The 71,630-nt window shown below is 47.3% G+C and overlaps 1 protein-coding gene across 4 annotated transcripts; it reads left to right on the top strand.

Annotated features, from left to right (window-relative positions):
• Positions 1–36,793: 36,793 nt before the first annotated feature.
• LOC100279213 (ARM REPEAT PROTEIN INTERACTING WITH ABF2) lies at positions 36,794–57,469 on the top strand. Of its 4 annotated transcripts, NM_001152237.2 has the most exons (20): positions 36,929–37,326; positions 37,418–37,584; positions 38,038–38,210; positions 38,293–38,413; positions 38,521–38,595; positions 47,068–47,162; positions 50,059–50,134; positions 51,830–51,937; positions 53,775–53,793; positions 53,896–53,903; positions 54,075–54,143; positions 54,216–54,275; positions 54,365–54,488; positions 54,581–54,720; positions 55,739–55,802; positions 55,884–55,963; positions 56,254–56,318; positions 56,456–56,573; positions 56,655–56,779; positions 56,865–57,460. In NM_001152237.2, exons 1-20 carry the CDS (start codon positions 36,981–36,983, stop codon positions 56,974–56,976), a joined length of 2,145 nt encoding a protein of 714 aa, NP_001145709.2. In that variant the 5' UTR covers positions 36,929–36,980; the 3' UTR covers positions 56,977–57,460. The 4 variants fall into 4 exon arrangements, with proteins under 4 accessions (XP_008654777.3, XP_008654778.3, XP_008654779.3 ...); XM_008656555.3 differs by having other exon boundaries at positions 36,794–37,326; positions 53,775–53,903; positions 56,865–57,469; XM_008656556.3 differs by having other exon boundaries at positions 36,798–37,326; positions 37,418–37,578; positions 53,775–53,903; positions 56,865–57,469.
• Positions 57,470–71,630: the final 14,161 nt, after the last annotated feature.

Genomic DNA, 71,630 nt, shown 5'->3' with positions numbered 1-71,630 from the left:
CCGTGCTGACTGTAGGACCGCTGACCTAGAGTAGCATTGGTCGTTTTAAGGACTTATTGATTATTACTTCATCTCATCCTTGATTCTGCTTCAAAATATTAGTCACCTCGACTAATTCTATGCTGTGCTCCTATATGCCCCCTTGCCAAAAAGTATTCTATTCTAGTATGGTCTATACTTCTCTCAATCTATTAGATCTGACCTCACTCTTGTGCTTGCGACATCTTTGTAGATGCCCCCTGACCATAGCGTTTAGTCTTTTGGGACTCTTTCCTTGTCCATTATTAAATTGCTACCATTTGACCATATCTATTCATTTTGTTATTGACATGCTCGTATTCTTGCATTTTTAATACCCTTATCCCTTAATCTAAAGTACTTACCATTGTACCTCTATTGCCTATTTAAACAGTTCAGTTTATGTGTCTATGACCTTCTTGTCTTGTGAGATCATTTCTTATTCTGTTGTTAAGTCGCTATCTTTCGGCAATTTCTTGTCTCTCGGTATTGGCATGCTCGTACCCCTAGATTCTTCAATACTCTTGTTTTAAATACCCACATCTGAATTTATCATGCCTACTTAAACACTCCAGTTTATATGTCCATTAACTTCTTGTCTTCTGAGACCCCTTCCTACTCCGTCGTTAAGTCGTTATCCTTTGGCCTTTTCAGTTCCCTTGTCTTGGCATGCTTGTGTCCTTGGAATCTTGCATACTCTCATATTTTTATGTATGCTTATATTCATACCCCAGTGTCTGTTTAATACATTTCAGTTCACATGCCCTTGACCACCCTGGTTTCTTGACGATCCATGAATGATCGTTCTATTTGGCACATCCTTGATGATCTCATTGTTCCCTCATAACATCCTTCGGTAATGAGTTTTTACTTCAACCTTTCTGTTGGGACCTTATCTATCTTACCCTTTATTGTTTTCTCCACTTTGCCACTTCACGAGTCTTATCTTAACGCTATCCTTTGTTATGCTTTTCATTATTATCATATTTACCTTCAACATCATCATAACTTACATTGATATTTATCTTATACCTGCCCTTCAAAATCTCCTCTCTTCCATCTCGATCTGAGAGTTGTAGATTTTTACCTATTTTTCCCTTGGTCGTATCTTCCTCCTTGTCACCTGCGAGTTTTTAACTCTAACCTTTGTTGTGCTTTTGTTTGTTATTTCCTTTATCTTTCTCATCTCTCTATCCTACCTTGTGATTACATTATGTCTATTATCTAAAATCTCTAATTTCCCATCTCAATTCGAGAGTGGTGTTTTACTTATTCCGCCCTTGTTCGTAGCCTCATCTTTGCCATGTGCAAGTCTTGTCGTGACCCCATGCTTGGTTGTACTTGTACCACTTGCTCTTCAATGCCTTCATCTTTTCTCCTATACTCTTGTCTGTTATCGCCTTTGGCCCTTGCGATATTTATGTCTTCTACCTAAATGCTTACCTTGAACCTATCCTTTAAAAGCCTCTTCTTTATTTTGAGAAAGTTTGAGAGTTGCGAGTTACCTATCTCTCCCTTGATTTCTTTCCACTTCTTGTCGCCTTACAAGTTTTGTGTTAATTCCATCATTTGTTGTGTTTTATTTGCTATCACCATCACCTTGTCATCCATCGATCCTGCCTTGATACTCATCTTTATTCCCACTCTAAAAAAATCTCCTCTCTTCCACCTCAATTTAAGAGTGGCAGTTTACCTATCTGGCCCTTGGACATACCCTCTTTTTTCACTTGCACGTCCTGTCTTAACTCTGCCCTCTGTGGTATTTATATCCTTGGTTCTTATACCCATTTACCTCCTCTTCTACATCCTTGTCCATTATTACCTTTAAACCCCCGTGATACCTATGCCCTTGCCCACATGCTTATCTTGAACCTACCCATTAAAGCATGCTCTTTTTTATCGCTGTTTGAGGATAATGCCTCACCTACTTCACCATTGATTGCTTCCCCTTCTTTGATGCCTCACAAGTTTTGTCTAAAATACATCCTTGGTTGTGTTTGTCTGTTATCACCTTAACCCTTGTCATCCCTTGATCTTTACCATGATGCTTATCTTGCACCTGCATTTTAAAGCCTCCTCTCCCATTTCATTTCAAGAGTGATGTCTTGCCTATCCCGCTCTTGTTTATTCCCTTTTTCCTCTGTCGCGTTGCAAGTCTTGTCCTAACTCTATCTTTTGGTGTGTTTTTGCCTTTCACCTCCCTTACCTTTGTAATCTCTAGATCTTTCCATGATGTTATCTTATGCCTACCTTTTGAAATATCATCTTTTCCATCTCGATTTGAGAATGGTGTTTTACCTATCCTGACCTTGGTTGCATTCTCTCCCTTGTTGGTTACAATCATTGCTTTAGCTCCATCCTTTATTATGCTCATGCCCCTACCCTCCATGTCTTATTATTCCCCTTGCCTTTTGTTGGCCTTAGAGTAGTTTCCCTTTTTTAAGGAAAGACCACCATTTAATTAAAAGGAATGTATAGCAACGAGATGTTTGTTGTTGTGTGCTCATGATGTTTGTCCTTCTGCTATGACCGATTTGCTTCTTTGGAATGAGTGTTGATGTGTTGTGGCTCTTGACCCACAATGACATCAGTTTACTAGCTGAGTGCCATACATTTAAGTAATTGGGTTCTCCCCCTGCTCTCTCTAATCCATCTGTGCTTACCATTTCTATCTATACCTTCTCCTCTTGCACCTGCATGGTTGGCATCCTGTAACCTCTCTTAATCAGTCAAGATCAGAGTCAGCAACATCTTCATCAAGTGCATATCAACGCTCCTGTTAAGGGGGTTAGTCGCTAACCCCAATGAAGACCATGCGATCAACGTCAACCAACAAGAATCAGAGTGGTGCAGCAAAAGCGTGTGTGGGTCCTAACCCACGGGTCCAAGAGATCCTCAAGAATTGCATCAGTTGGTCGTGATCATCTGAAGGACAAGGCAACCAGTCCGCAAGTTAATCTTGTAGGAGTCAAAGTCAACTCAAGAACCTGAACAACCCATGAACCAAACTTGTTTCCTTGCTAGCTTCTTCTTGAATCTCGGGGGCGAGATTCCTGTTAAGGGGGTTAGATATGTAACACCCTGAATTTGGGGGTATAAAATTTCTTTTCTAATGTCCACCAAATTCAGGTGTTACCCTCTCTTTTCCAGGCTTTTCTTTTCTCTTGCCTAGAGTGTGAGAAATTATTTTGTTTTATATCCATGTTTAAACCTAATAAGTTAAAACCCCTAGAGAGGTTTTGATTATTGCATCATGTTGGAGCATATAATTTTGTATGATGTTTTGTGTTTTCGTGCCTCCATTTAAACTCATGAAGTATGGTTGATTTTGAATCTAAAAGCTAGAACTATATTCAAATAGAAAGAAGAAAATAAAAACAAAAAAAAGGAAAAGCCCACCCTAGCTCCTTCCCCTATCCAGCCGCGGCGACCCGTCCGGCTTCTTCCCCCTCCCTTTCATTGGCCTGCTCGCGGCCCAGCAACGTCGTGTGGCCCAGCTGCGCCCTTCCCCTGCGGCCTGCGCGCCCCACGCATCCCGGCCCAGCTCCCACGGCCCATGCCCCTGCACCGCCCCGCAACCCTAGCGTGCGCCTGCCCTGCTGCCGCCGCAAGCGTGCAGCTGCGCCGTGCTCTTGCCAAGGTGGGACCCACACGCTAGCTCCTCTCCTACCTCTCGTAACCGTCCAGGCTCCCACCATGACCGACGCGGCCGCCGCCAGGGCCAGGAGGACGGGCAGCGGCGGCGACGGGGACCTCCCGCTCCGCCCGCCGAAGTCACCGCGGGACCCACTGGAGTTCCTGTCCCGCTCCTAGAGCATGTCTCGTCCGCGGCCAACAACGTCTCTCGTGCGCGCGCGCCCGCGCTGGCCTCCGGGTCCGCCATTGTCGAGGACGTCGCCGGGGACCTCGACGCCGCCTCCAGGTCCTTCTCCTTCGTGTCCGCCGCTCACCATCGCCGTCATCCACGCCCTGTCGAGTCGCGCCCTCGCCATCCCCGTCGAGCTTCAAGGTGAGGATCTCCGGCGTGTACCCCTGACCATGGCCGAGCGCTGCTCCTACGATGAACTCTAGCTCCCACGATGCGGCGTGTTTCTCCATTACCCCTGCGCGACCTTGCTCGACAGGCGCGGCCTTGTCCACTGTGGCGCTAGCGTTGAGCCCACACCCTTCCCGAGAAGAGCGTGTGTGTCGCGTGTTCTATCCGCACGACATTGGTGTGTGCTGTTCACGTATCGTCATTCACGCAAGTCGTGAGTCGCGTGCTTTAATAAAATTGTTTACTAGCCATGAATTGTTAGCTATTTCATAGATAACGCGCCATGAAACTGTTTCTATTCGTTTTGGTCGCTTCAATTTCGTAACCTCGTCACCAACATGTTAGTAACATTATTTCGCCGCGAGGCATGTTTTAATTAATTAGTTGATTATTTACTTATTTATCCGAGTTATTAAAGTAGTAGTTTACTCAAACTAATTTATAATTTTAGCCACACTTTATTTATACCTGTTAATAGGAATTATATCTACTCAAATGTTTTAATTACTATTTGTCTAGTATAGGCACCACGTAACTCAATATGTTGTGTCGTTCGATGTCAAGTCGCCGCGTGTCATTCACGCATCGTTTCGCGTGCCGTCCGCGCGCTGTTTCGTCCAGTGTCGTGTGTCGTCACACGCCGTGTCCGTGCTGTTTCACGCGTTGTTCGCGCATATCGCACATGTTGTTCGTCTCCTTCGTCGCACATCGCTCGCGCGTGTCGCGCGTGCTGTTCGCACGTGTCGTCGCGCGCTGTTCGTGTGTGTTGTTTCGAGTGTCGCAGTGCTATTTAGCGCGCGTCGTCGGGCGCTGTTCGCGTTGCTCGCGCATATCTCGTGTGTCGATCACGTGGGTCGCGCGGTGTCTGCGCGCGATAATAAATAGTTTGCTACTTATAAACACTAATGTTAGTGACATTAATTCGTCAAGTCATATATGTTAGATAATTAACTTAAGGTTCGCTTGACTAATATTTATTAGACTAATATTTCAATTGGATTAAATGGGTAGTGTTTTACTCGAGCTTTTATGATAAATGTTAATATGGCTAATATTAACTTAACTACTTTCTATTCATTTAATATTTGTTTAGTATGAACGCGTCATCTATTTAATTTGTCTCTCCTGTCGCACGTGCTGGTTCGCGCGTCGTTCACGTTAGACGTGTGCACTGTTTCGTGTGTCGTCAGCGTGCTATGTCGCGCGTGTCCGCGCGTCTTTCGCACGCTGTCGTGCTGTTTCACGCGTCATAATTTCGTCTCGCTTAGAATCTCCCATTTTAATTAAATTACTTAATTAACTGACATTTGTTAGTGTAGCAGATTAATCGAACTAAACGGTGTATAATATTTATATTTGATAACGTCGAATTAAATGTTATAGTTAATATTTATTTAGTGTAAACGTGATATCTTCCCGACCGTCGCTTCGAGTTCGACGTTTCTTTCCCTCACGTGACCGTAGAATCGAGCTCTATTTTACGCTGCATGTTTTATAACCTTTTATCTTGTATGGTGTAATGTTCTTATGCATATGTATATGTTTGTTTGCTTGTGCCTGTTCGTCTTCGCTTCGCGTTTCGATTAGATTGCGATCTGTTTTCGAGCTTCGAAGAATCGACGATCAAGATTTGGCGACCAAGAGATCGAACTCTTCGAGTTCTACGAGAATGAAGACTCTGAGCATTTGTTTGGTGAAGGCAAGTGTCCCTTGACCCATCTCTGTCCTATACATATTTTAATTCACCTCCCGCATTTCACATTTATACCTAAGGATTGACTAGCTTTTGTTATCCATATCCTTGTTTACCTATTTGGGTTGGATTATTATTGCTTAATCTTATGCTATTGCTCAACTCTAATCAATGAACATGATGAGAATTATCAATGATACGCTGTTTTCCCCTCTTTTATTATGATGTTATACTTGTGGTCTTCAAGGAGGCTCGAGCGGTTTCTCGAGTGCCTCTCCGTAAGGACCTATTCGTTGGATGACCGCCCGGGAAAACAGTGCAACCATGAGGGTGGAATGGGGTGCCCTTAGCTGAATAATTAGAGGATCCGGGGTGTAGTTCGCTTAGCCGTCGTGCCGTTAATGGAGCTTGGTGTATGCGGCTCGCTCTGCCAAGCTTGGGTTCGCCCCCTTGGGGAGGAGTGCGGTGCATTTAGGAAACCTAACGGGCGGCTACAGCCCCGGGGAATCTTTGTAAAGGCTACGTAGTGATGCCCTGCTGGGCCACCTAGGTAGTGGTCAATGGGGAGTAGCTCTCTCCGGGAAGAAAGGGAATCACGGCTTGTGGGTAAAGTGCACAACCTCTGTAGAGTGTTATGAAAACTGATATATCAGTCGTGCTCACGGTTATGAGCGGCCAAGGGAGCTCCGGTGATTAGTGGTACTTGATCAGAGATGTTCGGATTTGCAGGTTGCAATGAGATTGATGGTTCTTGGTTTTGACTGTGGTAATGGTAAGTGGTACTCTTTCCGTTTGGAAAGGAGTACGTTTGGGTTAATAACGTGGGCTAAATCTAAAACTTGGCTTTCTCTACTAGTAACAATAATAATCTGACCAACTAAAAGCAACTGCTTGACTTACCCCCACATAAAGCTAGTCCACTACAGCCAAACAGGATACTTGCTGAGTATGTTGATGTGTACTCACCCTTGCTCTACACACCAAACCCCCCATCCCCAGGTTGTCAGCATTGCAACCACTGCTCAGGAGAAGATGAAGCTATGGAAGGAGACCACCAGGAGTTCCAAGAGTACGATGAGTTCTAGGCGTGGGTTAGCGGCAACCCCCAGTCGGCTGCCTGTGAAGGCCGCGTTTATCTATGTTTCTTTTACGTAGGGGTGGGCACATTTTTACCATAAACCGAAAACCGAACCGAACCGTACCGAACCGAACCGAAATTTCGGTTTTTTTGGTAGTTCGGTTCGGTTTCGGTTTTTGTATCTAAGAAGTTCGGTTTTCGGTATCGTAATCGGTTTTCACCGTATACCGAACCGAAAAAACCGAATACCAAACTTTATCAATTCTCAAATTTGACTATTCGATTATGTGAACTAATTGTGTGATACAATTAAATTGTTATTCACTTATTTGTATGTGATGTATGATGTATATCTAAATATTTGTACCTATATAATTTTTACTTTTTAAAATTATATGTAATCTATCATGTAAACTTGTTGTATGTATTGTCTTGATTATAAGTTTGGTATTCGGTTTTTACCGAAAAACCGAAGTAAAAAAACCGAAACCGAACTTCTCGGTTTTTCATTTTCTAGAAAACCGAACGGTTTCTAATGTTTGGAAAACCGAAGTTTTTTAAAACCGAAAAACCGAACCGAAGTTTAGAAAAAAACCGAATGCCCAGCCCTACTTTTACGCACTTTGATTTATTGTAAAGACTATGTGGATGTCTCAGACATATGATGTAATCGACTATTATTCCCCTTTTTAATACTATTTGAGCACTGTGTGATGATGTCCATGTTATATAACTGCTGTGTACGTGAATTGCTGATCCTTGCACGTACATGGTTCGCATTCGGTTTGCCTTCTAAAACCAGGTGTGACATCCTATCAAATTAACCTAAGCATGTCACAGTGATTAATAGGAACATTATTAGGTAAAGAAGAGCGATCAAGGGCACAACTTACCTTATAATTACGATAACCTGTTGTCCAAATGCTGACCCAAAAGTTGGGTTCTGATTCCTCGTCACTCGCCTCTACTCGTAGCAATACATACAATCAAGCAAATTATGGATATGGTAACATTACACCAAAGCATATGAACAAACAGCGTAAGAATATCCTATGCGTTGCTGCGAGATCGTAGGTTCGAGAACGACTAAAATCAGAATTATGGTTCAGAAGCTAAGGTTTTCTAAAGTTTTAGGTGATTAAATGATTCTAATATATTCTATGTTTTAGATCATGTGAGAAACACATTATAAGGAAATAACAAATTCAACTTTAAGCTAAGTTATAACATAATCATATTCCAATAAAGTTATAGATACTCCGAATTAAAATACTATATTAACTCCGATTAAACATGTTAATACAATAAACATAGATTGAACAAATTAGTTATCTATTTTTTAGAACATGTTACATGACAAAATAATGTTACTAAAGTGTAGACAGTTTTATTACGAGGCTAGCGCAACTTGAACGGGTCAAATCGGATTTAAAACGATTAAGTTACGGATTTTCTAAGTTTAGTGAATTGATCTCATATTGAAAACCATTTTATATTTAAATTTTTTTGCCTTTATCCGAAACTCTGGACTGTGGATACTATTTAGAAGAAGTTTAGGGTTCAATTCGAAAGAAGCATGACTCTTTTGTAATGCTTTTACTGCATGGGTGGACTGCGGGTTGTTTCTCCTATTTCTCAGGGTTCTTTTAGAAAATCTGCCACGCAGACACAGGCGCATACGCGCAGGGGCGTCAAATCATTAATCAACGGTCGATATTAGATCATGAAGGGGTACGTGATCGTGGCCGCTGGATTTGAGATCAAGGGCTCAGATTTTATAACGCGAAGGGGTATCTGTGATCCTTGGTCGTTCGATCTAATTTTGAGAGTCTAGATTGGATCTAGGTTTTAATGAACCAGTGTCACATATGGTCCGCTAGATCGGGATCCAATGGCCCGATTCATCCAAACTGATCCAGTATGCGGCTTATGAACTCAACCGTCCATCCCAAAGTCTACGACCTCGATCAAATTGAGCTGAAAAGGTGCCATCTTCTAATATCCATCATCGACGTCTAATCTAATGGTACTAGTCGTTCTCCCCAACTTTCCCCTTCCCCGACCAACAGAGCGGTGGCACGAACCCCTCAACGGCGGAAGCCTCATCGGAGTAGCACATCTCGACGCATCAATGCTCAAGCTCACATATTAATTGCGCTACACGACACAAGGATGGAAAATGAGTCGATCGGTGCTATTCTTACGAGCACTTACGCGGTGCAGACCCCTGCCCATGTTACCTTGCGGATCCATGGTGGTTGAAGTGCTCCGATGAGCAATATCCACCATTGCAGTCACTTCCCCCACCTAGAAATGATGCATATGTGCTATGCGTGTGCTGACGCTCCCCCTTCTACCGCATCTCACTTCCCAGAAGCCATGCGGACGAGGAAAACCAAGCGACAACAAGGAGCTTCCTCTGCGGTGCGCTGCTTGCTCGGCTACGGTGACTTCAAAACGAGGAGCAGGACTATGGCTACAGATTGAGCAAAGTCCCTCTCCTATGTGATAATGAGAGTGCAATCCGCATGGAGGATAATCCCCTTGAACACAGCCACACTAAGCACATAGACATTCGGTATCACCTTCTAAGAGATCACCAACAAAGGGGGGATATCGAAATAGCTAATGTGTTTTCGAGTATATTTCTATCCTTAGTCTTATATTGAAAGGGAAATGGAGTCTTCGGCAAAGAACAAGGCTTCCACTCTACAACTCTGACGGTATCATCTACCCTCTGTCGTTGTCACTCCACTCTCAATTGGTACAATCCTTCACTCTTATTTACTTGTACCAATGGGGAGAAAATTCTACAGGGCTCCAACGTTCTCCGTTTTTTGCGATTAATACCAAAGGGGGAGAAAATATTAAGCCCAAAGCAAAAGGACCGCACCACCACCATTTCAAAAAAATTGAAATAAAGTTTTAATTAGTATTTTCAAATCGGTATTCCTCAAGAAATAATATCTCAAAACCCTCTTGAAAGCTAAGAGGAGAATTTCATTCCGGGGGAGTTTTGTTTAGTCAAAGGAAAAGCATTTGAAACATGGGGAGAAATTTCAAATCTTGAAAATGGTTCTTGCAATCTTATTCATATACCTTTGACTATTTGCAAAAAGACTTTGAAAAGATTTTCCAAAATAATTTGCAAAAACAAAACAAGTTGTGCAAGTGTGGTCCAAAATGTTAAATAAAAAGAAAAGCAATCCATACATATCTAGTGAGATTATAAATTGGTTTATTTCCAAGTAACCTATGCACATTCCAAAATGCAAACTAGTTCATTTCTGCACTTTATATATTTGCTTTGGTTTGTGTTGGCATCAATCACCAAAAAAGGAGAGATTGAAAGGGAAATAAGGTTAACCTTTTCCTACGATTAATTTTGGTGGTTGATCGTCAACACAAACAAATGGACTAACTAGTTTGCCAAGTATTCATATATTACAGGTGCATAAAGGTTCAACACAAACCAATAAATATTCAAGTTAGAGATCCAATTCAAAAGGAGCAAAAGGAACCAAGTGTGTTGTGGTCTGGTGCACCGGACTGTCCGGTGTACCAGGACCATACAAGATCCAAGCAGCCACTCTCGGGTTTCCGCATGCACGCTCCGCTATAATTCATCGGACTGTCTAGTGTGCCACCGGACTGTCCGGTGAGCCAGCGGGCAACAGCTATCTGCGTGCAACGGTCGACTGCAAAAGTAACTGACACGTGAACAGTGCAGCGGCAAAAGTCAGAGCCGCGAAGTTAGAGGGCACCTGACTGTTCGGTGCTGCAAGGAGACAAAGCTCCAACGGTCGACTTCGCTCCCGAACCCTAACGGTTGGGTGACGTGGCGGCGCACCGGACACTGAACAGTGAGTGTCCGGTGGCGCATCGGACTGTCCGGTGCGCCCATCGCCAGCAGCCTCCCCAATAGCTACTTTGGTGGTTGAGGGCTATAAATACCCCTAACCACCACAACTCCAAGCATCCAAGTTTTCTGAAGTTCACATCCAATACAAGAGCTCTAGCATTCACTTCAAGACACAATACAAAAGATCAAATCCTCTCCGAGTCCCGAATTGACTCCAAACACTTAGTGGCTTGTGAGAGAGAGATTTTTGTGTTCATTTGAGTTCTTGTCGCTTGGATTGCCTTTCTTCTTTTCCCATTCTTATTCTCAAGTGCTTTGTAAGCGAGGCAAGAGACACCAAGTGTGTGGTGGTCCCTATGGGGTCTTAGTTACCCGTGAGATTAAGGAAGAAGGCTCACTCGGTCTAAGTGATCGTTTGAGAGATGGAAAGTGTTGAAATAGACACGGTCTTTGTGACCTCCTCAACGGGGACTAGGTTCTTTGGAACCGAACCTCGGTAAAACAAATCACCGTGTTCATCCGCTTGATTCTCATTTGATTTGTTTTCCCCCTGAAAGACGCCTAGGCGGAAACTGAAATTTACAACTTTAAACACACTACAAGCCGGGGTTAGCGTTAGAATAAATGTTAAGTCCGGGAGAGAAGGGAAAACTAATCAACCAAGAAAATAAAACGGATGACACGGTGATTTGTTTTACCTAGGTTCGGTTCCAAAGAACCTAGTCACCGTTGAGGTGGTCACAAAGACCGGGTCTCTTTCAACCCTTTCCCTCTCTCAAACGGTCACTTAGACCGAGTGAGGCTTCTTCCTTAATCCCACGGGTCACTTAGACCCCACAAGGATCACCACACAATTGGTGTCTCTTGCCTCGCTTACAAAGCACTTGAGAGTAAGAAGTGAGAAAGAAAAGAAAGCCAAGCCAAGCAAACAAGAGCAATAAGAAACACGAGTGATCCTCTCATAAGTCCTAATGCACTAGAATTGAATTAGGGACTTTGATCGGATCGGGGGCTTTGATTTGTGTCTTGGAGTGTTGCACTTTGCTCTTGTATTGAATGGAGAGTAATGAATGCTTGGATGGTTGGAGTGGAGGTGGTTGGGGGTATTTATAGCCCTCAACCACCAAAACAACTGTTGGGGTTGGCTGCTGTTGATGGGCGCACCAGACACTGTCTGGTGCGCTAGCCACGTCACTCAACCGTTAGGGTTCTGGCGGTTTCGACCGTTGGAGCTTTGTCTTCTAGTGGCACCGGACAGTCCGGTGCCGCACCGGACAGGTACTGTGCACTGTCCGGTGCGCCTCTGACAGCTGCTCTGACTTTTGCGCGCACTGTGCGTGCACTATAGCGTTCGTAGGTGTCCGTTGCAGTCAACCATTGCGCTGGTAGCCGTTGCTCCGCTTGGTGCACCGGACAGTTCGGTGGCACACCGGACAGTCCGGTGAATTATAGCGGAGTGGCGTTCGAGAAACCCGAAGGTGGCTAGTTCAGAGTTGTACGGTCCTGGTGCACCGAGCACTGTCTGGTGGCACACCGGACAGTCCGGTGCGCCAGACTAGTGCACACTTGGGTTTCTTTGCTCCTTTCTTTAATCTTTTTATTGGTTTGTGTTGAACCTTTATGCACCTGTGGAATATAATCTAGAGCAAACTAGTTAGTCCAATTATTTGTGTTGGGCACTCAACCACCAAAATTATTTATAGGGAAAGGTTAGACCCTATTTCCCTTTCAATCTCCCCCGTTTTGGTGATTGATGCCAACACAAACCAAAGCAAATATATAAGTGCAGAATTGAACTAGTTTGCATAAGGTAAGTGCATAGGTTGCTTGGAATTAAACCAATTTATACTTTTACTAGATATGCATGGTTTGCTTTCTTTTATTTAACATTTTGGACCACGCTTGCACCACTTGTTTTGTTTTTGCAAATCTTTTGGAAAATCTTTTCAAAGTCTTTTTGCAAATAGTCAAAGGTATATGAATAAGATTTCAAGAAGCATTTTCAAGATTTGAAATTTTCTCCCCCTGTTTCAAATGCTTTTCCTTTGACTTAAACAAAACTCCCCCTGAATGAAATTCTCCTCTTAGCTTTCAAGAGGGTTTTAATAGATATCAATTGGAAATATATTGAGATGCTAATTTTGAAAATATACCAATTGAAAATCACCATACTAATTTGAAATTAAAAATTTTCAAAGGGTGGTGGTGCGGTCCTTTTGCTTTGGGCGAATACTCTCTCCCCCTTTGGCATTAATCGCCAAAAATGGAGACTTTGTGAGCCCTTTTTTACTTTCTCCCCCATTGGTACAAGTAAATATGAGTGAAATTGTCGGCGTTTCGAACCCGGGGGGTACCTGGACCGACGAGTAAATTGTCGCCACGTGCCCCAGCCCAGATGGGTCGTCGCGAGACGGAGCGCGAAGGGGGGAAGAGAAGCCGGAGGGAGGCAGGCGTCAAAGGGGAAACCTGCGGCCTTCATGTTTGTCCCGCGCCTAGGTCGGGTGCGCTTGCAGTAGGGGGTTACAAGCGTCCACGCGGGAGGGAGCGAGCGACCTCACGCGAGCGCCGTCCCATCCTTCCCCGCGCGGCCAACCTCTGTAAGAGGGCCCTGGACCTTCCTTTTATAGGCGTAAGGAAAGGATCCAGGTGTACAATGGGGGGTGTAGCAGTGTGCTAACGTGTCTAGCAGAGGAGAGCTAGCGCCCTAAGTACATGCCATCGTGGCAGCCGGAGAGGTTTTGGCGCCCGGTTCGTGTGGTGTCGTGGCCGTCGGAGGAGCGCTGGAGCCTGGCGGAAGGACAACTGTCGGGGCTGTCGAGTCCTTGCTGACGTCCTCTTGCTTCCGTAAGGGGGCTGAGAGCCGCTGTCGTCATAGAGCATGCGGGGCGCCATCATTACTTGTTTACCGGAGCGAGCCAGATGGGACGACGGTCTTGTTCCCCATAGCCTGAGTCAGCTTTGGGTAGGGTAATGATGGTGCCTCCTGTGACGTGGTCGGTCCGAGCCCTGGGTTGGGCGAGGTGGAGGCTCCTCCGAGGTCGAGGTCGAGTCTGTCTTCCAAGGCCGAGGTCGAGTCCGTGCCCCTGGGTCGGGCGAGGTGGAGACCGTCGGCTGAGGCGAGGGCTGTGTCCGAGCCCTGGGGTCGGGCGAAGCGGAGTTCGTCGTCTTTCGGGGCTGAGCCTGAGTCCGAGCCCTGGGTCGGGCGAAGCGGAGTTCGTCGTCTTCCGGGGCTGAGCCCGAGTCCGAGCCCTGGGTCGGGCGAGGCGGAGTTCGTCGTCTTCCGGGGCTGAGCCCGAGTCCGAGCCCTGGGGTCGGGCGAAGTGGAGTTCGTCGTCTTCCGGGGCTGAGCCCGAGTCCGAGCCCTGGGTCAGGCGAGGCGGAGTTCGTCGTCTTCCGGGGCTGAGCCCGAGTCCGAGCCCTGGGTCGGGCGAGGCGGAGCTTCCTATGGCGCTCGAGGCCAGACTTGGCTGCTGTCAGCCTCACTCTATCGAGTGGCACAGCAGTCGGAGCGGCGCAGGCGGCGCTATCCTTTTGTCAGGTCGGTCAGTGGAGCGGCGAAGTGACCACAGTCACTTCGGCTCTGTCGACTGAAGAGCGCGCGTCAGGATAAGGTGTCAGACCACCTTTGCATTAAATGCTCCTGCGATACGGTCGGTTGTCGTGGCGGCTTGGCCAAGGTTGCTTCTCGGTGAAGACTGGGCCTCGGGCGAGCCGAAGGTGTGTCCGTTGCTGGAGGGGGTCCTCGGGCGAGTCGTAAATCCTCCGGGGTCGGCTGCCCTTGCCCGAGGCTGGGCTCGGGCGAGGCGAGATCGCGTCCCTTGAATGGGCCGATCCTTGACTTAATCGCACCCATCAGGCCTTTGCAGCTTCGTGCTGATGGGGGTTACCAGCTGAGATTAGGAGTCTTGAGGGTACCCCTAATTATGGTCCCCGACAGTAGCCCCCGAGCCTCGAAGGGAGTGTTAATACTCGCTTGGAGGCTTTTGTCGCACTTTTTTGCAAGGGGACCAGCCTTTCTCGGTTGCGTTTTGTTCCGGTGGGTGCGCGCGAGCGCACCCGCCGAGTGTAGCCCCCGAGGCCTCAGAGGAGTGGTTTGACTCCTTCGAGGTCTTAGTGCGTTTCGCAATGCTTCGGCTGGTCTGGTTGTTCCCTCATGCGAGCTGGCCGTAGCCAGGGTGCACGGTCGGGTCCCAAGTTCTCGGGCTGGTATGTTGACGCTGTCAACGGTTTGGCCAGAGCCGGGTTTGCGAGAGCAGCCCCCGAGCCTCCGCACAGGGCGAGAGGACGGTCAAGGACAGACTCGACTTTTTTACATACGCCCCTGCGTCGCCTTTTCGCAAGGAGGAGGGGGGAAAGCGCCATGTTGCCCTTGGAGGGTGCCGAACATGGTGTCTCCAGCGAGCTGCTGATGGGTAATCCGAGTGGACGCCCATGCCCCATTTGTTAGGGGTCGGCTAGAGGCCCGGAGGCGCGCTCCAAAAGTACCTGCGGGTGATCTGCCGGACCCGGTCCCCTTTTGACGGGGTCCGAGGGCTCGATGCCTCCCTCTGATGGGATTCCGTTACACGATCGTTCCAGCTGGTCTCGGAAATGTCCTAGGGTACCTCGGGAGCGTAGCCCGAGCCTTGGTTATGTATCGAACATACCCAGGGTCATCCCTCGCTCTGCGTCTGAGGCGGCTGTGAACCCTTCGAGGGCCAGCCTACGAACCCCTGATCAGTAGTGGGCGCGGAGCCAGAGTGGCCTGAGGCGGCCGTTGAACCCTTCCGAGGGGCCGGCCTTCGAACCTCTGACTAGTAGTGGGCGCGGAGCCCGAGCGCTCTGAGGCGGCTGTTGAACCCCTCCGAGGGGCCAGCCTTTGAACCTCTGATCAGTAGGGGGGCTCGGGGCCCGTTTCCTTCGTGGAGAAGGATCCCTTTCGGGGTATCCCCTTTCCCGGTCCCTGTTGTAAGAGAGAGAAAGAGGAAGAGGAAAAGGATATGAAATTGAAATGACGTGGCGCACCTTTTTTGACGCGGTCACTATGGCGAAGGCGAAGCGTCGCTCGCTTCTCCTGCCAAAGGTGTCGCCTGTTCTGTCGCAGAGTTAATGCGACGGGACGAGTGGTTCACGGGGCAGCCGTTGTGCGCGTGTGAGCCGTTCGAGGAAACGGAACACGGGTGCGCCGTCTTCACGCCGCGAGAGAGGGTTCCCTTGTTGTCCCTGGATGGGACGTAAGCTTGGCTGACGACGTGACCGCTGCTTCCGCCCGCCTGCCACCGCCATTACTGCCGGCCCATTTTTGGCCGTATCGACCGTCGCGCCTTCTCCCGCAGCTGACTGACCCGTGACCGATGCGCCTGGCTGGCATTGTTGGGTCATACGCAGGGTTGCCTCGAGTCGCGGTACTGGTTCCGCAGTCGAGGAGGCGCGGTAGTGGCGCGAGTGGCGGTGCAGTTGCTCGCATGACGTGTGTGCCTGGGCATCCATGCTGGGCACGTTGGAGTCGAAGGGGTGCGTCCACTTGGCACAGTTGCATGCCGCCTGCATGGCTGTCCGCCCTTTCACCCGCTGGTGTGGGCGAAAGTGGAGGAATGCTTGTAACCGCTGGGCAGTTGCATGCACCGCACGCGGCGGTTTGGCTTCTTCTGCCCTGGGCCAGCTTGCATGACGCGTGGGACCCAGCCCCCGTGCCGTAGGGGGAGGACCTTGGAGCGTGTTGGAGAAGACTCAGCCCGTGATGGCTGAGGACGCAAGTGGGGAGAGTCGCCTTTAAAAGGAGGGTGATCCCCTTGAAAGGCGACCATGTCTTTGCGCTCCCTTATGCATCGCGTCTTTCCACCTTCCGAGCCCCCGGATGGGGAACACCCGCAATCCTTCCGCCTTGTCGTTGGAGGAACGCAACTTCGTGGAAGTTGGTACCTTTCAGCCATCGTTCGACTTCAAGGATTTTCATCATGCAGCCCGGCCGCATCCCCTCGTCGGTGGTCACCCAAGACGGTGACCACCAGCCCCTGTGTGGGGAGAAGCGAGCCGGGCTGCGATCTTGGTCCCGCCCTCAGCTTCAAGGATGTTCATCATCCTGGCTGGGGCGGGGGCCGGGCTGAGCCGGAGCTCTTCCTCCCGCGCGGGTTCGTGGGTCAGCCTCTCCCTCAGCATTCAAGGGAGAGGGCGCTCAGCGGCCCAGCGGGAGGGTTGGAATTCGACAATGCGGGGCTGGTCGACGGCGGGCGTCGTCAGCTTCAGCGTGTTGGGCTCGCTGGCTCAGCACGCGGTGCCCCCTCTCGCCGCAAGGGCGGTTGTCGCGCCGCGTGCACCGGAGGACCACCCAAGACGTCGCGCGCTGCCAGGGCGGCGTTCGTGTTCCGGGGCTGTCCTGTCTTTGCCCCGGTACGGCGCCTCTGCGTGGAGATCGGTGCTCCGCTCCTCCGGGAGGATCCGAGTGGGGATCTGTCGGTGGGCAGACGGCTCCTGTCGTCGGTGTGGAGGTGGCGGCGGCTGGAGAAGTCCTCGTCGCCGGCGAGATCACCGCCACCATCCGCGCTCGGGGCCTCCGGCTCTTTGTACTTGTCCTCGCCCCTCGAGCGTAGGCATGGGCGAGGGCAAGGTTGCAGCGGCGTCCACCCTAAGGCCATTGCTACTGCAGTTCGGCCACCCGGAGCGGGGGTCGTTGTCGCTGCTGCTGGAGCGGGCGACGGTGAGCCATCCGTCGGCCTTCTGTTGCTCCGCAGGCCCCCCAATCGTGTGGGGTTGTTCGTACCTGTGGAGGTGGAACCGGAGTTCCGTTTGTAATGGCACCTTGAATGTCGGTGTCTTGTTCATTGCGGCTGTCGGGGCCTGAACATGTATGTATTTTCGGCACGGAGCCGTGTTTTTCCTCATTTCGAGCACTAAGACTCGCCTGTCGGCTATCTGAACCGCTTCACCAAGCGTGAGTCGCCTCGTGCAAAGGTGACGAGTGAGGTATCCGTATCCCGGAGGCATAGGAATCCCTCGGCTCGGTCAGCCTTGTTGTCCGAGGCTTCTCTTGCTTAGTTAAAGGGACTCTCGGCCGCTCTTCGATGAGCCAAAGCTGGAGGTAGCGGTGTCAGAACGAACAGAGGCAGAGTTGGCTCGAAAAGAAGATTTGGTCGGCCGGAGCCTGGCCGGGTCGTCCACTGGCGGGACCGACCCCGGAGTTGAGTTGTCGATGCCACGAGCCGGGCTGATGTCCTCAGGGGACAGCTGGCTGAGGCTTCGGGGTGGCCGGCCGAGCCGCCTGCTCGAGCCGGGTTCCTGGAGAAGACCCTGGCAGCGATGGCCCGGGCATGGTGTTGATGTCGTCCTTCGGGGTGGAGATCCTCCAACCGCGTCGCCGTCCGAGGCTAGGTCAGACCCCACCGAAGGTGTAGATGACGCCGAGGGTGCTGCTGCTCCCTTCAACTGTCAAAGTCTGAGCCTGCAGGATCGGGTTATCTTGTAGTGTGCGTATGTTTTCTGCGGCCGCCGAGGCCCAAACACATTGCCGTCGTGTTGTAAAGCTGCATTTCTTTTCCTCTTGTTTCGAGTATCTGGACTTATTTGTCGGTAACAGAATTGTTTGTCCGAGCGAGAGTTACTTTTCACGGAAGGTGATGAGTGAGGTATCCGTATCCCGGAGGCGTAGGAATCCCTCGGCTCGGTTGGCCTTGCCGCTTACGTGCACTCTTACTCGTCCATAGGGTTCTGTCACCGACGCAGTCGAGAAGGCCCGAAAAATCGTTTCGGCAGAGGAGTTTTCGAGCGTGAAGACTTGTTCGGTTTGCGGAATCCCTTATCCGAGCGTGAGTTACTTATCGCAGAAGGTGATGAGTGAGGTATCCGTATCCCGGAGGTGTAGGAGTCCCTCAGCTTGGTCAGCCTTGGCTGCTTACATGTACTCCGTCGTTTTCAGGATCCACTTTCGAAGTAGTCGAAAAGCACGAAAGACATTCTGGCAGAAAAGATCTTTTTCCGAGGAAAATTTTGACGCAGAGGGGGTTCCCCCTTTCTAGCCCCCGAGGGAGGGTCGGGCTTTGCCGAGGCAAGGCTGACCCTTCCTTGATGACTAGACTTCGTGTGTGAACGAGGTATACGAACAACTTGAAAGCATCTTAAGGGTAGAAGCGACGTAGCTGTCGGATGTTCCAAGCGTTGCTATAGACCTGGCCTTGACTGTTGGCCAGCTTGTATGTCCTGGGCTTCAGGACTTTGGCGATGACGAACGGCCCTTCCCAGGGAGGCGTGAGCTTGTGCCGCCCTCGGGCGTCTTGTCGGAGCCGAAGCACCAGGTCGCCCACCTGGAGGTCTCGGGACCGAACCCCTCGGGCGTGGTAGCGTCGCAAGGACTGCTGGTACCGCGCCGAGTGTAGTAAGGCCATGTCCCGAGCCTCTTCTAGCTAGTCCAGTGAGTCTTCTCGATTAGCTCGATTGCTTTGGTCGGCGTAGGCCCTCGTCCTCGGGGAACCGTATTCTAAGTCTGTGGGCAAGATGGCCTCGGCCCCATAGACTAGAAAGAACGGTGTGAAGCCCGTGGCTCAGCTCGGCGTCGTCCTCAGACTCCAGACCACCTAGGGGAGTTCCTTCATCCATCGCTTGCCGAACTTGTTGAGGTCGTTGTAGATCCGAGGCTTGAGTCCTTGTAGAATCATGCCGTTGGCACACTCTACTTGCCCATTCGTCATGGGGTGAGCTACGGCGGCCCAGTCCACCCGGATGTGGTGATCCTCGCAGAAGTCCAGGAACTTCCTGCCGGTGAACTGGGTGCCGTTGTCGGTGATGATGGAGTTCGGGACCCCAAAGCGATGGATGATGTTGGTGAAGAACGCCACCGCCTGTTCGGACCTGATGCTGTTTAGGGGTCGGACCTCGATCCACTTGGAGAATTTGTCGATGGCGACCAGCAGGTGCGTGTAGCCCCCGGGTGCCTTCTGCAAGGGGCCGACGAGGTCCAGACCCCACACACCAAACGGCCAGGTGATGGGTATCGTCTGTAGAGCCTGAGCGGGCAGGTGGGTCTGCCTTGCATAGAACTGACACCCTTCGCAGGTGCGGACAATTCTTGTGGCGTCGGCCACCGCCGTTGGCCAGTAGAAACCTTGTCGGAAGGCGTTTCCAACAAGGGCTCGAGGTGCTGCGTGATGGCCGCAAGCCCCCGAGTGTATCTCTTGTAAGAGCTCCTGGCCTTCGGCGACGGAAATGCATCGCTGGAGGATGCCTGAGGGGCTGCGGTGGTAGAGCTCCTTCCCGTCTCCCAGTAAGACGAATGACTTGGCGCGCCGCGCCAACCGCCGAGCTTCGGCCCGGTCGAGGGGTAGCTCTCCTCGGTGGAGATATTGCAGGTACGGGGTCTGCCAGTTTCGATTAGGCGTGGCCCTGCTTCGCTCCTCCTCGACGCGTAGTGCCTCTCCCTCGGGGGCCGAGGGTACCTCGGGCCGAGCCGAGGGTGCCTCGGACAGAACTGAGGGTGCCTCGGGCTGGGCCGAGGCCTTCTCGGGCTCGGGTGTGTCGTCGGTCTTGATAGAGGGTTGATGCAGGTCTCGGGAGAAGACGTCCGGGGGAACCGTTGTTCGCCCCGAGGCTATTTTAGCCAGCTCGTCCGCAGTCTCGTTGTAACGTCGGGGATGTGGTTGAGCTCGAGCCCGTAGAACTTGTCTTCTAGGCACCGAACCTCATCGCAGTAGGCTTCCATCTTCGGGTCGCGGCAGTGGGAGTTCTTCATGACTTGGTCGATGACGAGCTGCGAGTCACCGCGAGCGTCGAGGTGTCGGACCCCTAGCTCAATGGCGATGTGCAACCCGTTGACCAGAGCCTCGTACTCGGCCACATTGTTGGACGCCGGGAAATAGAGGCGTAGCACGTAGCGTAGGTGCTTCCCGAGGGGCGAGATGAAGAGCAGGCCTACGCCTGCTCCTGTCTTCATCAGCGACCCGTCGAAGAACATGGTCCAGAGTTCCGGCTGGATCAGAGCTATTGGGAGCTGGGTGTCGACCCATTCAGCCACAAAGTCCGCCAAGACCTGGGACTTGATGGCCTTCCGAGGGGCGAACGAGATCATCTCGCCCATGATTTCCACCGCCCACTTTGCAATTCTACCTGAGGCCTCTCGGCACTGGATGATCTCCCCCAGGGGGAAGGATGACACCACAGTTACCGGATGAGACTCGAAGTAGTGTCGCAACTTCTGTCTTGTCAGGATCACCGCGTACAGTAGCTTCTGAATTTGTGGGTAGCGGATCTTGGTCTCGGACAGTACCTCACTGATGAAGTAGACTGGCCTCTGGACGGGCAATGCATGCCCCTCTTCTCGTCTCTCAACCACAATCGCGGCGCTAACCACCTGAGTGGTAGCGGCGACGTAGATCAAGAGGGCTTCTCTGACAGCGGGGGGCACCAAGATGGGCGCGTTCGTGAGGAGCGCCTTCAGGTTCCCGAGGGCTTCCTCGGCCTCAGGGGTCCAAGTGAAGCACTCGGCCTTCCTTAAGAGGCGGTACAGAGGCAGACCTCTTTTGACGAGGCGCGAGATGAAACGGCTCAGAGCCGCGAGGCATCTCGTGACCCTCTGTACACCTTTCAAGTCCTTGATGGGCCCCATGCTGGTGATGGCCGCGATCTTTTCTGGGTTGGCCTCGATGCCCCGCTCGGAGACGATGAACCCCAAGAGCATGCCTCGGGGGACCCCGAAGACACACTTCTCAGGATTGAGTCTTACACCTTTCGCCTTGAGACATCGGAATGTCACTTCAAGGTCGGAAAGGAGGTCGGAGGCTTTCCTCGTCTTGACTACGATGTCATCGACGTAGGCCTCGACCGTTCGGCCAATGTGTTCGCCGAACACGTGGTTCATGCACCTTTGGTATGTCGCACCCGCATTCCTCAAACCGAACGGCATGGTAACATAGTAGTACATGCCGAAAGGTGTGATGAAAGAAGTTGCGAGCTGGTCGGACTCTTTCATCCTGATTTGGTGATACCCTGAGTAGGGATCAAGGAAAGACAGGGTTTCGCACCCAGCAGTGGAATCCACGATCTGATCGATGCGAGGCAGAGGGTAGGGAACTTTCGGACATGCTTTGTTTAGACCAGTGTAGTCTACACACATTCGCCATTTCCCTCCTTTCTTTCTCACAAGCACAGGGTTGGCAAGCCATTCGGGATGGAATACCTCTTTGATGAACCCTGCCGCCATTAGCTTGTGGATCTCCTCGTCTATGGCTCTGCGCTTTTCTTCGTCGAATCGGCGCAGAGGCTGCTTCACGGGTCGGGCTCCAGCTCGGATATCCAGCGAGTGCTCGGCGACATCCCTCGGTATGCCGGACATGTTCGAGGGACTCCACGCGAAGACGTCGGCGTTTGCGCGGAGGAAGTCGATGAGCACTGCTTCCTATTTGGGGTCGAGCTCGGAGCCGATCCGGATCTGCTTGGAGGCGTCGTTGCTGGGGTCGAGGGAGACAGTTTTAACCGTCTCCGCTGGCTCGAAGTTGCCGGCGTGGCGCTTCACGTCTGGCGCCTCCTTAGAGAGGCCTCCAGGTCGGCGATGAGGGCCTCAGATTCGGCGAGGGCCTCGGCGTACTCCACGCACTCCACGTCGCATTCGTACGCGTGTCGGTACATGGGGCCGACGGTGATGACCCTGTTGGGGCCCGGCATCTTGAGCTTGAGGTAGGTGTAGTTGGGGACGGCCATGAACTTGGCGTAGCATGGTCTCCCCAGCACTGCATGGTAGGTTCCTCGAAACCCGACCACCTCGAACGTGAGGGTCTCCCTTCGGAAGTTGGAGGGTGTCCCAAAGCAGACAGGTAGATCGAGTCGTCCGAGGGGCTCGACGCGCTTCCCGGGGATGATCCCGTGGAAAGGCGCAGCGCCTGCCCGGACCAAGGACAGATCGATCCGCAGGAGCCCGAGGGTCTCGGCTTAGATGATGTTGAGGCTGCTGCCTCCGTCCATGAGGACCTTGGTGAGCCTGACGTTGCCGATGACGGGGTCGACAACGAGCGGGTATTTCCCCGGGCTCGGCACGCGGTCGGGGTGGTCATTTTGGTCGAAGGTGATGGGCTTGTCGGACCAGTCTAGGTAGATTGGCGTCGCCACCTTTACCGAGCAGACCTCCCGACGCTCTTGCTTGCGGTGCCGAGCCGAGGCGTTCGCCACTTGCCCACCGTAGATCATGAAGCAGTCGTGGACCTCTGGGAACTCTTCTGCCTTGTGATCCTCCTTCTTATCGTCGTCGCGGGCCCTGCCACCTTCCGCAGGTGGCCCGGCCTTGTGAAAGTGGCGCCGAAGCATGGCGCACTCCTCAAGGGTGTGCTTGATGGGCCCCTGATGATAGGGGCACGACTCCTTGAGCATCTTGTCGAAGAGATTGGCGCCCCCGGGAGGTTTCCGAGGGTTCTTGTACTCGGCGGCGGCGACAAGGTCCGCGTCGGCGGCGTCGCGTTTCGCTTGCGACTTCTTCTTGCCCTTCTTCTTGGTGCCGCGCTGAGTTGACGCCTCGGGGACATCTTCCGGTAGGCGGCCCTGGGGCTGCTTGTCCTTCCGGAAGATGGCCTCAACCGCCTCCTGGCTAGAGGCGAACTTGGTGGCGATGTCCATCAGCTCGCTCGCCCTGGTGGGGGTCTTGCGACCCAGCTTGCTCACCAGGTCGCGGCAGGTGGTGCCGGCGAGGAACGCGCCGATGACATCCGAATCGGTGACGTTGGGTAGCTCGGTGCGCTGCTTCGAGAATCACTAGATGTAGTCCCGGAGAGACTCCCCTGGCTGCTGGCGGCAGCTTCGAAGATCCCAGGAGTTCCCTGGGCGCACGTACGTGCCCTGGAAATTGCCGACGAAGGCTTGGACCAGGTCGTCCCAGTTGGAGATTTGCCCCGGAGGCAGGTGCTCCAGCCAAGCCCGAGCGGTATCGGAGAGGAACAGGGGGAGGTTGCGGATGATGAGGTTGTCATCGTTCGTTCCACCCAGGTGGCAGGCCAGCCGGTAGTCCGCGAGCCACAGTTCCGGTCTCGTCTCCCCCGAGTACTTTGTGATAGTAGTCGGGGTTCGAAACCGGGTCGGGAACGACGCCCGTCGTATGGCGCGGCTGAAAGCCTGCGGACCGGGTTGTTCGGGCGAGGGACTCCGATCCTCCCCGCTGCCGTAGCGTCCCCCACGTCTGGGGTGGTAGCCTCGGTGCACCCTCTCGTCGAGGTGGGTTCGACGATTGCGGTGAGGGTATTCGTTGCCGAGGCGACCCGGGGCCGCAGGCGCTATGTTGCGCGTGCGCCCGGTGTGGATCGAGGCTTCTCGCATGAATCGGGAAGTCGCGGCGCGATGTTCCGAGGGGTACCCCTGCCTTCGGGAGGCAGAGCTTTCGGCCCGTCGTACCGCGACATCCTCTAGGAGGTTCTTGAGCTCTCCCTGGATACGCCGCCCCTCGGTGGTTGATGGCTCCGGCATCGCGCGGAGAAGTATTGCCGCTGCAGCCAGGTTCTGGCCGACCCCACTGGAAACCGGTGGCGGCCTTACCCTGACGTCGTCGGCGACGTGGTGCTGGATGCCCTGGGGCAGATGACACACTTCTCCGACAGGAGGTTGGCCCGCCCATTCCTGTCCATTGTCCCGACGGAACGACTCAAGTGTTCCTGCTCCCTCGTCGAGCCTGGCTTGCATCTCGCGGATTTGCTCGAGCTGTGGGTCATGACCCCCCGCCGGGACGGGGACCACAGCTAGCTCCCGAAGGATGTCAACGCGAGGCACAGGCCTAGGGAGATCACCGTTCTCCGGCATACCAAGATGGTTGCCTTCGTCGGGACCCCCTAGATCGACGTGGAAACATTCACGACTTGGGTCGCAGTCCTCGTCGCCGAGGCTGTGGCTACCGTCAGAACAGTCGGAAAGGCAATAGTCGCATGCGGTCATAAAGTCCCACATGGCACTGGGGTTACCAAGTCCGGAGAAATCCCAACTAAAGTCGGGCTCGTCATCTTCCTCGGAACCCATGGGCCCGTAGGTCGAGACGGTCGTCAGCCGGTCCCAGGGTGACCGCATACGATACCCCAGAGGGTTTGGACTCGCCTCTATGAGAGCGTCCACCAAAGCGAAGTCGCTTGGTGGGTCGAGGCTGAATCCAAAAGGCGTGAGATGGGAATCGGTCGATACCTCTTGGTCGACGGGCGGTGACGAAGTCACGTCAGGGGTAGACAGCACCGCCGTCTCAGGTACGAGGGTGACACCCTAAGTACATGCCATCGTGGCAGCCGGAGAGCTAGCGCCCTAAGTACATGCCATCGTGGCAGCCGGAGAGGTTTTGGCGCCCGGTTCGTGTGGTGTCGTGGCCGTCGGAGGAGCGCTGGAGCCTGGCGGAAGGACAGTTGTCGGGGCTGTCGAGTCCTTGCTGACGTCCTCTTGCTTCCGTAAGGGGGCTGAGAGCCGCCGTCGTCATAGAGCATGCGGGGCGCCATCATTACTTGTTTACCGGAGCGAGCCAGATGGGACGCTGGTCTTGTTCCCCATAGCCTGAGTCAGCTTGGGGTAGGGTAATGATGGTGCCTCCTGTGACGTGGTCAGTCCGAGCCCTGGGTTGGGCGAGGTGGAGGCTCCTCCGAGGTCGAGGTCGAGTCTGTCTTCCAAGGCCGAGGTCGAGTCCGAGCCCCTGGGTCGGGCGAGGCGGAGACCGTCGGCTGAGGGCAGGGCTGTGTCCGAGCCCTGGGGTCGAGCAAAGCGGAGTTCGTCGTCTTCTGGGGATGAGCCCGAGTCCGAGCCCTGGGGTCGGGCAAAGCGGAGTTCGTCGTCTTCCGGGGCTGAGCTCGAGTCCGAGCCCTAGGTCGGGCGAGGCGGAGTTCGTCGTCTTCCGGGGCTGAGCCCGAGTCCGAGCCCTGGGGTCGGGCGAAGCGGAGTTCGTCGTCTTCTGGGGCTGAGCCCGAGTCCGAGCCCTGGTTCGGGCGAGGCGGAGTTCATCGTCTTCTGGGGCTGAGCCCGAGTCTGAGCCCTGGGTCGGGCGAGGCGGAGCTTCCTATGGCGCTCGAGGCCAGACTTGGCTGCTGTCAGCCTCACTCTGTCGAGTGGCACAGCAGTCGGAGCGGCGCAGGCGGTGCTGTCCTTTTGTCAGGCTGGTCAGTGGAGCGGCGAAGTGACCACGGTCACTTCGGCTCTGTCGACTGAAGGGTGCGCGTCAGGATAAGGTGTCAGGCCACCTTTGCATTAAATGCTCCTGCGATACGGTTGGTTGTCGTGGCGGCTTGGCCAAGGTTGCTTCTCGGTGAAGACTGGGCCTCGGGCGAGCCGAAGGTGTGTCCGTTGCTGGAGGGGGTCCTCAGGCGAGACGTAAATCCTCCGGGGTCGGCTGCCCTTGCCCGAGGCTGGGCTCGAGCGAGGCAAGATCGCGTCCCTTGAATGGGCCGATCCTTGACTTAATCGCACCCATCAGGCCTTTGCAGCTTTGTGCTGATGGGGGTTACCAGCTGAGATTAGGAGTCTTGAGGGTACCCCTAATTATGGCCCCCGACAGAAATATTATACCAATTTGAGAGTGATGTGGAGTGATGGCGAAGGGTAAATGATATCGATAGAGTGGAGTGGAAGCCTTGTCTTTGCCGAATACTCCATTTCCCTTTCAATCTACAACTTAGCATAGAAATACACTTAAAAAACATATTAGTCGTAGACATAAAAGAGATATGATCAAAGATATATATGTGAGTTATGTGTGCAAAGTTTTAATCAAAGCTCCGAGATCAAGTATATTTAGCTCAGTCCTAAGTTTGCTAAAAGTTTTCTCATCTAATGGTTTGGTAAAGATATCGACTAATTGTTCTTTGGTGCTAACATAAGCTATCTCGATATCCCCCCTTTGTTGGTGATCCCTCAAAAGTGATACCGAATGTCTATGTGCTTAGTGCGGCTGTGTTCAACGGGATTATCTGTCATGCGGATTGCACTCTCATTGTCACATAGGAGAGAGACTTTGCTCAATTTGTAGCCATAGTCCCTGAGGGTTTGCCTCATCCAAAGTAATTGTGCACAGCAATGGCCTGTGACAATATACTCGGCTTCAGTGGTAGAAAGAGCTACTGAGTTTTGTTTCTTTGAAGCCCAAGACACCAGGGATCTCCCCAGAAACTGACAAGTCCCTGATGTGCTCTTTCTATCAATTTTACACCCTACCCAATCAGCATCTGAATATCCTATTAAATCAAAAGTGTATGCCTTGGGGTACCAAAGACCAAATTTAGGAGTATAAACTAAATATCTCATGATTCTTTTCACGTCCCTAAGGTGAACTTCCTTAGGATCGGCTTGGAACCTTGCACACATGCATACAGAAAGCATAATATCCGGTCGTGATGCACATAAATAGAGTAAAGATCCTATCATCGATCGATATACCTTTTGATCTATAGACTTACCTCCCGTGTCGAGGTCGAGATGCCCATTAGTTCCCATGGGTGTCTTGATGGGCTTGGCATCCTTCATTCCAAACTTGTTGAGTATGTCTTGAGTATACTTTGTTTGGCTGATGAAGGTGCCCTCTTGGAGTTGTTTTACTTGAAATCCTAGGAAACACTTCAACTCCCCCATCATAGACATCTCGAATTTTTGAATCATGATCCTACTAAACTCTTCACATGTAGATTTGTTAGTAGACCCAAATATGATATCATCGACATAAATTTGGCATACAAACAAATCTTTTGCAATAGTTTTAGTAAAGAGAGTAGGATCGGCTTTTCCGACTTTGAAACCATTAGTGATAAGAAAATCTCATAGGCATTCATACCATGCTCTTGGGGCTTGCTTGAACCCATAAAGCGCCTTTGAGAGTTTATAAACATGGTTAGGGTACTCACTATCTTCAAAGCCGGGAGGTTGCTCAACATATACCTCTTCCTTGATTGGTCCATTAAGGAAGGCACTTTTCACGTCCATTTGATAAAGCTTAAAGTCATGGTAAGTAGCATAGGCAAGTAATATACAAATTGACTAAAGCCTAGCTATGGGTGCATAGGTTTCACCGAAATCCAAATCTTCGACGTGAATATCCTTTGGCTACAAGTCGGGCTTTGTTCCTTGTCACCACACCATGCTCATCTTGCTTGTTGCGGAATACCCACTTGGTTCCTACAATATTTTGGTTAGGACGTGGAGCTAAATGTCATACCTCATTTCTCGTGAAGTTGTTGAGCTCCTCTTGCATTGCCAACACGCAATCCGAATTTTTTAGTGCATCATCCACCCTGTATGGCTCAATAGAGGACACAAAAGAGTAATGTTCACAGAAATGAGCGACTCGAGACCGAGTGGTTACCCCCTTATGAATGTCACCGAGAATTGAGTTCACGGGGTGATCTCTTTGAGTCGCTTGGTGGACTCTTGGGTGTGGCGGTCTTTGACCCTGTGTCTCTTGATCATCTTCCTTGTCTTGATCAACTTCATCTCCCCCTTGATCATTGTCCTCCTCTTGAGGTGGCTCATCCTCTTGATCTTCATTTTCATCATCTTGAGCCTGATCCTCATCTTGAGTTGGTGGAGATGCTTGATTTGAAGATGTCGGTTGATCTTGTGCATGAGTGGGCTCTTCGGATTCCTTAGGACACACATCCCCAATGGACATGTTCCTTAGCGCGACGTACGGAGCCTCTTCATCATCTAGCTCATCAAGATGAACTTGATCCACTTGGGAGCCATTAGTCTCATCAAACACAATGTCACAACAGACCTCAACTAATCCAGTGAATTTGTTGAAGACTCTATATGCCCTTGTGTTTGAGTCATAACCAAGTAAAAAGCCTTCTACAGCCTTAGGAGCAAATTTAGATTTTCTACCTCTTTTAACAAGAATAAAACATTTGCTACCAAAGACTCTAAAATATGAAACATTGGGCTTTTTACCGGTGAGGAGTTCATATGATGTCTTTTTGAGGATTCAGTGAAGATAGAGTCGGTAGATGGAGTAGTAGGCGGTGTTAATCGCCTCAGCCCAAAACCGGTCCGGAGTCTTGTACTCATCAAGCGTGGTCCTCGCCATGTCCAATAGAGTTCTATTCTTCCTCTCTACTACACCGTTTTGGTGAGGTGTGTAGGGAGAAGAGAACTCATGCTTGATGCCCTCTTCCTCAAGAAAGCCTTCGATTTGTGAGTTCTTGAACTCCGTCTCATTATCGCTTCTTATTTTCTTGATTCTTAATCCGAACTCATTTTGAGCCCGTCTCAAGAATCCCTTTAAGGTCTCTTGGGTTTGTGATTTTTCCTGCAAAAAGAACACCCAAGTGAAGCGAGAATAATCATCCACAATTACAAGACAATACTTACTCCTGCCGATGCTTATGTAAGCGATCGGGCCGAATAAATCCATGTGGAGTAGCTCAAGCGGCCTGTCGGTCGTCATGATGTTCTTGTGTGGATGGTGGGTACCAACTTGCTTTCCTGCTTGACATGCGCTACAAACCCTGTCTTTCTCAAAATGAACATTGGTTAGTCCCAAAATGTGTTCTCCCTTTAGAAGTTTGTGAAGATTCTTCATTCCAACATGGGCTAGTCGGCGATGCCAGAGCCAGCCCATATTAGTCTTAGCAATTAAGCAAGTATCAAGTTCAACTTTGTTAAAATCAACTAAGTATAGCTGACCCTCTAATACTCCCTTAAATACTACTGAATCATCACTTCTTCTAAAGACAGTAACACCTAAATCCGTAAAAAGACAGTTGTAGCCCATTTTACATAATTGAGAAACTGAAAGCAAGTTATAATCTAAAGAATCTACAAGAAAAACATTGGAAATGGAATGGTCAGGTGATATAGCAATTTTATCAAGTCCTTTGACCAAACCTTGATTTCTATCCCCGAATGTGATAGCTCTTTGGGATATTCGTTTTTCTCATAGGAGGAGAACATCCTTTTCTCCCTTGTCATGTGGTTTATGCATCCGCTATCAATTATCCAACTTGAGCCCTTGGATGCATAAACCTGCAAAACAATTTAGATCTTGTTCTTAGGTACCCAAACGGTCTTGGGTCCTTTGACATTAGAAACAAGCACCTTGGGTACCCAAACACAAGTCTTGGAGCCCTTGTGTTTGCCCCAACATATTTGACAACTATTTTTCCTGATTTGTTAGTTAAAACATAAGATGCATCGAAAGTCTTAAATGAAATATTACGCTCATTTGATGCAGTAGGAGTTTTCTTTTTAGGCAATTTAGCATGGGTTGATTGCCTAGAGCTAGAAGCCTCATTCTTATACATAAATGCATGGTGAGAAACAGAATGAGATTTCTTAGCATGAATTCTCCTAATTTTGTGTTCAGGATAACCAACAGGATAAAAAATATAGCCCTCGTTATCTTGATCCATGGGAGCCTTGCTTTTAACAAAATTAGACAATCTTTTAGGGACATTAATTTTGACATTGCTTCCCTGTTGGAAACCAATGCCATCCTTGATGTCAGGGCGTCTCCCATTATACAACATGCTTCTAGCAAATTTAAATTTTTTATTTTCTATCTCATGCTCATTGATTTTACTAGTTAATTGAGCTATATGATCATTTTATTGTTTAATTAAAGCAAGGTGATCATGAATAGCATCAATATTAACATTTCTACATCTAGTACAAATAGTAACATGATCAACACTAGATGTAGAGGGTTTGCAAGCATTTAATTCTTCTATCTTAGCATTTAATATGACATTCTCACCTCTAAGACAGGAAATAGAATCATTGCAAACATTTAAATCCTTAGCCTTGGAAATTAAGCTATAATTTTCAGTCCTAAGGTCAGAAATGGATTCATTCAATTTATCAATCTTAGCAATTAAACTAGCATTTTCATCTCTAAGATTGGTAATTGAGTCATGGCAAATGCTAAGCTCTTTAGTCAAATTTTCATTTTTCTCTACTTCCTTAACATGCTTTTTATTTTCTTTAATAAGGAATTCCTCTTGGCTATCCAAAAGTTCATCCTTCTCATGAATAGCTCCTATTAATTCATTCAACTTTTCTTTTTGTTGCATGTTAAGGTTGGCAAAAAGGGTAAGCAAATTATCCTCATCTTCACTAAAGCTACCCTCATCACTAGATGTTGTATATTTGGTAGAGGCTCTAGATTTTACCTTCTTCCTTTTGCTGTCCTTTGCCATGAGGCACTTGTGGCCGACGTTGGGGAAGAGGAGACCCTTGTTGACGGCGATGTTGGCGGCATCCTCGTCGGAGGAGGAGTCGGTGGAGCTCTCATTGGAGTCCCATTCCCAACACACATGGGCATCGCCGCCCTTCATCTTGTAGTACCTCTTCTTCTCCTTATTTTTTTCCTTTCTTGTCATCGTCCCTATCACTAGACATAGGACATTTTGCAATAAAATGACCGGGCTTACCACACTTGTAGCCACACCCTCTTGGAGCGGGGTTTATAATCTCTCCCCCTCCTTTGCTTGAGGATTTGGCGGAAGCTCTTGATGATGAGCGTCATGTCCTTGTTGTCGAGCTTGGAGGCGTCGATGGGGAGCCTACTTGATGTAGACTCTTCCTTCTTCTCTTCTGTCGCTTTGAATGCGACGGGTTGCACCTCGGGTGTGGAGGTGCTGTCTTGCTCCAAGTTGACGATTTGTTTGGAGCCTTTGATCATCAATTCAAAGCTCACAAACTTTCCTATAACCTCCTCGGGAGACATTAGCTTATATCTAGGATCACCACATATTAATTGAACTTGTGTAGGATTGCAAAAAACGAGTGATCTTAGAATAACCTTGACCATTTCATGGTCATCCCATTTAGTGCTCCCGAGGTTGCGCACTTGGTTCACCATGGTCTTTAGCCGGTTGTACATGGCTTGCGGCTCTTCCCCATGGTTGAGGACGAATCGACCGAGCTCTCCCTCGATTGTCTCCCTTTTGGTGATCTTGGTCACCTCGTCCCCTTCGTGTGCGATCTTGAGGACGTCCCAAATTTCTTTGGCGGTCTCTAACACATGCACTTTGTTATACTCCTCTCGACTTAAGGAGGCAAAGAGTATAGTAGTTGCTTGAGAGTTAAAGTGTTGTATTTGGGCGACTTCGTCCGAGTCATAGTCCTTATCCCCCATGTGTGGTACCTGCGCTCCAAACTCAACAACATCTCATATGCTTTCATGGAGTGAGGTTAGATGACCTTTCATTTTAACACTCCACATAGAATAATCTTCACCATCAAAAACTGGTGGTTTGCCTAATGGAACGGAAAGTAAAGGAGCACGTTTAGAAATGCGAGGATAGCGTAGGGGGATCTTACTAAACTTCTTGCGCTCATGGCGCTTAGAAGTGACGGCCGCGACGTTGGAGCCGGAGGTAGAGGGCGACGAAGAGTCGGTCTTGTAGTAGACCACTTTCTTCATCATCTTCTTCTTGTCGCCATTCCGATGCGACTTGACGCGGGGAGGTGATTCCTCCCTTCCTTTGGCGCCGGACTCCCTTGATGGAGCCTTCCCGTGGCTTGTGGCCGTTTCCATTTCTCTCTTGGCGGATCCTCCTGACATCACTTCGAGTGGTTAGACTCTAAATGAAGTATCGAGCTCTGATACTAATTGAAAGTCGCCTAGAGGGGGGTGAATAGGCAGAAACTAAAATTTACAACTTAAAACACACTACAAGCCGGGGTTAGCGTTAGAATAAACATTAAGTCCGGGAGAGAAGGGAAAATAAAGCAACCAAGAAAATAAAGCGGATGACACGGTGATTTATTTTACCGAGGTTCGGTCCAAAGAACCTAGTCCCCGTTGAGGTGGTCACAAAGACTGGGTCTCTTTCAACCCTTTCCCACTCAAACAGTCACTTAGACCGAGTGAGCGAGGCTTCTTCCTTAATCTCACGGGTCACTTAGACCTCACAAGGATCACCACACAATTGGTGTCTCTTGCCTCGCTTACAAAGCACTTGAGAGTAAGAAGTGAGAAACAAAAGAAAGCCAAGCCAAGCAAACAAGAGCAACAAGAAACACGGGTGATCCTCTCACAAGTCCTAATGCACTAGAATTGAATTGGGGACTTTGATTGGATCGGGGGCTTTGATTTGTGTCTTGGAGTGTTTCACTTTGCTCTTGTATTGAATGGAGAGTGATGAATGCTTGGATGGTTGGAGTGGAGGTGGTTGGGGGGTATTTATAACCCTCAACCACCAAAACAACTGTTGGGGTTGGCTGCTGTCGATGGGCGCACCGGACAGTCCGGTGCGCCAGCCACATCACCCAACCGTTAGGGTTTTGGCGGTTTCGACCGTTGGAGCTTTGCCTTCTAGTGGCACCGGACAGTCCGGTGCCGCACCGGACAGGTACTGTGCGTTGTCCGGTGCGCCTCTGACGACTTCTTTGACTTCTGCGCGCACTATAGCGTTCGCAGGTGTCTGTTGCAGTCGACCGTTGCGCTGGTAGCCGTTGCTCCGCTTGGTGCACCGGATAGTCCGGTGGCACACCGGACAGTCCAATGAATTATAGCGGAGTGGCGCCGGAGAAACCCGAAGGTGGCTAGTTCAGAGTTGTACGGTCCTGGTGCACCGGACACTGTCCAGTGGCACACCAGACAATCCGGTGCGCTAGACCAGTGCACACTTGGGTTTCTTTGCTCCTTTCTTTTTGAACCCTTTCTTTAATCTTTTTATTTGTTTGTGTTGAACCTTTATGCACCTGTGGAATATAATCTAGAGCAAACTAGTTAGTCCAATTATTTGTGTTGAGCACTCAACCACCAAAATTATTTATAGGAAAAGGTTAGACCCTATTTCCCTTTCACCCCCTCTCTCCTGGACTTGTCTTTTGTTCTAATGCTAACCCCGGCTTGTAGTGTGTGGTTAAAGTTGTAATTTTTAGATTCCGCCTATTCACCCCCCTCTAGGCGACTTTCAGAAATCTCATGAGGAACGAGCGGAGAGTCTCGTCGCTTTGACGTTTGATGGATTTGAGATCCCATGGTTGCGCTGGTTTGTCGGAGAGAGATTGGAAGTTCGTGACAAAACGACAGTTGGAATCTTCCCAATCATCGATGAGTGTCGCGGCAGATGCCAAAGCCATTGCAGCGCGTCCTGCCCTAGGACAATGGGCAGGTACGCTGTCATGATGTCCTCCGTCGCTCCAGCAGCCCGGGTGGCGGTCGTGTAGACTGTCAACCAGCCTCCCGGGTCTTACTTGGGCTCGTACTTGTCGATGTTGGAAACTTTGAAGTTAGGAGGCCATTGGATTGCTCGGAGTCGATGGGTGAGTGCGGAGACCCCACACGTTTCCCTCTCCTCCTGTCGGTGATCATGTCGTCAGTTCCGGGGAGGCGAGCGAGCATCTTGTCGCCTAGACCATCCCAGGGTCGGGCTGCTGGTGGAGGATGCTGCTGACTCGGTCCTTATCGCACGGTTGCATGCCGGTGCCCATGATCCGGTCGTATTCTTCTCGACGCCTTATCTCATTCTCATGTCGGCGATCACACGAAGCATTGATGTTGCTTCGCGCGTCTCGTCGACTGTTGATGGTGTGACTTAAATCGTTTGGCGGGTGAGCGAGAGGTAGAAAATGATTACCCGCCTGGGTGAGCACTCGCCGATAGCCCTCCACCTTTGGGGTTCGCGGAAGGCCGTTGGCTATCTGCGCTAGGACCCTTCCCACCTCGCTCGACGTGCTTAGTGCTCGAGCGAAGTCAGGGTATAGGTTCTGGGCGAGGAGTGGGTTCTCGCGCTGGAGCCTAACGTCTTGTTCTGCCTGCTCCCGCTCGCGTTCCTTAGCCTGGCGACGATCACGGAGGCGGGAATTGCGCCGTTCTCGGTATGTTCTTTCGTCGGGATTCTCCCCCATCCTAGAAGCTTCATCCCGAGAGATGGACTGAGTCAAATCACGTTCTCCAGCTTCGTGGTGTCGTCGTACATTTCGGCGTCCGTTTTGCCATCGTCACGCATCACGCTGGGGGCTCCTCCCCCAGCACGGTGGGTTTGTCATCGGAGATAGGCGATGTTTCCAGTCTCCCTGAATGAAGAGGGTGTCTGGGAAGAAAGGCGTGGGCGTAGCGGTGCATTCCTTCTCGTTCTCCCTTGAGGGAGGAGCAATCGGGACGACGATCTACAATGCTTCTCGGCCCTGGTTTGGAGTGTTCATCTCCTTCTATCGGGTGATCCGTGTCCACACCTCAGTGGGCGAGGTGGACAACGGAGTTTTCTGGGTCAGGGAGGCCATGGACGACCGAGCTTCAGCCACCCGGGGATCCCGAGCCTACCCTCGTGTGGGACCATGCTCCGTCGCCCCCGTCGGCGGGGTTTTCACTGGTGTGGTTTGTGGTCTTGTCGTGGCTTCCTTTGGCGATCCCGAGGGAGATTTCCTCTTGGGTGGAGTCGCTATGCGATGAAGAATCCCCTCCGTATCTGCTACGCAGGAGATGGTTCTGAAGCAGAAGACTGCTCCTGTGCTGAAGGTGATCATGCTCTTGAAGACGATGGCCATAGAGTCGGCGTTGATCAACGACGCACCCCTACCTGGCGCAACAACTGTCGGTGTTTGTTACCCGACCGCACACCCCGGGGTTACCCTCACAGTGCTTTTGGGTAGGACGACGTCGTTGATTGTGACTCGATGGTTCATGCGGTAGCACGATGGGAGAAACACATAAGCTTGAGTAGGTTCGAGTCGCTCGAGAGGCGTAATACCCTACGTCCTATGATGGTTTTTGGTATTGAGGCGAGTTTACAAGCTATGGACTATGAGAATGGTGGACTGAGGGTGAGATGAAAATGGAAGGGGTGCCTCCTGGCCTTATATACACAACCAAGGATAGCCCTCCGTACAGATGACGATCACAATCCCTTTTTCTTATCTCCTGATTTATAGCGAACAATCTTCCTTGATCTCGGGGAATTCTTACGTTCTCGCGCTCGAGTTATCGCCGACGGTTTAGCCTGTCAGGTGGGCGCAACCAACCCCGCTTGACATACCCGTGCTCTTGTAACATCTAACTCGGACGTGTGCCTCTTTCGTATTAGAACATGTTTACCTCTGTTGGTTTCCTTTATCCGGTCCACCACAAGACGCCTCAGGAGGGCTCCTGCTAGGTGGCTCAGACGTGGACCCGGGGATATCCATCCCCCACAGTACTCAAAAAGACCCAAAGGCCTTCCAAAGACGGCCCACTAACCGCCCGGTCTGCCTGCTAAGCAGCTCGGCGCGAAGGTCCAAAAGGCCTCCATGTGACGGCCCGCCAAGCCGACCAACCTGTCCGCCTAGCAACCTAGCGAGGCGGGGCTGCCGACCAACCTGCCAACCGAGCAACCAGCGAGGCGGGGCTGCCGACCAACCTGCCCACCAAGCAACCCAACAAGGCGACATCCGACTCTCAGGCGAACATCTCTATTGAAAAGAAGAACCGACCTAGTACTATCGAGTCACGTCGATGCGATGAGATATCACCGAGCCATACCCAGAATGTAGAAGCGGTGACGAGTAAATTTGATGTTCAACACTCTGGTGCGGCAAGGTGAAAAGGGGGCGACTAGGATTTGGTGTCATGCGAGCCACCTTACGAGAGATGATGTGAGTTGAAATTGTGATTTCTCATTAGCTATATAGAATACATTTATGCAGGATATAGAAGCAATGAGATCGGTCACCATGCACCGTTTGAATTAGGGGTGGATATCGAGCTGGCTCGACTCGGTTCGAGTTGGCTCGTTAAGATAACGAGCTGGCTCGGCTCGACTCGTTATGTTAACAAGCTGAAAAACCAACTCGGCTCGACTCGTTTGCCAACTCGAGCTGGCTCGTTTAGCTCACGAGCCAGCTCGATAATACCATGTCTAGTGTCTACAAACGGATATAAAAACATGTAGCAAAAGAAAAGAATGAGATATATTTAAAAAAAAGAATAGAGTTTGCAACTTAAGATTCCACACTCAACAAAGAACAAGATTAACTATAGTAGAGTACAAGATTAACTATTTTGGATCCGAATTATTGTAATTTGACTAATTACTCCAACTCATTTGGCTCGCGAGTCAGCTGGCTCGTTATTGTAACGAGTTGAAATACAAGCTCAACTCGTTACAAATTATAAACGAGTCGAGTTGAGTCGAGCCACTATTAAGTCGAGTCGAGCGAGTTAACGAGCTATGAGTTTTTCGTCCAACCCTATTAAAGGTTTGAACGTTTCAAATTAGATGTGTTTATTATGGATATATACGATTTTTTTTATGGGTCTGCGGGTAAGTTTTCGTTCCCACGCACATTCATTTTTTTCCCTTCTCATTTCTACTTTTCTATCCAACACGACCCTACCGGCTACCGCGCCGGAATCACACTGCTTGTGCCTTTTCCTCCTCAACCCGACACGCTCTCCGCGCCGTCGTCGACCAATCGAATGGAGGCGGAGCAGCAAAAGCAGCAGCCCCAGCGCCCGCGCCGAAAGGGGCTGAAGCGGAAGCTGGAGGACGAGGCATCCGCCGCCGTCGCCGCCGCCGCCACATCCGCAGCAGCATCCGCCGCCGCCGCCTCGCTCGGCAGCGCGGGCGCCGACGATGACAACGAGGAGGAGGACGGCTCGGCGGGCACCCCCGAGATCTGCTGCCGCCACTCCCACGCGGCTCTTGCCCGCGAGGTCCGCGCGCAGGTTGATGCCCTCGTCCGCTGCGCCTCCTCGTGGCGCCACGCCGACCGCGCCGCCGCCAAGCGCGCCACCCATGTCCTCGCCGAGCTCGCCAAAAACGGTAACCTCCCTTTTCCAAACCTCATTCCGGCCGCACCGGTCCGTGCTCCCGCATCCTTACTGAGTGGATCTGGTGGTCCTCAATTGAACAGAGGAGGTTGTCAACGTGATTGTGGAGGGCGGTGCCGTGGCGGCCTTGGTGTGCCACCTAGAAGAGCCTGCTGTGGCGGCGCCAACGCAGGAGGAACAACAACTGCGGCCGTTTGAGCATGAGGTTGAGAAGGGCGCTGCCTTCGCTCTGGGCCTCCTAGCTGTAAAGGTTTCTTTATTAATTCCCTAATTTAGTTGTAGATGCACTTTGGTACCAATGCAATTACTTGTATGACCGACGAATTTATGTTGTACATAGTATGAATTTTCAAGTTTCCTGTGACATGGGAATATGGGATTACAATGTTTATGAGCTTCAACTATCCCATATATGTACAGTAATTCTGAACGCCTGAACCTGCATCGTCATATATCTGTATTTCTTGCAAGACTGTAAGATCCTATTCCTTTTAATAGTTAGAGAATTCTAGAAAATTCCAAGTGCTATCTACTTTATACTTTGCTCTAGTACCCTTTATAAAAACTTAAGAGCCTAAGAAATACTAAACCCTCTAGTTCTGTGGGGATCTTTAATAGTTGTGTTTTGAGCATTAATGCTTTATTGTTGTGTACTTCTCACCAAGTTACTATTAATCATTTATTTTGTGTCTCACTGTAACAGCCTGAACATCAACAACTTGTAGTTGATGCTGGTGCATTACCTCCTCTAGTGAAACTCTTGAAAAGGCAGAAAAATACTACAAATTCGAGGGTGGTTAATAGCGTTATCAAGAGAGCAGCTGATGCAATTACCAATCTTGCACATGAGAATAGCAACATTAAAACTAGCGTCAGGTTTTGTTTTATGCCTCTTTGATCATTTGATAACCTTTTCCTCGAGAAGTTTTCACTTGCTGATGGTTTTGTTGTACTGCAGAATGGAAGGTGGAATCCCACCACTTGTTCAATTGCTAGAATCACAGGATCTTAAGGTGCAAAGAGCAGCTGCTGGGGCCTTGCGTACTTTAGCCTTTAAAAATGATGAAAATAAAACTCAGGTGACATATCAAAATCAATGAAGGCTATACTTATGTTAGATTTTGACATCTGAACTTGCATATGCTTTTTACACATATTCATGACATGGTAAATTCCTGTAATGCAGATTGTTCAATGCAATGCTTTGCCAACTTTGATCTTAATGCTGCGATCTGAAGATGCTGCAATTCACTATGAAGCAGTAAGGCCTCGTGCTATTCTCCAGTTTTGATTATGAGGCACTGAATATTCTGATGTCAACTCCACTTCACTAAGAGCATTTTTCACACTGTTGAGATGCATCTTTTGACTGATTACGAGCAGGCTAATGTTGTTACAGATAAATGATCATATCCTTTGAAATTGTGCCATTCTACAGTTTTGCACAATCCTTAAGCAGCATTAATTATTGCAAGGCTTTATGAAATATAAAATTTTAATATTCCATCTTGAAACTTTATGCTGGATCATAACGCTGTATATTTACTTGGGAATTTTTCATGCTGGACCATGTTCCATCCTCGGTACATGGAAAATTTAGAATGTATTTCTGAAGTTGAATAGAAACTTAATTTCGTTGGCTGTTAGCAGTTACCTTACAAATATTATGTTGTCCTAGTGTCCTACAACACATTTATATCATAGGCTCTGCATAATTTATTCAATATTTCCTGCCATGTAAGATGCAGTTTGATTAATATTTTTCTGATTCCATCAATGAAATTATATTAATTTTGATTCATGGCTACCCTGAATTTTTGCACTGATATTGATCTGTTGCATACAGCCAACCTTAGCGAAACCACTAGCAGTGCGTTTGGCAACTACTGGGAAGGGGCATGGGAATTGGTTGTGGGAGTTGTTGGAGCGAATTGTGAGAATTTGTTTTTTAGGCCCAACCAGTTGTTTGGTTCAAATAAGATAGGGAATTTAAGAAGAAATTCATGTCTGTTTGGCATAATTGCTGCTTGTTGAAAAAAACAGCTTATTTGAGAAGTTGGTGAAAAGCAACTTCTGCTTATTGACTGCTTTTAGTTCATTCTAAGAAGTAGCTTCTGCTTATTGATTGCTTTTAGTTCATTCTAAGAAGCAGCTGAACTGATAACCCTACATGATCGGCTTCCATGTGAGCTCTCTTCTTTCCCCTGCAAATACCTTGGTCTGCCTCTGTCTTTAAAAAAACTGTCCAAAAATCAGGTGCAACCCATTATTGACAGAGTGGCTGATCAATTGTCTGGGTGGAAAACGGATCTAATGACAAGGGCTGGCAGAAGAGTACATGTCCAGTATGTGATGACATGCATGCTCATTTATTTAGCCATGGCAGTTGACATACCCCCAGGATCACTCAAAGTTATTGACAAGATCAGAAAAGGCTTTATCTGGCGCGGAAGGAAAGATGTAAGAGGAGGACATTGTTTAGTGGCTTGGGGCAGAGTCTGTAGACCTCTCGAAATTGGCGGTCTTGGTATTTCTAGTCTCAAAAAATTGGGATGGGCCTTAAGAATGAGATGGCTGTGGCTGAGCAAAACAGAACTGGATAAACCGTGGTCTCAATGCCTATGCGGTTTTCCAAAAAAATGAAGGCCTTCTTTTCCACTGCCATGCTCACTGAAATTGGGAATGGTTCTTCAAACTCATTTTGGCAAGATCGTTGGGTCCATGGAAAGAAAATTGAAGACCTTGCTCCTCGACTGCTTGCAGCTGTGCCAAATAAGATTAAGAACAACAGAACTGTTCTTGAGGCCTTAACAGATAGAAAATGGTTAACTGATATTAAAGGGGCCTTGACAGTAGGAGTTTTTGCTGACCTCCTAGATCTCTGGGATGCACTTCAAACAATCCAGCTACATCCAGACATGGAGGACAGACATATTTTCAGGCTTGCTACTGATGGGAATTACTCAGCAAAAGCAGCCAATGAGGGTTTCTTCATTGGGTCAACCCAAGCTGAACATTGGGAATTAATTTTGAAAACTTGGTCTCCTCCTAAATGTAAATTCTTCATATGGCTTGCTGATTTAAGAAGATGTTGGACAGCAGACCGTCTAGAGAAAAGAGGTTTAAGCCATCCTGACAAATGTCCTTTGTGTGACCAAGATCAAGAAAGCATAGACCATATGATTGGTGGGTTGTGTCTTTGCTAGGAACTTTTGGTTCCAGCTGCTCGGACAAGTCAATCTGCCTGGTTTTGCTCCTCAGCTGGGGGAAGAGAGCACTATGCAGTGGTGGAGTAGAACCAGTGAGCAGCTGCAGGGGATTGCAAAAAAAAGGGTTTAATTCTTTAATCACCCTCGGGCTATGGACTCTCCGGAACCATAGAAATGGGTGTGTCTTTGACAGAATTAAACCCAGCCTGGAGGTAGCTATAAGAAGAGCTGAAGAAGATATTGATTTATGGACGTTTGCGGGGGCCAAACATCTAGCTCTTCTTACAGCTCCCATTCCAGGTGTCTTACATGGGTCTGGTAGAGGGAGCAGATGATAACATCATAGATGAAGATGTTGTCTGGTGCTAGGCTGGTGCGTCGGGTCTGTGTAGGTGGTGGCCTTTTTAGGTGTTCCTTCATGGATGTTTTCATGTATTCTAAGTTGCGGCCACCATAGAGTGTCCTTTCTTTGTATTTGTAATTGGTCTATTTTTGGACCCTCCTTTCTCTCTTAATTTAATGATACACAGCTCTCCTGTGTGTTCGAGAAAAAAAAGATGTTGCAGAAGCGCCCTGTTTGGTACAACTTTTGCTTAAATCTGTAAAGAAGCTGTAAGATATGCCAAACAATGTCCCCCCTGTTTGGTGTGTTTTTTGTGAGAAAGGGAAGTGATTGGCCCTCTAAAACCACTTTTCCGTCTCACCAAACAAACAAAAGATTCCTAAACTCTTACCCTCCAACCACCCATTCCCTTGTACCAATTGTTACTAACCTTGATTAGGCGAGATAATTACCCCCTCGGGTACTGTAGCATATATATAGGCAGACAAGAGTATATGGGCTTTATGGGCCTTAACACCCCCTGTCAAACTCAAGGCGGAAGTGGAGGATTTGAAGCATTGAGTTTGATTAGATGAAACTGATGTTGTGCCCTAGTTTGTGCTTTTGTGAAGAAATCTACAAGCTGTAATTCTGAGGGCACATAGTGAAGATCAATGGTCTTCTGATGACAATGAGATCTAGTGAATGATACATCAACACCAATGTGTTTTGTGAGTTCACGCTTCACTGGATCATGACAAATTTGTATAGCTCCAGTGTTATCACAGTGAAGAAGCGTAGGCGAGTCACAAGAAACGCCTAGATCAGCCAAGAGCCAACGAATCCAGATAATCTCAGCAGTAGTAGTAGCCAGGGCTCGAAGTTCTGCTTCAGTACTAGATCTAGACACAACAACTTGCTTCTTAGATTTCCAAGCAACAGGAGATGATCCAAGAAGAATACAGTAACCAGTGATGGAGCGACGATCTATAGGATCACTGGCCCAGGTAGCATCAGAGTAAGCATGAAGCTGAAGTGGGGAATTTGAGTCATAAAATAAACATTGTGTTTTTGTCCCCCGTAAATATCTAAGCACACGAAGTAAGTGCCCATAATGAACTGATGTAGGAGCAGAGACAAACTGACTCAAGATGTGTACTGCATGAGCAATATCTGGCCTGGTGACAGTAAGGTAAACTAAGCTGCCAACAAGATGTCTATATCGAGATGGATCCTCCAAAGGTGTCCCATCAGTCGGACGAAGAGATAAGTGAAGATCCATAGGCGTGGCAACAGTGCGAGTATCACTAAGACCAGAACGATCAAGAAGGTCTTGTATATACTTGGCCTGAGAAAGATAAATACCATTTTGAGTCTGCAAAACCTCAATGCCCAAGAAATAACTGAGTGCCCCCAAGTCAGACATTTGAAATTCCTTACTCAGATATGCCTTCACATGAGCAATATGGTCTGGATCATCGCCTGTAATCAACATGTCATCAACATATAGTAATAGTAATGTGCGTCCTCGTGAAGAAACATGAATGAACAATGCAGGATCATGATCACTAGAATAGAAACCACAAGCCTTGATGACAGAAACAAATCTCTCAAACCAAGCACGAGGAGCTTGTTTAAGACCATACAAGGCTCGACGTAGACGACATACATGCCCTGATGGAACCTCTATCCCAAGAGGTGGATGCATATAGACTTCCTCATGTAGATCACCATGAAGAAAAGCATTTTTGACATCCATCTGAGAGATAGTCCAAGAAGATGAGGCTGCAACAGCAAGTAAGGCTCGGACAGTAGTCAGATGGGCCACAGGTGCAAAAGTCTCATCATAGTCAATACCCTGAGTCTGTTGAAAACCTCTAGCCACAAGACGGGCTTTATATCGCTCAATAGACCCATCAGATTTGGTTTTAACCTTGAAGACCCATTTGCACGTGATAGGTACAACACCAGCAGGTAACGGAACAACATCCCATGTACATGTGCGATGAAGGGCATTCAATTCATCAGTCATAGCAAGCTGCCACTCAGGTATACCAGAAGCCTCTTTATAAGATGATGGTTCAGCAATGACTGCACCAGCACGGAAAAACCCATAACGTTCTGGAGCTGCAATAGTGCCACGGTCACGAAGATGATACCCCTGATTAAAAACAACATGAGAGTCATCATTGTTAGTACAAGTATCAGCAACAGGTTCATCATCAGGACTGGCCATGGGAGTAGAGCGAGGACGACGAATGTAAGTCTGAGTGACAGGTGGTTTGGAAGAGTAAGACGGAGGTGGTGTGGAAGTTGAAGGTGGTGTGATGGGAATACGAACATTTGGGGTAGAGGCAGTATGCGGTGATACTGATGAATTTTCAGAAATGGGAGGGAGGCTCATGAAGGAGGTAGACTCTGTGCTATACAAGGAAGAATGAGTGGAAGAGTTGTAAAAGAAGGGTCGATTTTCATTAAAGCTCATATCTCGAGAAATACGCATGCGACGAGAAGATGAATCATAACATCGATAGCCTTTATGTTCAGGGCTATATCCAAGAAAAACACACTCAACAGATTGAGCAGTCAATTTAGTACGTTCACGAGGTGATAATAGAACATAACACGTACATCCAAAAACTCGAAGGTGGTCATATCGTGGAGGAGTTCCAAAAAGAACTTCACCAGGTGTTTTGCCAGAGAGTTTGGATGATGGTTGTCTATTGATGAGGTAAACCGCAGTAGAAACTGCTTCACCCAAAAATGTGAAGGGACAAAAGAAGATATCAACAAAGTGCGAGCAGTTTCTATAATGTGACGATGTTTGCGTTCAGCCACACCATTCTGTGCATGGGCACCAGGGCAAGAAAGCTGGGCAAGAGTACCCTCTAAAGTCAAAAACTGGCGAAAATTATCAGATAAATATTCACCACCAGAATCAGAACGAAAGGTTTTAATATGAGTGGAAAATTGAGTGTGAGTCATGCGAGCAAAGTTTTTATAAATAGAAATCAGCTCAGAGCGACGTTTCATGAAATAAATCCAAGTGTAACGAGAATGATCATCAATAAAAATGACATAGTATCTATATCCACCTTTTGACACAAAAGGTGCAGGACCCCAAATATCAGAGTGAACCAAATCAAAGGGTTCGACAGAAGAATCACTAGTAAAATATGGAAGTTGTATTTGTTTTCCAAGATGACAACCCTTACAATGAAAATCAGACTCAACCGAAGTATGACCTAAGCAACCTGACTTTATTAGAGTAGACAATCTAGATCCACACAAATGACCTAGACGATGATGCCACTGGGCAAAAGACGCAACAGAAGCAAGGGTAGCTGAAAGCACATGCGCTGGAGATGTAGCCAAGGAAGGAAGCCGCAAAGAGTCCAAGATGTAGAGGCGAGGGGCAGCTCTACGGCGACGGCCAGTCCCAATCACTTCCCCTGTGCGAAGGTCCTGTACAAAACAAGATGAGTCATCAAATCCGACGAAGCAATTATGATCCGTAATTTGACCTACTGAAAGAAGGTCCATAGATAGCTCAGGAACAAAGAAAATATTAGGTACTGTAAAATGTGGATCACAAAGAGAACCCTTATGAGTAATGTGGCATACAGTACCATCAGCTGTCTGCACTGAAGCACCGTCTGTGATAGGAGTAGTAGAGGCCAACTTTGACTGATCAGATGTGACATGAAAGGAGGCTCCTGAATCAAGTACCCAGGCCGACTCTGAGGTACAAGCAGACGAAGTGGCAGCAACAGCAACTGAGCCTCTAGTAGATGGTCCTGGACCACGACCATGAGCAGCACGTCGGGCACGGAAATCAGTCAACTTCTCAGGGAACTTGATAAAGCAAAGCTCAGATCGATGATTGGTCTTGCCACAATGATCACAAGGCTTAAAAACACTCTTAGGTTTCTGGGCAGCAGCCAACACACTGTGAGTATTACTACCAGTAGAAGACAGAGCATTAAGACGAGTCTCTTCAGCCAGTAAATCAGACAACGCCTTAGCCATTGTGAGAGTGTCAGAATCCTGAAGTAAACGAGCACGAAGAGAATCAAACTCAGCCCGAACGCCCATAACAAATCTGTAAGTGAAGAACTTTTCAATAAACTTATGAGCCGGACACGGATCAACAGTACAAGCAGGCACCATAGATATCAAAGCACTCATCAGGCGATCAAAAGCTGAGTAGTACTCATCAATACTCATATCATTTTGCTCAATAACATGTGTCTGCTGCATGAGAGTGTGTAATAGAGCACCACTGTCCTGAACAAAACGCTCCTTCAAATGAGACCAGATGGCTTTAACAGTTTTAAATTTAGACAAACTCATAATCATAGATGGTTTGACGCTGTTTACCATAGCAGCCATCACTTTACCATCATTAAGCTGCCATGTTTTGATATCAGCAGCATTGCGACGATCATCCGCAAGAACAGGTGCCACATCAGTCAAATGAAAGAGTAATCCATGTCCTCTGAGTGCAGTCTCAACACAGAAAGCCCACTCCGGATAATTTTGGCCATCAAGAGTGATATTGGCCACAATAGCATTTGTCGCCATACTGAATTCAATGAAAATCAGGGAACAAGAGACCGAAAACCAAACAAACCAGAGGAGCCGCAGCTGACAGCAGCCCGAGTACGAGTTGGCGGAGGTCCTGAGCGCGGAAGCCGAGTTGGACAGCGGCTGCTGTCCTGATGACTCTGCCCGCAATGGCAGCGACCGGCGCAGAAGCAGGAACGGCGCAGATCCAGATCTGTGGAGGCGACAGACGACACAGAAATCGACGGCGCAGATCTGGTTCTGCAGCCCTTGTGGCGTGCAGCAGGCAGACAACTGCAGAGGTACGGCAGGAATCGACGGCGCAGATCCGGTTCCGCAGCCCTTGCGGCGTGCAGCAGTTGCGGCGTGCAGCAGGCAGCAACTGCAGAGGTGCGGCAGGGCGCAGAACCCAGGCGCAGCAGGCAAATAGGCAACAGGTGGGCGGCGGCTGAGGCAGGGCGCAGTGCGGCGCAGCAGGCAACAGGTGGAAGACGCAGCAGGCAGCAGGCGGGCGGCGGATGAGGTGCGGACGGCGGACGGCACAAGAGCTCAGATCCGCAGCTCGCGGGACTGAAGGAAAACCGCGACGGCGTGGCAGAGGAAGCGGGAACCGCGATGGCGCGGCAGAGGAGGCGGGGGAACTGCGACGGCGGCTGCGGGTGGCAGATGGAGGCCGCCCAGATCCGCCGCGACGGCGGCAGAGGAAGCAGGAAAGGCCGGCCGCGACGGCGGCTGAGGATGGAACCGTGACGGCGGTAGGGCGGACGGCTGGAAGGCTGGCCGCGATGGGCGGACGGCGCAGCAGCGACGCGATGGCGCCAAAGAAAATTGATCAGGGACGGATTAGATGTAAACCCTAACCCTAACCTCCTCTGATACCATGTTACTAACCTTGATTAGGCGAGATAATTACCCCCTCGGGTACTGTAGCATATATATAGGCAGACAAGAGTATATGGGCTTTATGGGCCTTAACACCAATTACTAACCAAACATGCCATACAGGTTATTGAATTGGCTAAGGTAAATATCTTGAACACACTTTCTGTTTTTTTTGTCAACTGGCAACAAACCTTAATGGCTGTATTAAGCTAGTTCAGGCCATTTTGAGTCTGAAATTTTGAAGATATGAAAACTCAACAATACACCCAATGACCCAAATAAGTTTGAGGGCCAGTGGTGCGGCCATGCAGGTTAAGCCTATATCATGGTCCACATACATGGATGCTTGAAGAGTTAAATGTTTATTTGAATGCATAATTGTGTGGCAAGTACTGAGACGACACTAGAGGCTGATGCTATTTACTACCTGGTTCCTGAAATATTTCAAAAAGTAGTCTGCACCTGCTACTTGTGACATGTTTGCTAAGTAAACTTGATTGTAGAAGCTTATGCAAAACAAATAAGTTGAATGAAACTCGTCCGAGGCTCTGAGTTACCTCCTTATATTGACTTACTGTTCTATGCTCTTTTATCCGTGAATAAACTTCTACCTGGTGCAAGGATACCTTTCTGTACTAACTTCCTTAGCAATCCAACATGTTTGCTTCCAAGCACAATCTTGGATCGAATATATTCACGATTTCTTTAATTTTATTGGAATACACTCTAATAATTTTTTCCACTGGCATGTTAGGTTGGTGTCATTGGAAATTTGGTTCATTCATCACCAAAGATCAAGAAGGAGGTTCTTAATGCAGGGGCACTGCAACCTGTGATTGGATTATTAAGGTATGGTCATCATAGGGAAGTGCAGTTTTATGAGGTGCATAAAGAACTTTATAATTGTATTTATTTGTTAGGTTCTGTTGTTGAGCAGCCTTACAAATGTTCTAAGCATCTCTAACAGATTACTTTCCTACGTCCCCTAAAGTCTATATAAGTGATCTCCTATTATTAGTAGTATAGCTTTTTCTTCTCTCTCCCAGCAGATTACCAATACCTTTAAAGTGGATAGGGGAGAGGGAGTGGATAGGGATTTTAAATAGTTACTTAAAACTTTTAGATGTTGGATATAGGATGAGTAATCTGTTGGTGCAACCACAACCCCTTATATTGCATATTTTTAGTATTAGGGATCAGGTAAGTAATATTTTGGAGATGTTCAAATTTTCAGGCAATGTTTTCAAGTCGTCTAGTCGAACCTAGTCATATAGCTACCGAACAATCGATCAGTCGCGATTAGTCGTCGACTAGATCGACTAATCGAGCCTAGTCGAGCTAGTCGTCCATATGTTTCTGGAGATATATAGTATACAGTAATAGGATATAGTATATACAATTTATAATACACAATAAAACAAGCACCAAGATGGTGACTTACCTGCGTGTTTGTTGTCCACAACTCCCCATTCCCATGGTTATTAAAGCGGTAAAACGATAAAAGGTTAGGAACTACCTTTTTAACATTTAAACGTTGAAACTTGAAACGTCTTTTCAGACTTGAGATAAAACGACACACTAGAATATGTTCATGCTCATAAGTTGAGTATTTGAGTTCACAAAACAAATAGCATAAAAGGAAAAAAGATCAAGTTCAACCACACAAGTCTATGCAACTATGCAACATGCAAGTTACAACTTGCATCTAGCATCAGTAACCATCATCCAACTCATCAATATCAAGAGCATGAGCATCCCTGGAAGTCTGGAACTTGATGGTTGCAGCTGCTAGCGACGTTGGCTGCTAGAGCTGGCGGGCGGCATGCCGGCATTAGAGGCGGCCGGTGCTGGGGGAGGGAGAGGGGATGGGGCGCTCGGGTGCTGGAGGAAGGAAGCGGGCGCTCGGTTGCTGAAGGCGGCGGTCGGCGTTGGAGGAAGGAAGCGGGCGCTTGGGCGCTGGAGGAGGCGGTCTGCGGTCGGCGCTATTGGGGAGTGTCGTGGCGGTGGCGGACCTGGCAGCGCTAGAGGAGGGAGGAGGGGGTGGAGGAGAGGAGGGAGACACGTGGCAGTAGATGGCCGGAGCGGGCGGCACTGAAGGAGAGAAGGGAGGAGGTTGTCTTGACCTAGTTTTTTGGGCCTTTGTGAGGCCCAACAAGGTAAAAGGTCCTAAAACGTTTAAACGATGCCAAATTGATGTTAAAACACGTTTAACGGATGTTCTACGCGGTTTGTTTAAAACGATCGGACGTTCTACCCTGTAATCACAATTTATCGTTTAAACGACGTTTTAATAACCTTGCCCATTTCTTCTCCAAAACTCCATATTCTTGCTGATTTGTTGCTGAAATAACAAAAAAATTGAAGTAATAGGTACGAAAGTAGCTGCAAAAATAGGTGTAAAGTCAATAGCAGCAGTTAGCATTAGGAAAACACAACAGCTGTACAACAAACATAGCCAAGAAAAGTTCACTAGTGCAGCAGTCTGCTAGCAACATTAATGCAGTACAACACTACACTACACCATCTAAACCAAGTTCTCAAGTCCAATAATGCAAAAGTAGCACAACAAATGAACAAAGTAGAAAACAGCTGCTAGGCCCAGCAAGACAGCAACACAAGCGGTGGCTGCAGCTGCGTCCTTGTGCGGTGGCGGCGGCAAGACGGGCGCCCGCCTGGAACTTGCAGGCGGGGGGCGACAGCGGCTCTGTCTTCGGCTGGGGGCGGTGCCGCGTCTTCAGCGGCGGCGGGTGGCGGCTGCAGCTGCGTCCTTGTGCGGCGGCGGGTGGCGGCTGCACCCTTGGTGAAGGACTGGGGGAGCGCGAGCAGGTGTCTGGCGTCTAGGCTTCCAGCACTCCAAGCTTTTGTCTTGTGCGTGTTGGCCAACCCTAGAAGCCCACATTTGCAGCCCACAGATGCAGCAGCCCAGCTCCAATAGACCATCTACAAAGACACGTCCAATATGGTCGTCCCCAGTTCAAATCGGACGACTAGTTGTGACTAATCGTCGACTAATCGGACGACTAGTTTTCTGATCGGGATTACTAGTTTTCGGATCGGACTAATCACATCGATGGGTCTGGTCGGATGTAGTCTACCGATTAGGCCGACTAGTCGGACGACTTGAAAACATTGTTTTCAGGACACCAGTGTACATGAAACTTTAATGATTAAGCCAACCAAAACAATGCTAACTATTATATTTGAGCATAGGCTTGGCCATTCCTAGTCATTCAGACCCTTACCATTTTTATATTATTCTAGAGAAACACTCGATCATGGGTTTGTCTTAAATAGGGGGAGATTGAACCTCGGTTGTACAAAAACTCGATGAAACCAGTTCAGTGAGGTATCCACCATTGTTTTCAAGTCGGATGACTTGCTAGTCGTTCTAGCTGACCGACTTGGACGATTAATCGCGATTAATCACGATTAGTCGGACGGCTTGGGCGATTTATCGCGATTGGTCCAAACCGACTTGAACGATTATCACGACTATCCACATTTGGTGAGGGACTGGAATTTTGGGTGGGTGGCCTTCTTGTTGGGAAACTGTACCAACCAAGCTACTGGTTTTTTCCTATCTTGTATTCTAGAATACCATCTTATTCAAATGATAAGGTTCTTTGTCATTGTTATTTGAGTTTTAAAGGGTGTTCTATGGCTTGCTGACTTGCTCTACACCGGCAACTCACCTCAAGAATATCTACATGATGTATGAAACATTCATTTCTTTATTTTTTTTCAGCTCATGTTGTACAGAAAGCCAAAGAGAGGCTGCTTTGTTGCTAGGGCAATTTGCTTCGGCCGACTCGGATTGCAAGGTGCTTAATAAATATGGAGTACTTACTGTTTACAAGTCCTCAGTAAATTTTGCAAATCTACTGGTAGTGAAAACTAAAGAGAGAATCGCACCACTAATCCCTGAATTTGCATGTTTGTCTCTCCCACACCCCTCAATTTGTAACTTATATTGTTAGCCCTTCTAACTTTGGACCCGTTGTGGCATTGGCCCAAATCACCGTTAGCTACTTAGCTTAATTGATGGCGCTGATGTGGCATCAGACATGGGCTATTATACTGGACTGTTTGTTTTCTTTTATCGTCGCTTCCTTTCCTTTTTCTTTTCCATTGATCAATACATCACTGACATGGATGTGTAGATGGTGTCATAAAATCGATTAATTATTTGACCAGTCAACAAAATATTTTGTTTTCGTATATGTCATTATTTATGGTGTACTCAATTGGTACCCACTTCTTGTGAACAGGCCCTTATTGCAGGTAGGTATTATTTATGAATGTGACTTTCAATACCATGTATATTTAGCTAATATTACTTATTGTTCCATAGTTTGATGGAATTTAGCCACCCATATTATTTATTTGTGACTGGAATGAGTATCGCACATGTCTTAAGGTTATAGGTCAAAACCTGTGTCAACATGCCATGGAGAGCAGGTCCCATGTTTAATGCTCATGTCAACACAATTTGTTATGTTAAGGTGATTTGGCCCAATGTTGCAAACATACCTGAACTTTAGTGGGGCTAGCAAAGTAATTTGCAAGTTGCGAGAAGTTGCTGAGAGTGAGACAACGGCACAACTTTAAGGGCTAGTGGTACAACCTCTCTTTTTCAAAAGTACTGGTGATTTACATATGTAACATTTAATTTATGTGCACTGTATATTAGGATAGAGGTGAAATAATTCTGGCCAATCACATTAGGATTGACAGATTATAATTGCTGGGACTGTCTGGCGCCTTTTGACATGATGCCTCATAGGGCCTACATGCTGCTGGCCAGTCCATGCATGATCTCGCTTATTCTCCTTGTTGCTCTTTTCTAACTACGCCTCTGCATTTCTTATTCTTCGTCTGATCTGGCTGCCACAATCACGAATCCATATTGGTGTGCATATGGCAGTCTCTGCAACTGTCATATCTGGTGCTGGGACCACTTATCTTCTTTATCTAGTATATCCTCACACGGAGTCATGGTCTCATGGACATGTTCTCCAAATACGGTGGGTTCATGTTCCTGGTGTCTGCACGTGCCAAGTCCCCAGATCTGCCCTTACCTGCATTGCGTCTATATCACTGTGCTTGGCAACAACACACCCTGGGTTCTATGCTCAAGCTGAACCTAGCTCGTCTACCACATGCATTTCAATTGCTCCACCACTCCTGGCTTACACCACACCCTAAGATTTAAGTTTTTTTAGAAGTTGGCTTCTTTGTTGCAGAGGTATGTTTTGCTTTATTTTTTTAGATGTTTCCTTGGGAGGTGGGAGGGAGGACAGCCATAGGAACCACTTACGGTTTGTTCTTTGAGTGGAGGGATGCAGAAGGTAGAAAAAGAATGAACTCAACAATTGAATATAATGTTCAGTATAAGGAAATCTAGAATGATAAATCTCATTATCTCAAGGAATGACACAAAAGCAAAGAGACATAAGATGTTTTCTCCAGTTAATTCATTTCTGAACTTGATAGATAATATATATGTTCGTTTACAGGTCCATATTGTGCAAAGGGGTGCAGTCTGTCCACTAATTGAAATGCTACAGTCGGCTGATGTCCAACTCCGGGAGATGTCTGCTTTTGCACTTGGCAGGCTTGCCCAGGTTTAATTTTCATTTTTAATATAGCATCTTTTTTAATGTTTATAAGGTACTTTACTGTTCTCTACTATAGAGAATCAGTGTAGGCAGTGAAATAAAAACACCACAGTATTTTTGTTGCTCTCTTACATTAGTAAATCAGTTCCCTTGCTCTTCTGTTGATGTGAACTACATGTGGGGACTGCGGATGCAAAGATCATAATATGTATAGGGCAAAACCATAGTTAGTTTGCTGGCACCACTTACCTTCCTTATCCAGTCCATCCTAGACATGGACATATTTTTTAAATATGCTGGCTTCATGTTACCGGTGTCTGCATGTGCCAAGTCCCTTGCTCCGCCCTTACCTCCATTGCATCTTCACCACTGTGATTGTCAACGACACCATAGGTGCTGCTGTGTTCGAGGTACCTCTGGAGGCACCACACACATTCCAATTGCTCCACCAAGAAGTTACGTAGCTAGTAGCTACTCTTCATATAGGAAAATGTTCAAGAGCCCATATGTTGTCTGTACATAATTCTGCCTTTTGTTTTTGAGTTAAATGCACCATAGGTTCGTTAACTTAATGCTGGGTTGTCAGTTAGGTCCATCAACTCTAAAAGTTGATTTTCGAATCCATAAACTTGAAAGTGGTTCACCTCAGGTCCATACCCCTTCGCCCTTAGAATCTACTTCTGGGTCTAACAACATCAAAATCTTTTAGTCCCAAGCAAGTTAGGGTAGACTAGAGTTGAAACCCGACCAAAACCACAAGTCAAGTTTACGCCCCAACAGTTTTTTTTCGGGTTTCATCTCCATTAGAATGGCTTGGTTTAACATTCGCTCGCCAAGCCTATCACAACCCTCTTTCTTTACCAGGCTTGGGACCTGTTATGTTGAGACAACATAGGCAAAGTTTAAAAAAATAGTTCTACTTCTGGGTCCATAAACTTTTAAAGTGGTTCACCATAGGTCTATACTCCTTTGTTTGGCCCTTAGATCTGACACGGTATGCGGGTCAGCAGCCAGCATGGCATGCTTGCCAAGTTAGATCTAAGGGCCAAACAAAGGGGTATGGACCTGTGGTGAACCACTTAAAAGTTTTTGGACCCGGAAGTTGAATCTAAGGGCCAAATGAAAGGGTATGGACTTGCGGTGAACCACTTATAAAGTTTATGGACCCACAAATCAACTTTTAGAGTTGATGGACCTAACAGAAACCCTGCTAAGTTAATGGACCTATAGTGCATTTAACTCTTCTATTTTGTAAGGGAATTTTGTCTTTTTTTTTTCCCTACCATATGCTCTGATCGCTAACCACACCTATCTTAGCCAATCTTCTGAACCTTTGTAATTCCTAATTGCTAGGTGACACCGTCCTGGCTTGATCCCTAGCTTAGTTATCCTTTCTAGCCCAACGATAGGTGCTTGGAGTGTTCCCTGTGACTTTTCCCAGCTAATCATCGATTAGGTGCTAGGAGTTGGTCTACTGTTTGACTATTAAAGACCCACTTTGTCAGTGGTGCATTTTAGCAGAGCGATAATATTTCTGACAATTGCAACCAACCAAACTTCATGGCATATAATTTCCTTGTGAGATTGTTTGGCTAGTTTTATACAGAGTGGAATGTGGAGTGAACCACTTAAAAAGTTGACCCTGATCCTCACCTGAGAGATTATGGACCCAATTGAGTATCTGGGAAAAGTTAAATGATCTAGCACATTTTGCTCTTTCATATCATATAATGTAAGGGGAAATCCCATTCGTTTTTCCTTTTATTTATTGGTTAGTGGGGTTGTTCTTTCTTTCCTTTTTGCTTAGTTGCAACTCGTAATCTAATCTGAAGTCTTTTCTCAGGACACACATAACCAAGCAGGTATTGCATATAATGGTGGCTTGGTGCCTTTGTTAAAACTTCTTGACTCAGAAAATGGATCTCTGCAACATAATGCTGCATTTGCCCTTTATGGAGTTGCAGATAATGAGGTAATATACGATCTTTTTTCCACAAGGTTTGATATCTCTCTCAAATCTCCCTTTTTTTACTATTGGTCACTCCATGTTCCTTTGTAACGGGATCAACTCATTTTTTTTAACAAAATGCTGATCTTATATTTCTTCATTATTTCTGAAGCAAATCACTGTTCTTTCTTATAGGACTATGTATCTGACTTCATTAAAGTAGGAGGTGTCCAAAAGTTACAAGATGGAGAATTTATTGTCCAGGTACATTGGCCTTCATTGTATATTGTGTCACTCTATTGTGAATGCTTTTTATTAAGCTATTATTGTTTTCAGGCAACAAAGGACTGTGTGGCAAAAACATTGAAGAGGTTAGAGGAGAAGATAAATGGACGAGTAAGTTTGCTCGCAAGGTTTCTGTATTTAGTTGTTTGCGATGTGCTTGATAGTATTTATGAAGATTGTTCCCATGTCATGGTTTACAGGTGTTGAAACACTTGCTTTATTTGATGCGAGTAGGAGAGAAATCTGTGCAAAGGCGTGTTGCTCTAGCTCTTGCACACCTTTGTGCCCCTGAAGATCAAAGTTCAGTTTTTATTGATAATAATGGTAAACAATTTTGCAAGCGCTGAAAATTGTACATTTTCATTTCCATTCTACTGTATGGTGTTCTTTATGAATTTAAATTCTGGGTCATCCAGGTCTCGACTTGCTTCTTGATCTTCTTATTTCCATGAGTTCAAAACATCAACAAGATGGCTCAGCAGCATTATACAAATTGGCCAACAAAGCTGCAGCACTTTCTCCCATGGATGCTGCCCCTCCATCTCCAACACCTCAGGCATGCAAAAGAATTATTAAATTCAAATTTACTTTGTATTATGTATGCTGTTTGAGTTCCAGTGACTTTATGAGCTGACTGTGGTATGGTTAAAGTAGTATCACAATGACACGATCTTCAGTGTGCTAGGATGTGCATGCAATTATTTTGATTAATCATTGTGGAATGGTGCTTTGGTTCAATAAGGTATATAAGGGCCTAAATTAGTCTGTTGTAGTCCAACCTGTTGTGAATAATAGTGTGTTCAACCTGCTGGAGGATAATAAATGTTCTTCTGGCTTTCCATGAAAGGTAAATGTTGAACTGAGCTTGCTGCTTGCAAAACTTAATCTGTCTCATCTGGATAAATGCCTACTCTGTGATCAAGAGGAGGAAACAGTCCAGCACATCCTTATAACCTGTCTTTGCAAGACAGTTTTGGCACAGGTTGTTGATTGCACTTAACTTGGTGGCGGAGAGCTAGCAAAAGAGTTAGCAAAGATCAAAGAAGAGGGGTTAACACTCTCATCATCTTGGATGCATGGATGCTCTGTAAGCAGAGAAATGCATGTGTGTTTGAGGGAGACTCTCAGTGTCCGTCCCTACTTACACCTAGAAACTTGAAGTTAGAAGCTCGTCTATGGACGCTTTCTGGGGCTTCCAAGCTACAGGGTCTTGGGCTAAGTCGGCTGGAAATCTAGGCTACCTTAATTTTCTTTGCTGTAACTCACTTACCTTGGTCCTAGTAAGAGTTGAGCTTGTTTGGACCACATTTCTTTTCCCTATAATACAAAGATACACAGCTCTCCTACATGTTCAATAAAAAATATCATGTCAATATTTTTGTACTGTTTGGCATTGTGTTGAAAATTGTTTTCAGAATTTAGCTATCATTGACATTGTAACAAGGTTTCCAAACACTGCCTGTATTTTGCTATCCTAAATTAAGTCATTGTGACTTTGTCGGATTTTTGCATCCAATTGGTCTGGTAATGGTTGCGGCACTGGCAATTGTTACTGAATGTATATTTCATTGTAGGTTTATCTTGGTGAGCAATACGTGAATAGTTCAACACTTTCAGACGTTACTTTCTTGGTAGAAGGTTGGTACTATTTCATGACCCTGATTTCATCAGTATAATTCTTTTCAATCGTGTCCCAGATAATCTTAATCCCTTCTACAGGAAAGCGATTTTATGCACACAGAATTGCTTTGCTTGCTTCTTCTGATGCATTTCGTGCAATGTTTGATGGCGGGTACAGGGTGAGTTTTGACTTGCCACAACATAATGTGCTTTTGCTGGTTATAGTCTATAGGTGTAACCTTTTTTTATTCTAGTCCTATAATATAAGGCGCGTGTGTTATCTTTAGACATGCGTACATTGATGTAGTAGTATAAAGAGAATTAAATATATTTTTCAGTCTTTGAACTAGAGGTGGTTATGCCTTATATACTTATATACTGGGACTGAGGGAGTATATTTCTGCATACAATATGTTAGTTTTGATCAAACCTTGAATCTCATGTCTAATTGAAAGCATTTCTTAACCAGGAAAAGGATGCAAGGGACATTGAAATTCCTAATATCAGATGGGACGTCTTTGAACTCATGATGAGGTTAGTAAGTCATTGACCTCCCTTCTCGTTTGACCACAGTTCTCTTTCTGTTGATGAATCTGCAACTAATTTTCCCCTTTTCTTTTTTGTGCCACTGTATGCTGGATTAAAGTCTGAAATCATCTTTGGTTTTGCAGATTTATCTATACAGGGTCAGTTCAGGTTACCAGTGAAATTGCACAGGATCTTCTTAGAGCTGGTGATCAGTATCTCTTAGAAGGCCTCAAACGCCTATGTGAATATACTATTGCGAAGGTGATTAGAAAAGTTACTATCTATTCCTTGTTTAAACCGCAGGTTTGATATTAATTTAAATGCCATTATGTGCCTTTGTAGGATGTGAATCTAGATAACGTATCTGACATGTATGACTTGTCCGAAGCCTTTCATGCCGTGTCTCTGAGACATACGTGCATCTTGTACATTCTGGAACATTTTAACAAGATCTGCACCAGAGCCGGGTACCTTCTCTTGCTAATTACTTTTGATCTGAAAGCAGTGCGATTTCAAGTGACTCAATTTTTAACACGCAATCTTGCCATGCAGTTCTGCACAGCTGATCCAGCGTGTTATTCCAGAGCTCCGCAATTTCCTAACCAAGGCACTGAGTTCATCAAGAAGCCCAAGTACAACCGACGACAGGAACTTGCAGACTTGATTTTGAGTCCCAATTCATTGACACTGACACCGTCATCTGACCAAAGTTGCTGGACATCCTGTACAGTGAAGTTTCTGGCGCTGCGCATTTGATGGCATCTGTTGTGGTACATGGTGGCCGGCTCCTCAAAATTAACATCAGCAGCTTAACAAACTTTTGTAAGATTTAGTGGAGGATATGGGTAAAGAGAACCCGCGTCTTAGTCATGCCTCGACCAGCTTACACTGGGATAGGCTGTAGTTGTGAATGGTCTTGGCCGTAATTCGTCGGTCTCTGCTTTGTTTCTGAGTTGTGTTTGTTTCAAGTTCACAGTTCAGTGTATGCCTGCATATGTTTAAAGTATGAAGCTTGAGCAAGTTAGAAATTAGCCCCTGTAGTGATAAAGCTGTCTGTGTAGATCCACCGATTGGAGTTACCGAAACAACTATGTAACATCATAGATGACATTAGATGCATGATAATTGCTGGTAAAGCTTGGTCAAAATATGAGGTAGAACCACTGATCATCACTTAAATAGATTGCGAAGCATCAGCTAATCAAGCAACTTTTCCTTTTAGAAAATTATTTTCATAACTTCTCGTTTTTAGAAAGTTACAAACTTAAGCACATAGTTTTTATAGATAATAGTTTGAGATATAACTTATTAACATAAATTAGTTAATATATTTAAAATAATGTTTTATAGATAACTTGTCTTGATAGCTTTTTGCATAACTTTTGAAGTCTTAACTTTTGTTCATAATACAATTTTCATAATATTTTTTAAATATCTTTTATAAATATGATTTTGTATAATAAATTATATTTAGAACATAGTTTTGACGTCTAGCTTTTGTTGAGCATAATTATTCATAATATTTTAACTAACTTCTATATATACGACTTTGTATATTAAATTATACTAATAACATAACTTATACACCTAAATTATTAGTGTGCAACATTTTTTTTAGAAAATGTACATGCAATTTATATAACACAAGTTTTTATATAATTTGTTTGATCAAATTTCTTAACATATAATAAAATAAGGGAAAACAAGGAAAAATTTAAAGATACAAAAGGAAAAGTGTGAAAACGAAATGTGATAGAGAAAATAAATAAAAGGAAAAGGTAAGAAAACTGAACGGACGTCAGTGAACATGACCATAGATGGCTCCAAGCGTAAGGCGAGAGAAATGGAGATAAGCATACCAAGCTATAGGAGGAACGGTAGATATAGGAAGATAAAATTACTATCTAGGCACTGCAGGCTGTGTACACATGAGAGTGAAAGCAAAATGAAGAACATATGTCCGTAAATATCGCAACAGAAAAAATGTTCGATCATTAGTTAAAAAGAAATCAGGGAATATGAACCATATTAGGACCGGTTTAACTCAATTCATATGGATTGAAGGTGATTAGAGGGATTATGCGGGTTTATATGGTATAAAAATAATCGAACAGACCTAATATGGTTTATATTTCCTGATTTTATTTAACTAATGATGTGATATTTATGGACGTGTTTGTTGGGCCGCAGGCCCAAATAGGGTTAGAAAAAAGCTTGAGGCTCACGAGCTGACTCCGTGTGCCTCAACCGACCGAGTCCGCCTCCTGTCGTGCTTCTGCCTTGACCACACGCTTCCCACGAGTTGAGCCGCCTCCCTCGTGACTTGAGCCACCTCACCCACACCTATTTGCTCTGCCCACACGCGCCCCACACGAGCTAAACCGAGATAGAACCACTTACCGAGCTTGAATGACTAAACGAATGACCTAACATTCATGAATGACTTAACGCGCTCAAATGTCTTAATGGACACGAATAACTTAATGTGAGCAATCATGAGATCAAATAATTTAAGAAATGACTTAACACACTTAAATGACTTAATGTGCTTGAATGACTTGATGTTTTCCATACGTTGGAATGACTTAATGTTGTCTAGAATGACTGAACTAAAAACAAGGAACGTCTGATAAAAAACTGGAATGACTTAATGTTGTTTAGAATGACTAAACCAAAACAAGAAACGACCGAGAAAATATAAATAACGACTGAAAACAAGAATGTCTTAATATTTTCTGGAATGATTTAATATTGTCTCGAATGGCTGAACCAAGAACAAGAAATGTCTGAGAAAAACATGAAGAATGACTAAAAACAAAAACGACTTAATGTTGTTTGGATGCTAAAATGTTTGAATCAGAAGAAAAAAGGACTTAACATACGCGTTGGCCTATGGAGCCGATGTGTGGCGCAGAGGATGCCGCATACGGGGAAGGAGCCATGCGAGCCCGTGGAGCCGACGCGTGGCGCAGTGGAGCCGCGCACGAGGAGTTTGGTTGCCTCGATCGGTCCATTGTAGGGATGGCTATGGGTATGTGTCGGTGTTTCAACCCCGGGGGGTCCCTGGACCGACAGTAAATTGTCGCTGCGTGTCCCGGCCCAGATGGGTCGGCGAGAGACAGAACACAAGGGGGAGCAATAAGGGGAACCGCGGCCTCGTGTTGTCCTGCGCCCAGGGCGGATGCACTTGCAGTAGGGTGTTACAAGCGTTCGCGAGGGAGAGAGAGAGAGAGCCTGTGCGCCAGCCCGTTCTCCCGTGCGTCCACCTTCTCGTACGAGGGCCCTGGACCTTCCTTTTATAGATTTAAGGAGAAGGCCCAGGTGTACAATGGGGGGTGTAGCAATGTGCTAACGTGTCTAGCAGAGGGAAGCCAGAGCCCTATGTACATGCCGACGTGGCTGTCGGAGAGGTTTTGGCGCCCTGTTCATGTGATGTCGTGGCCGTCGGAGGAGCACTTGAGCCCTGTTGGAGCACAACTGTCGGAGCTGTCGGGTCCTTGCTGATGTCTCCTTGCTTCCGTAGGGGGCTGAGAACCGCCGTCGTCATGGAGCACGCGAGGTGCCATCATTACTTGTTTACCAGGGCGAGCCAGATGGGACGCCGGTCTTGTTCTCCGTAGCCTGAGCTAGCTAGGGGTAGGGTAATGATGTACCCCCCTGCGGCGTGGTCAGTCCGAGCTCGAGGTCGGGCGAGGCGGTGACTCCTCCGAGGTCGAGGCTGAGTCCGAGCCCTGGGGTCGAGCGAGGCGGAGACCGTCGTCCGGGTCGAGGTTGAGTCCGAGCCCTGGGGTCGGGCGAGGCGGAGACCGTCGTCCGAGGTCGAGGCGGAGTCAGTCATCCGAGGTCGAGGTTGAGTCCGAGCCCTGGGGTCGGGCGAGGCGGAGTCCGTCGTCCGAGGTCGAGGTTGAGTCCGAGCCCTGGGGTCGGGCGAGGCGGAGACCATCTTCCGAGACCGAGGTGGGGGCCGAGCCCTGGGGTCGGGCGAGGCGGAGCTTCCTATGGCGCCTGAGGCTGGACTTGGCTGCTGTCAGCCCCACTTTGGCGAGTGGCACAACAGTCGGAGCAGGGCAGGCGACGCTATTTTCTTGTCAGGTCAGTCAGTGAGACTGCGGTCACTTCGGCCCTGTCGACTGAGGAACGTGTGTCAGGATAAGGTGTCAGACGATCTTTGCATTGAATGCTCCTGCGATACGGTCGGTTGGCGAGGTGATCTGGCCAAGGTTGCTTCTCCGCAAAGCCTGCCTGAGCTGGGCCTCGGGCGAGTCGAAGGTGTGCCTGTTGCTTGAGGAGACCCTCGGGCGAGACATGAATCCACCTGGGTCTGCTGTTCTTGCCCGAGGATGGGCTCGGGCGAGGCGAGATCGTGTCCCTTGAGTGGACGGAGCCTTGACCTGAATTGCACCCATCAGGCCTTTGCAGCTTTGTGCTGATGGGGGTTACCAGCTGAGATTAGGAGTCTTGGGGGTACCCCTAATTATGGTCCCGACAGTAGCCCCCGAGCCTCAAAGGGAGTGTTGGTACTCGCTTGGAGGCTTTGTCGCACTTTTTTGTAAGGAGACCGGCCTTTCTCGGTTGCATTTCGTTCCGGTGGGTGCGCGCGAGCGCACCCGCCGGGTGTAGCCCCCGAGGCCTCGGAGGAGTGGTTTGACTCCTCCGAGGTCTTAGCGCTTTTCGTGACGCCTCGGCCGGTCTGGTTGTTCCCTCATGCGAACTGGTCGTAGCCCGGGTGCATGGTTAGGTTCCGAGTTCTCGGGCTGGTATGTTGACGCTGTCAACAGTTTGGCCGGAGCTGGGTTTGCGAGAGCAGCCCTCGAGCCTCCGCACAGAGCGAGAGGACGGTCAAGGACTGACTCGGCTTTTATCATATGCCCCTTCGTCGCCTTTCCGCAAGGAGGGGGGGAAAGCGCCATGTTGCCCTCGGAGGGCGCCGAACATGGTGTCCCCAGTGAGTTGCTAACGGGTGATCCGAGTGGACGCCCGTGCCCCGTTCGATAAGGGTCGGCTAGTGGCCCAGAGGCGCGCTCCAAAAGTACCTGCAGGTGATTTGCCGGACCCGGTCCCGTTTGATAGGGTCCGAGGGCTCGATGCCTCCCTCTGATGGGATTCCGTTACAGAATCGCTCCTGCTGGTCTCGGAAATGTCCTAGGGTACCTCGGGAGCGTAGCCCGAGCCTCGGCCATGTATCGGACGTACCCAGAGTCATCCCTCGCTCTGCGTGTTCTGAGGCGGCTATCGAACCCTTCGGGGGGCCAGCCTTCGAACCCCTGATCAGTAGTGGGCGTGGAGCCCAAGTGGCCTAAGGCGGCTGTCGAACCCTTCCGAGGGGCCAGCCTTCGAACCTCTGACCAGTAGTGGGCGCGGAGCCCGAGTGCTCTGAGGCGGCTGTCGAACCCTTCCGAGGGGACAACCTTCGAACCTCTGATCAGTAGGAGGGCTCAGGGCCCGCTTCCTTCGTGGAGAAGGATCCCTTTCGGAGTATCCCCTTTCCCGGTCCCTGTATCAAGAGAGAGAAAGGGGAAGAGGAAAAGGATACGAAATCGAACGACGTGGCGCACCTTTTTTGACGCGGTCATTATGGCGGAGGTGAAGCATCGCTCGCTTCGCCTGCCAAAGGTGTCGCCTGCCCTGCCGCAGAGTTAATGCGACAGGACGAGTGGTTCGCGGGGCAGCCGTTGCGCATGCGCGAGCCGTTCGAGGAACGGAACACGGGTGCGTCGTCTTCACGCCGTGGGAGGGGGCTCTCTCGCTGCCCCAGGAGGGGACGTGAGCCTGCAGACGACTTGACTGCTACTTCCGCCTGCCTGCCGCCATTACTGCTGGCCCACTTTTGGCCATATCGACCGTCGCGCCTTCTCCCGTGGCTGACTGACCTGTGACCGATGTGCTCAGTTGACACTGTTGGGCCATGCGCAGGGTTGCCTCGAGCCGCGACACCGGTTCCGCAGTCGAGAAGGCGCGATACTGGCGCGAGTGGCGGTGCAGTTTCTCGCACGTAGTAACCGGCGCGCCGGTTACATGACGTGTGGGCCTGGGCCTCCATGCTGGACGCGTCGAAGTCGAAAGGATGCATCCTTCAGGTGCGGTTGGATGCCGCCTGCATGCCGGTCCGCTCTTTCGCCCACTGGTTTAGGCGAAGATGGAGGAGTGCTTGTAACCGCTGGGCAGTTACGCGCTCCGCGCGCGGCGGTTTGGCTTCTTCTGTCCTGTGCCAGCTCGCATGACGCGTGGGACCCAGCCCCCGTGTCGTAGGGGGAGGACCTTGGAGCGTGTTGGTGAAGACTCAGTCCGCGACGGCTGAGGACGCAAGTGGGGAGAGTCGCCTTTAAAAAGGGGGCGACCCCCTTGGGTGGCAGCCATGCCTTCGCACTCCCCTCATGCATCGCGTCCTTCCACCTTCCGAGCCCTCGGATGGGGAGCGTCCGCGTTGCTTTCGTCTTGCTGTCGTTGGAGGAGCGCAACTTCGTGGAAGTTGGTACCTTTCAGCCATCGCTCGGCCTCAAGGATTTTCATCAGGCAGCCCGGCTGCATCCCCTCACCGATGGTCACCCAAGACGGTGACCACCAGTTTGATGGTGGGGAGAAGCAAGCCGGGCTGCGACCTCTGCCCCACCCTCAGCTTCAAAGATCTTCATCATCCTTGCTGGGGAGGAGGGAGAGGCGAGCCACCTGGGATTTTGTCGTCCCGTAGGCCCTCCAATGTGGGGGGTTATTCGTACCTGCGGGAGTGGAACCAGAGTTCCGTTTGTAATGGCACCTTGAGTGCCGGTGTCTGTTCATTGTGGCTGTCGGGGCCTGAACGTCTAGGTATTTTGGGTGTAATACCATGTTTCTTCCTCATTCCAAGCACTAGGACTCGCCTGTCGGCTAGCTGAACGGCTTAACCAAGTGTGAGTTGCCCTTTGCGGAAGGTGACGGGTGAGGTATTCGTATCCCGGAGGCGTAGGAGTCCCTCGGCCCGATCGGCCTTGCCACCCAAGGCTTCTCTTGCTCAGTTAAAGAAACCCTTGGCCGCTCTGCGATGAGCCGGAGCCGGAGGCAGTGGTGTCAGCGTGGACAGAGGCGGAGTCGTCTGGAGAAGAGACTTCGTCGACCCAGGAGCGGGGGACTTCCCAGGCCGAGGAGGCGTAGCAGCGGCAGCTAGAACTTGGCCAGGTCGTCCACTGGCGAGACCGACGCCGGAGTCGGGCTGCCGAGGCCATGAGCCGGGCTGATGTCCTCGGGGGACATCTGGCTGAGGCTACGGAGCGGCTGATCAAGCCGTCTGCTCGGGCCGAGTTCCTGGAGGAGGCCCTGGCGGCGATGGCCCAGGCGCTGTGCTGACATCTTCCTTCGAGGTGGAGATCCTCCGACCGTGTTGCCGTCCGAGGCCGGGTCGGATTCTGCCGAAGGTGGAGTCGACGCCGAGGGTGCTGCTGCTCCCCTTATTGATGTCTGAACCTGCAGGACCAGTTTGTCTGTAGTATGCGTATGTTTTTTGCGGCCGCCGAGGCCCAAACATACTGTCGTCGTGTTGTAAAGCTGCGTTTCTTTTCCCCTTGTTTCGAGTATCAGGACTTGTTCGTCGGTAGCAGAATCGTTTATCCGAGATAGAGTTACTTTTCACGGAAGGTGATGAGTGAGGTATCCGTATTGAAAGTCGCCTAGAGGGGGGGGGGTGGATAGGCGAAACCTGAAAATTAAAACTTTATCCCCCTACTAGATCCCTTGATTAGTGGTTAGAACAAGATATATAATTATCGGAGTATAAAAACTAAGTCCTTGCTTGCAAAGAGTATTGCTTTCAAATAATGCGGAATTGATAAATCAATACTACTAATAAGCCTATGAGATTAAAGCAAGAAGGCTTAGGCAAGAAGAGCAATAACACAAGTTCTCTCTTGCAATGTGTTGCTTCACTAAGTGAGAGTTTAACTTAAAGCAACACCAAACAGAATTAGCCAAGAGTAGTGCAAGAGAAACTTAGAAAGGGAAAAGACAAACAAATCACAAGCAATAAGCACACGAGACACGGGTGATTTGTTTTACCGAGGTTCGGCCCTCAAAGGCCTAGTCCCCGTTGAGGAGTCCACTTAAGGACGGGTCTTTTTCAACCCTTTCCCTCTCTCCACCGATCACTCAAGGATCGGCGAGCTCTTCTTCTTCTCAAGGATCACTCTCGATCCCGCAAGGACCACCACACTCTTTGGTGTCTCTTGCTAGCTTTTACAAGCCTCCAAAACTTTGGAGGAATTTCGATGGGAGTCAAAACTCCACGCACTAATGAACACAAAGATGTAGCACACACTATCTCTCAATGAATCTCACAAGGCACTAATGCTAAACACAAATGAGTAGCTCTCTTTTGCTTGCTCTCTCTTTTGTGGCACTTGTATTGGTTGTAGTGGTCTAAATCTTGTGTATAGGATGGATCAATGAATATATGTGGTTGGGAGGGCTTGAGTATGTCAACTAGATGACTTGGAATGTTGCTTGGGCTCCCACACCCTGAAGTGGCCGGTTGGGGTGGTATTTATAGCCCCAACCACCCATATAGCCGTTGGGGCGCATCTGCTAGAAATTGCACTGGCGGACGGTCCGCGGCTAGGGCCCGGACGGTCCGCGACCCTCCAACGGTCGATTCTGACATCTTCAACGGATATTTCTGACAGATCAACGGTTAGATCAACGGCTATCTGCCTCGGTGACACCACGCGGACGGTCCGCCCTTGGTCCCGGACGGTCCGCGCCAGCTATATAATTCCTTTTGCTCAACTTGTCACCTTCGGGCTGAACCAGGTCTTCACCTGCGGACTGTCCGTGAATTATAGCCGGACGGTCCGCGCGTTGTAGCTGGACGGTCCGCGGTTTAGTCGGACTATCCATGATTTATAGTTCCTGGTCGAAGTCAAAGTGGTGTCCCGGACTGTCCGCGCTTAGTCTGTTTTTCCAAAAAGCTTCTCCTGTCCGGAATAATCTACGGTATTCCGGACAGTCGATTTAGTATAGTTGTAGATGAACCTTTAGCACCTGTAGAACATATAATCTAGAGCAAACTAGTTAGTCCAATTATTTGTGTTGGGAAATTCAACCACCAAAATCAATTAGGAAAAGGTTTGAGCCTATTTCCCTTTCAATCTCCCCCTTTTTGGTGATTGATGCCAACACAAACCAAAGCAAATATATAAGTGCATAATTGAACTAGTTTGCATAAGGTAAGTGCCAAGGTTACTTGGAATTAGACCAATTTACATTTCATAAGATATGCATGAATTGCTTTCTTCTTTTAATATTTTGGACCACGCTTGCACCACTTGTTTTGTTTTTGCAAATTTTTGGAAATTCTTTTCAAAGTCTTTTGCAAAATAGTCAAAGGTAAATGAATAAGATTTTGAGAAGCATTTTCAAGATTTGAAAATTTTCTCCCCCTGTTTCAAATGCTTTTCCTTTGACTTAAACAAAACTCTCCCTCAACAAATTCCTCCTCTTAGTGTTCAAGAGGGTTTTAAGATATCAATTTTGAAAGTACTACTTTCTCCCCCTTTTGAACACAATAAGATACCAATTTGAAAATCATTAGTAATAAAATTAGGTGGTGGTGCGGTCCTTTTGCTTTGGGCTAATACTTTCTCCCCCTTTGGCATGAATCACCAAAAACGGATACTTTGAGTGAAATATAAGCCCTTTTACTTTCTCTCCCCCTTTGGCAAATAATATATGAGTGAAGATTGTACCAAATTTGGAGAGACGACGGAATACCGGCAAGGAGTGGATAATACCAATGGAGTTGAGTGGAAGCGATGTCTTTGCCGAATACTCCATTTCCCTTTCAATCTAAGACTTAATATATGAGATGCTCATGACAACATATTAGTCTTAGCCTTGGCACAAAATAGAGATAAGAAATATGCAAATGTACCAAAGGAAAGAGACATGATTAAAAGGATATGTCAATTAAGCTTAAACAATTCTATATAATATAGATTTCTCCCCCTAAATATGTGCTTTGAGAGGAATACAAATTTTTGGTCTTAAATGCCAAGTGCACATAATTAGGTTAATGAGATCATGTCTATATTATAGAGAATGTGAAGTGCATTGTGTCATAGTATAAGTGTGATGCTCATGACATTTTATGCACTTATGAAAGCATGTTATAAATATCTTAAGCATTTACCCTTAAGGATTTCAAAGAGACTTAAGGACCATCCACCTTTGGAACAAAGGTAGCTTATCCTCGTTACAAGGTTAAGCTTTAAGCTCCTTGATAATAAAATTACTTCACCCAGTTTAAATAAAGATTAAGAATGAATGTTTGAGAAGTTAAACTAGGTATGAAGCAGGGTTAATGCATGAACATGCTTTCTCTTCCTTTTATACAAGATATGCAAGGAATGTAGGAAGATTTAGGTACGTGTATGAATAAGATTGAATAGTTTTACCCTTTTGTACCTTTACATAGTGATGTTCTCTTCATTGTGCTTTGTCCTTAGTCTTATTGAATTCGCCGACGACCTATAATCAAGACAATATATGAAAATATTGTGCACAAGAGAGAGTTCTACAACTAGTGATCCTTTTCTAAGTCATTGTTTTTAGATATCAAGTAGATCACAAATTGCATAAATATATCATGAATTCTCCTTTTAACTTAGTGCATATCAAGATAGATGTCGATTGAAATTACCAATTGAAATCAAATTGAAATTGCATGAAGCACTAAGAAGCATAAGTGATAATTGAAGTTATTCAATGATCATACAACAGATGCGATCAAAAGAACAACATAGACATTAGATTATCAAACATGCTCATAAATAGGAGAATCCGATAAATATGCTACTTTAACATTGAAAGCTACAATCCTTGATAAAGGTGACATTATTTTACCAAGATGGATTGAAATATAGTAGCATGCCTTATGAGAAACTTGTTCTCATACAAGAGACTATATGAGATTACTAAGATAACGTGCTAGTCTCAAAATAATCAAGATATAGAAATAGGCTCCCCCTAGAGACATGCATCAAGAAAGAAGGAAATGGGTGGATGCACTTACTTTTAAAGGGAAATAGGGAGAAGCACTATTTATCTTTGATCAAGGCTTATAAGATTTGCAATAAACAACTCATGCCTGGTATTCTCACAATGAAAAAGATTTAGAATACTCACAACCACACCATTGATATCCAAGTAGGTGTTGTTGCACTTGATGTCTTTCTCTTTCTTGTGAGTGTCCTCCCTTTGTAGTTGTTTCTTTTTCCTTCCAAACTTATTGAAAATACTCAAGAAAGATGTCAATAGCACAAGGGAGTATATGGTGAAGGATGACTTCTTAGATAGGAAATAAACATAATTCATCATCCATAAGTCACATAGACATGAAGTAAATTTCTTAACATTTGTGCACATCAAAAGAAATATGCACACTCTAAACATTTTGATAAATCACAGGAAATTTACTTCTTCATATTGAATTTTTTAATCATTACTTAAAAGAAATCAATATGAGAACAAATATAGCAAAGGCATGAAATAGATTCTAATGGACAAGTGCATTTTATTAGAATGAGATTGAGTGCACATCTATTCGACTTTGGTCCAATACAGAATCTATTCTTTATATAGATAGGATATGATTTATTAGAGTAAACAACCATTGATGGGAACTATATTTGATTGAGAGGATGAGTTCCCATACCTTTGCTTTTACCTTTCTTCCTTTGGGTGAAGAGCAACCCTTTGAAGCTTGTGGCTTTAAACTTGCACTTACTCTCTTGTAGATTTTCATAAGTGAGCTCAAGAGAAATGTTAATAGCAACACAAGCACTAGTTTCCCTTTTGTAATCATTTTTGATGAGGAATGAAAAGCGGATTACTAAAGCATGGAAACTTTATAATATGAACTAGATTATTCCTTAAAGTATGCTTTAGTTTTAAACTCATGGAACAAGCATAGTTAGTTCTTTAAGATTATGGGAATAAATCTAATTCATAACATGGAGAGCGATAGAAATAGAAGAATCACATCCAATAGAAGCAAGACAACATAAATCATTGGACTGACTTTTCTTTTTATGTTAAATTACGCATCTCCAAAGAGAAACATATTCTCTACTAGTGAGACTACATGGGTTACTTAGATAAAAGCATTAGTCTCACTTTTCTAGTTATCGATAGAATCTTCCTTTTGTAGGTGTTGTAGGGATTCGAATTCCTTATATGACACCTTGTTCTTTTAGGAACTTGGAATATCTCTTTATATCTAGAATCATGGCAATAACAAGACAATAAGTGTAAAACATGCCATGAGTTGCTTAATATTGTAAAACATGTAGATTGCCATAGTATAGGAATGATGAATATACAATCTACCATATGAGAGGAATTTCTTCAAAGAATGGTGATATAATTTAAAGATATTTGTAGTGCTTTATTTTTTCTATGTGACTACATAAGACACATAAGAAATGATATTCTAAAGTTCTTGCACTTAAAAGCATAAATGTTACCATCCTTTGACTTTCCTCCATGTTGTAGGTCTTGACCTTTTGGCATAGGATGATTCTTTATTTCCTACAACATCAACACTTTCCTCGAGATGATATGAGTTTAAGATATAACAATTCAAAATAACCTTGGGTCAATCTTGGATATAGATCATTAAAGATTGATAGCTTGAGTTAATAAAAATTGAATTGTCTCTCTCAAGCATCCCCAAAGCTTCATACCATCTCCTTCTCCTGCAAAGCTTGTCAAGCATGTTTTGGTACCCATCGCTTGATGGGTCCATTATGGTTAGTTAACAAAGATCTAGGAACCCAAATGTCCTTTGCGCTAGCGTTTGGCAAATTCATTGCCTTTCTAGCACAAGTTGCAATTTTGGGTTGCCTAGTTATATATGAATCAAATGACAAGCTATGAGTGGAGGAGTTACCAATGGGACAATCATTGCATTGATGTCCCTTTTCCCGGCATGTGTAGCATAGGCGTTTTCCAAGTTTTGAAGATTTCTTCTTTCCTTGTTTGTTGCTTGCTACATGGTTAGTAAAAACTTTCTTTTCTAACCCTATGCCCTTTTGTTTTAAATAGGGACAAGATTTAATAAAGTGTCCCTTCTTTGAACATTTAAAACAGAGTTTATTATCCTTGTTAATAATCAAGCCATTTTTAATATAGGGACATGATCTAATCAAGTGCCCCTCTTCAAAGCATTCACTACACTTCTTGATTCTATTTGTATGAAGTGTAACTTGATTATTACCTTGGATGTTACCTTTTATGGAGGCATGGTTGAGGCTTTTGGAAGAGGTATTGATTTTCTTCTTTTGCTTTCTCCTCTTGGTAATCCTCAAGTCCTTGACATTTTCTTCAAGGGATTTAGTGCATGCCTCGGTTGTTCCCGTCTCAAGCTTCTTCACCATGTGATCACAGTTATCTTGAGAAGGTTGAGCAATGCATTTCCCTTTTAGTTGAGTCAAGCTCATTTTTAGCCTCTCATTTTCTTCTTTGAGCTTTTGATATGTATCATCATTTGCTCCTGCAGATTCTAGCTCAAAAGAAGATTTGCTTGTCGACGGACAACAAGCATTAGCACAAGGTAATATAGTTTCAATTTGAATACATGTGCATGAGTGAGGTTGTTGAGATTTTAAGTTTTCTATCACAACCTCATGAGCTACATTTAATATGATATGATCATCCGTGAGATTTTCATGAGAGCATAGGAGCATATCATATTTTTCTTGAAAAGCTAGATTTTCAACTTTTAGCTTTTCTACTTGGTCCTTAAGCAAGGTATTCCTATTTACTAATTGAGCGATACAATGTAAAGCGTTATCTTGCTCAATTGAAATAGTTTCATACCTTTGGACCAAATCAACATGAGAGCACTTTAGCTCCTCATGTTCTTTAGTCAACTCGTCAAAGTGTAGCATTTTCATGGAGAGAACATCTTCTATCCTTTGACGAGCTTTGCTTTGCTCTCTCGCTCTTTCTAGAAGTTTGAGCATGACCGCCTTATCCTCTTGGCTTAGGCGAGCGTAGAGTTGCATTAGCCACACAACACATGTGGGAATCGAAATGGGAAGACAAACCTTTTGGAGAGGTGGATTCATCGTTTGGTCTCCATCGATCATTTTCTTCTTCTTCCTTGCAATGGTTAGTATCACAAATAGCAAAGGAAGTAGAAGCACAAAATGAACTATCATGTTTGGACTTATCAAATTTAGTTTTAATTCTAGTCCAAATATCATGCACATCACAAATAGGTTTATCATTTTTTATTATGAAGGCATGATTAATCTTCTTTGCTAAGGGATTTGCTTAAGATGTCATAGGCTAGATAGTTTAAGCGAATACATCTTAAATCTTCTTCGGAGGCATTTTCCCTAGCATAGTTAGGAGGAATAATACTCTTGTCTAAAATTTGTTCTAATTGAGGATCTACAATTCTAAAGGCATTTATCACTCTAGTAGACCAAGAATCATAATTAGAACAATCGGAAAGCAATATCTGAAGAGTTACCTCCTTGTTCTCCTTTGGAGTTGTCCTCTTGTTCTTTTGGGATCTTCTACGAGCCATCACTTCGAGTGGTTAGACTCAATATGAAGTGCCTAGCTCTGATACCAATTGAAAGTCGCCTAGAGGGGGGTGGATAGGCGAAACCTAAAAATTAAAACTTTATCCCCCTACTAGATCCCTTGATTAGTGGTTAGAACAAGATATATAATTATCGGAGTATAAAAACTAAGTCCTTGCTTGCAAAGAGTATTGCTTTCAAATAATGCGGAATTGATAAATCAATACTACTAATAAGCCTATGAGATTAAAGCAAGAAGGCTTAGGCAAGAAGAGCAATAACACAAGTTCTCTCTTGCAATGTGTTGCTTCACTAAGTGAGAGTTTAACTTAAAGCAACACCAAATAGAATTAGCCAAGAGTAGTGCAAGAGAAACTTAGAAAGGGAAAAGACAAACAAATCACAAGCAATAAGCACACGAGACACGAGTGATTTGTTTTACCGAGGTTCGGCCCTCGAAGGCCTAGTCCCCGTTGAGGAGTCCACTTAAGGACGGGTCTTTTTCAACCCTTTCCCTCTCTCCACCGATCACTCAAGGATCGGCGAGCTCTTCTTCTTCTCAAGGATCACTCTCAATCCCGCAAGGACCACCACACTCTCTGGTGTCTCTTGCTAGCTTTTACAAGCCTCCAAAACTTTGGAGGAAGTTCGATGGGAGTCAAAACTCCACGCACTAATGAACACAAAGATGTAGCACACACTATCTCTCAATGAATCTCACAAGGCACTAATGCTAAACACAAATGAGTAGCTCTCTTTT

Source organism: Zea mays, chromosome 8 (genome assembly GCF_902167145.1).
Source record: "Zea mays cultivar B73 chromosome 8, Zm-B73-REFERENCE-NAM-5.0, whole genome shotgun sequence".
In the NCBI taxonomy this organism is placed as follows: Eukaryota; Viridiplantae; Streptophyta; class Magnoliopsida; order Poales; family Poaceae; genus Zea; species Zea mays.
This window is presented reverse-complemented; position numbering and strand designations above follow the sequence as displayed.

Coding starts and splice junctions, on each gene's coding strand:
- LOC100279213 (XM_008656555.3), top strand. CDS start 36,981: ATGGAGGCGGAGCAGCAAAAGCAGCAGCCCCAGCGCCCGCGCCGAAAG. Junction 51,938..53,774: donor CACTTGGCAGGCTTGCCCAG/GTTTAATTTTCA, acceptor GTCTTTTCTCAG/GACACACATAACCAAGCAGG. Junction 54,276..54,364: donor AGGAGAAGATAAATGGACGA/GTAAGTTTGCTC, acceptor CATGGTTTACAG/GTGTTGAAACACTTGCTTTA.